Genomic DNA, 72,089 nt, shown 5'->3' with positions numbered 1-72,089 from the left:
GAAAAGAGTTTGAAAAGGAAATTCCGCTTCCTATACACTGCAATTCTCTACAAATCTGTGTAAATGTTGCATCTTACAATATGTTTTTCCAAACACATAGGTTAAAAAATATGTTATATGTTATTATGAAGACCACTCATTAATTAGTACAAGATTATAATATCGCATAATGTATGTAGCTGTCAAACAATTCAGACATAATACAATATTTATAGATGGAATAATGGCAACGAAAGGGAATGTGTCAGAAAACATGCTGATAGGGATTTATGTGTCACTAAGTAATTCAAGGGCCAGGTGAACATGCATAGTTTGTGTAAGGATGTGTAATGTGTAATAACAATAATTTCATCAGAATGACTGCACCTCAGAATATGATGGTCAAAATTGCCAGGCCTCTGCTTACTATCATCATTGTGTTGTCCTGTGAGTTGTGACAACACTTACTCAAAACAAGCCTTATAGCTAAGAGACATATACACCATCCATTTTTACTCCATAAAAACAGGAAAATGTGCACAACAAAAATGGGAAACAATAAACACATGGGAGCCTAATCTGTGCTTCTTCCCACAAAGCTGCACTGATAGGTTTTCAAGTTAGTTACATGCAGAACAGAGGCATAGGAAACAACTTGAAATAAAATTGCTGCCCGATCTCAAGGGGAGTTTTAAGAGTAAAGAACATATTTTGATAAGCATCATATATCCTTAATGGCAAAGCTAATTACCTTTTCACTCTCTGAAGAATCATTTGAATCCAAGTAGGGAGCAACATCGTATCATAGCCCTGCTTGCAACCCTGACATAGGAAGTGAAATGACAGGGGTCATAATACAGCCCATAGTTGTGCCCTCCCTTCCTCATCACAGCCAAGTCAAAATTCAGCAAGAGCCTTACTGCGGTTTCTAATGGAGCCCGTTGAAGAAAATCACATATATATATATATGCCTTTTAAGTTAATAGCAGCAATGCTCATCAGTACAACAGATTGAGTGCCTTCTTCTGTAACCAGGAACCCCTCTTATGTAATTCATTATCACTTGAATAATTTGAAGTGGGATGCTTGAGTCAATAAACGGAAGAACACATGATTATATAGAAAAGCTTCAGCAGCAAAGCATAGATGGAAACAGAAGGTGCAGTTTTCTACACTTTAACAAACAAACACCACATTTCCTTCCGTATCCTGCTGAAAGGTGTGACTTGGTTTTTCAAGTTTGCTGATTTGTTTATCACCAAGAAGTGTTCTCCTGTGCCCCTCCACCAATACTCCCGCATCCCCCGGCTTCTGTGCTATCCTCCAATAATAGTTGACAGAGCACTGTCAAAAGTGAGAGATTTAAGCAGTAAACACTCACTGGGATATTTGCATACCAACAATACAAGCAAAACATATTTAATGTCTCATTATGATATTATGTGTATTTTAAGAAAATTACATCAATCGACATGTACATAATTATTTTGCAGTGCATAAGAGATTTCTTGCAACATACCCCACTCCTACAACCCTATAGTAGTGTACAAGTGCTCAGTGAAGCTGTTTCTGTATAGCAGCAAGTTACCATATCATTTTTTAAGGTATATACCCAATGGAACTCTGAACACTTGGAACGGATGCAGATTGTGTGAAACCATTCTACTATCTGAATATCCATCACTCTAATATTATAAAGTAATGCTAGGCATATTCCATACACATTATCTCTTGCAGGCCAAGAAAATGATATTGCAATGTTACTCGCCACCTACAGGGTATTGTTAGCAGTGCTAAAGTAGGAGATGCTGAGCATACAAATTGTCTACTCAAAATCCTTAGATGGCAAATTATTATTTGAGTTTCAGAATGTGTTAACTTGCAAGGGGACCGCTGCAAAACACTCGATGACATATGCACAAAGAAGGAAGAGGAAGCATCAGATGAGGCTACACACCAAAGTAGACTGATTACTGGAAGCCAGTAACCAATTTGTGGTTGATAGTTGGTTTACATAGTGTGTGTGACGCTTTTGGTAAGGCACCATGAGCAACAGAAATTCTGGTGCTTGAACATTATTCATGTTCCAAAAAATATAAAACAAGTGGATGCAGGTACAGGTCTGGTAACCTTTCGTAGAGACAAAAGAGGAAGAGTCAAGGTTGAAATCTAAATGTGTTCATACAGTAAAAGTGTGGTAGAGTCAAGTATAGGAGTCATGGGTGGGGAGGGAACATTATTTGGTTAATGTGTCCAGGCAAATCTTGGTTAGATTCTGCTGTTCATGGAGCCACTTTTTCATATTCGTATTTAACCTCTTGTGGGTGTATTCTGTTGGGGGTTTTAGGTTTTTAAGGTCATGCTTGCATAGTAGGGTAATGCAGAATATACCAGAATATGAAGATTAGTTAGTTGTTTTAAGAGAAAGCAAATGTCAGGTAATTGTTGTGGATTGTACCTTATTATTTCTTTTTAATTAGGTGAGAATTGTCTGTGTGTGCTATTAAAATTCTTCTGAGCGGCACCCAGAAGCAAGCTGGGCAAGCGCACATGAGCACAGCTTAGAGGGAACATTGTCTAGGACTCCTATGAAGACGCTTTCAAAGCAAATGAAAGCACTATAACTGATGTAAACTTAACACAGTACAAAACAATGTTGCACAATGAACACCAACACGCAGAAGAACTCCAGGTCCAACTAGATAAAGCCACTCCGACAGTAGTCAACCTTCTATAACAGGAAGCCAAGAACCACTGGGACAGCCACTAATAGCAAATGAGGCAGAATTAGCTATGGCAGAAGTAGAAAACACTGTGTGTCACTATGAAGAAGACACAGAAGACTTAACTGTACTGCAATCAAAAATTAACAATGAGCAGCGTAGCATTTTTCAAGAAGTAACAAAAGAAATTGCACATGGTGTAGAACATGAAAATAAAGAATGTACCTGCCGAAATTACAAACCTATACTACTATACGTCAGTGGTCAAGCTGGTTCAGGCAAAATATTCTTAATCGAGATCATCAGTAAGTTCCTTCAACAATTGACAAACAACAAACTGTCAGCTGTTATAACTGCCCCCACAGGTTTAGCTGCCTACAACATAGGCGCTGTCACTTTACACCGATTACTACTCCTTCCAGTAGAACACCAAAACAAATTAGAATATTACAAACTTTCTACAGAAGCTGCAATGGAACTACACAGAGTGTTAAATCAAATGAAAATGCTACTAATAGATAAAGTGAGCATGGTCTCCAACCTAATGTTGGCCTTGATTCACCTCAGATTAAAAGAAGTACTCAAAACAAACTACGAAGAGCTCTTTGGAGGAAAACACATTATTGTTTTCAGAGATCTTCAATTGACACCAGTGAAAGGTGAACCTATTTTTAAAACCTTAGGACAAAAACTGCCATAAAAACTGTTGGCAGCATAGAAAATGTCAAACTTTGGCAACATTTCCAATACAGAGAATTAACAAAAAACATGCGCCAGTCTGCAGACCTAACATACCCCAACATTTTAAAAAGTATTAGAGTTGGTGTACTACCTCAAGAAGCACAATCAATATTAAAAACCTGGCACATCCATGCACTGTATGGCCATAATTCATGTGCTACTGATGTCCTGGAAAAATTAGCACACAAACATGTCACTTGTATGTCCTTGATGCCAACTCTTGCAAGCTGTTCAAAATTCAATGAAACAATGTTGAAAAAAGAAATGTAACCAATAATTGAAATTTGCTCCACAGACAAACTGGATATACATGGTATGACACTACCCATGTGTCAACAGGCCACAACAAGACTAAACACCTTAGAAAACTATCTCCAACACAGCTGGTTTGGAGAAAATATTAAAATTATCTTTAAACTGTAGAGTAATGCTTAAACGTAACGTTGACGTGGAGCAATGACTAGTTAATGGAGCACTTGGTACAGTTGTTGGCTTTCAAACATACCCACCTGACAACAACATTCAGTTTGTCAATATTCTCTTTGACAAACTATCAGAAGTAAAAAAGATAGGACGCTCAACAGCTCGACTCCTTCTTTTCAAAGACATGTATGTACGCAGAGAGCAATTTTCTCTAACTCTAGCATACGCAGTCACCATTCACAAATCACAAGGTCTTACCCTAGATAAAGCATTAATAGATATTGGGAACACAGTCTTTAAAGAAGGCATGAGCTACGTAGCACTATCACGCTTACGTACACCTGACGGTCTATTTCTAATCAACTTTGATGCAAGTAAAGTAAACACTGATATTCCTTGCATTTTAGAATACAATAGACTACGTTCACTGTATACCCCCCTCTAAAAACGTATCCTGTTCCACAAAAAACAAAACTTTGTAAAAGAAAACTACTTCAAACAGAAATGCAACAGTATCTCACTGCAAATCCTCCAAAGAGAGTAAAAGAAGCTAATACTTCATCAATTACTACAACCAAAGAAGAATCTACTACTCAAAGTAATTCAGGTACTTCTTCAAAGAAGCAACACACACTCCGAAGAAATGACTTGGACACAGAACTATCTGGTTCATTCAAATTTTCAAATATAACTGGTGTAAATTGCTACGCAAATGTAACAATATTCTATTCCAATTGCCGACAACATTTACCTACAGAATGCAGACCAATTGTGTTTGCAAATGTTAGTCCTTCATAGAAATGCAAGCAACAATCCTGACAACACATACAGTGTTCATGGAATAAGACAAAAATTGGACTACTGTGCTGGAATGGTGAAATTCACTATAAACTCACAAGAAGATCCACAAGAATGTTTAATGTACTTACCACAAGTACTGGAAAACAAAAACATATCTATAAATGAAATCTTCCAGATTTCATACATGTGGAAACATACATGCACTCTCTGCAACAATGTGGCACAGGAACAAATCCCTAATGAACGCTTTGTGTATGTATCCATACCTAACTGTGAATCTGTTCCATTTCAGCAACTTGTACAAAATGCAAACCATGGCAGATTATGTACTACCTGCAATTCAGATAATCGCTCCATCTTACAAATACAAACACATAGTAAATACGTAATACTAATGCTTCAATGTTACAATGCAGATGGTACCAAAAAACAACTGCAAGCTGACAGGATTCACACATGGTCAAGTATCACTTGGTAAGAAAACCATCACAACAATAGGTATACTCTACCACACAGGAGCGACAAACAATGCAGGTCACTACACTGCATATATAAAAAAAATTGTGGATGGTTTGAATGTAATGATAGTACCATTACTCTAAAGCAGAGATTACCAGCAAATATTATAAACGCTTATGTAATATTCTTAAAACCAAAATTGTATAACTAATCTCTGCATAAACATTAATAAAACGTCAATTAGAAAACTATAAACAGTTATAATACACCAACAGGTATCTAACTGCCCCTTCGGCCATGCACCCAAGACTCTAGGCCCAGGCCACAACCACCGCAGCATATCACGCCCATAGATCACACCCATAGAATCAAACATTTTAACTGGCTATATAGGCTACTCCATTTTGTATGTCCACGGACAGCCGCAGTGACCGCATACATGACGAACTAATCAGGAGCGCCTGCCACCTAAATAAATACAGCATTTGACCCATCTCTTACTCCCTCACCCTCCCCAAGCACTCTTACATACCAACACACTCCCCAAAGTTGTATTTCTCCCCCATTCGTTGCTGCGCTGTTCACGAATCCAAGATGGCGGGTGCATCAAAACAATACGACGCACCTCATGCTTCATTCCAGCCAATCAGCGAACACGTCGCGTATCTGCGGACATGACGCAAGCCAATTGGCCAATAGGTGTCGCTTTCAGGACCAAACCGCTGCTCCTGCCGCAAATTTGGTCAAAATCCGTCCAGCGGTTTGGGCTGTAGGCATGAGCAAAGTTTTTTCCCCATTCAGTCTATGTGAAAAAAAAGACATTTTGGGACCCCTCCTATAACTTTGCCCCCCCGGACCAAACCTCACCAAACTTGGCAAAAAAATTCAGATTCGGCCATATACTTTTTTTGCAAAGTTTGGTGTGGATTCGAAGGAGGGAGGAGCGAAGTTATAAGCCACCCAAAAAGTGCTCTTCCTATGGGATTAGCAACTTAACCATAACTACACGACCACTACTGTGGGCAGTGTAATATATATATATATACAAAAGAATCCTTACAAACGAAAATTAATTCACTGAGTTCTGGTTCAAAACTATATTTCCGTAAGGGTCAGTGGCAGCCCTGGCTCACTTACAGGATGGTACAAAAAATATGAATTCTTCAAAAAGAGTATACAAATAACCCACTCGTTGTTTCAACAAGATATATATACATCAGCTTTGGGCCTACTGATGCTTTGAATTACTACAACTATTTAATCACTTTTTGGCTTTGTGTCAGCACAAGAAGCCTTGGCTGATCTTCAAAAGCTCCACGGTTTGGAACATACATTTCACAGTTCATGTCACTGCCTAGCTCTTTATCAGCTGCACACCTTATAAAACATAGCTATATTTCTTCCTTATTATATTTTTAAAACATGCCATGTACCAAATTGCCTTCATTTGCTCAAGCAGAAAACGAACCTACTGTTGGATTTTGACTCATAATACAATTTAACAACTTTTTCTCCAACTACGCACTTTCCTTTCTGAAGCAAGACTGATTTCTTCCACATCTCTTATCATATTTATTCGTTGTTTGTATGATCCGTTTGTCGAATTTCTACCGTCCAAAGTATTTTATTTTGTCAAGGGCCTTATTTCTGTGCATACATAATTTTGAACCCTTTACCTGACTTCACTTGCTTGATTTAAAGGTGCAACATAGAGTCACAATTTGACTGCATATTTTTTTTATCAGGTTTTTTAAAACAATGCCTTAAACATCTCAAAAAACACAATATGAGCGCGCTCCAACAATCACTGCTCAACTCTTTAATTTCAACAGCCTTTCTATTCTTTTAATTGGCACCAATCAATTTGCTATGCTCAATCACTGTTGCTCCTCAAATTGCTTCACAATACAAACAGACCAACTAGTCGACTCTTTACCTTAGTGATCATTCTTAATCTATGGCAATAATGATACCCTGTCACAGAATTTAGATTGTCTTCTTATAAGGACCTGTCCATACGTAGCCTAGTGACCCCGATCAGAGTGTAAGACAACCTCTTCTGGAACTCCTTGATTCAGGACTCCTAGGCGCCATCTCTTTCTCTCTTCACACAATATTTCCAGTTACTTTTAAATTACCTCAACCCCCTTGATATATACATAAACATGTTTATATTTTCTTTTGCCTCTGTCCCTCAAAATACAAACGTTAATTCACAGATGCCAAGTGTGTCATGCTGACAGTCATCGGAAGACACTTTCTGACAGAAATGTGAGCACACAGCAGTTTTGACATTCACCTCGTCTCTTTCATGCATCTCCTCATCTCTGCCAGTACATCAACATGAAGCCTGTGTCCTTGTCCCTGAATCTTATGAAAGATTTTTAGGGTCCCTTCTCGTGGTCGCCAGGTGAACAGGGGTCTCTTCCCATCAAGCTTTCTGGCATCAATGAATCCTGGCCCGGAGACAGGAACAAAGGAACATGCACCCGGGTGGTTACCACAGCAGTCTTTATTAGATGAAATTACAAGACACGTCTGGAAAAGCACACACAGTCATTCTGCCTTTCCGCTGCTTATATTGGCTTATTTGGATGATGCAAAACCCTCAAGCAAATTACTACTTCATTTGAGCATGTATTTAATAGGTCCTTTTATCCAGAGAAAAACCCTCCCTTCCCTACGAATGGATGATTTATCTGCTGCTCACGAAGCCACATTAGTAATACTTGGCATTAACACATTATGCCTCCTCATCATGAGTCTTTGTATGCTTTATCTGCCAAGTTCCAAATTTGAACTTCCAGACTTCAATGATTTCACTGCAAGATGCTGCCAAAGAACATTCCTTAGCAGCATATGCCAGGGCTTTCATTTTGAAATATCTCTCTGTCTGCCTACTGTGCTACCCTTCAGGGAGTCATTATTTAATTATTTAAGCATTTCTGGCTTTGTATCTCTTTTTCATAATATATTTTTATATATTCATGATATATATGTGATACTTAAAGCACCCTTCAATTCCTGGGTCATTCTAACCCAGATATACGCCATGCCGTGTGCATTTTTTACCCAAAAATAAAGGTGCTATGACCTTGATTTCTGCAATAATAGAACCATTGATATGCCAATCATGTTATCTGTTCTCAGTTGAAGGGGGGAGGGGTTGACTCCCCTCTACAAGTGCATCCAGGATATCCCTCAAAAACCCTTCCTGCCCTGTGTTAGGGGCGTATATTGATGCTACTGTGTATGGGACCCCCTCAAGCTCCCCTGCCACCGATATGTACCTGCCACCTTTATCAGCCGTGGTGGCTCTAAATCTAAAGTCCACCACATCGCAAATAGCCAGGGCTACCCCACATGTCTTATTTAGGCCTGGATAATTCGCAAGGACCCCCCTCAATCACAGTCTCGTCTGGTCTGATCTCCGAAGGTGAGTCTCCTGGAGTGCCAGGATGTGAGGGAATGTTTTCCTCATAAACCCCTCAAGCTTTTTCGTTTTGAGGGTTGAATTGAGTCCCCTCGCGTTAAGTGTTGCCCACCTGAATGGTCATGTTAACTGAGCACCCTTGACTTGCCAACCCTCATCTAGCCCTATCTGCCTGCCTCCTCTGTTGCACTGTACCCCTCCCAGGTTCCTGTCTCCCCTGTTAGCATCCTTGCCCCTGTTCCTGCACCTGCTGGCACTCCCATCACCATGTCCCGATGCTAATCCCCCATGTTTGGTACCTAACCCATCTCCCCCTTGCCCCCTGCTCCCTCCCGCATCCTGATCCCCCAACTCCGGGATGCCCCTCAGTCCCCTCCTCTCCCCCATGGTAATCAAGATGGAGCATCCTCCCGTGCTCCAGATGCCCTATTACACCCCATTAATCCCCACCACTCCAACAAATACCATAGTTGCCATAAGGACCTTGCAGGCTTCAAGTCCCATTTCCCTGGCTTCCCCCCGACCCCTGGCCCCTCAGTTGGGCTTCTCACTTGCATCGCTCTCCTGCTGTTGACCACTCCCAAGGACGTGGTCTTGCTCGGTTCTCACGTTGGGATGGGCGGCCCTCTAGAGGATCTTCTCCTAGATCCAATTGTAGCAGATTGGCACCTTCCTGGTCAAAAGTGATGCGTTTCTAAAAGACCAGTCCAAACGGAAAGGCCCATCTGTATCTTCTTCCTTTGCGGGCCAGCTCCCTGACCACTGGGCCCATCTGCCTCCTCTTGAGCAATGTGCTGCCAGCCAGATGCTGGAATAGTTGAATTGGGGACCCCTGATATAGCACTGGTTCTTTAGCCTATACCGCTCGTAAGACCTCCTCGTTCTGCATGTAAAGTGTGAAAGCCTCCAAGACATCACAACATATGGAGTTAGGCCCCCCTATCAGCCTCCCTGTCCGATGTATGCGATCCAGAACAATTTCAATTGAGGGCACACTCTCCAGGAGACCTGCAAAGATCTGCTGGGCTTGAACCTTTAGATCCTTGTCAGCCACAGATTCAGACAGGTTTGTAATCCTTATATTCATTCTTGGTGATCGGTGTTCCATGTCCTCCATCTGTAGCTCCAGGTTTTGTGTGGCAAGGTTCAGCCTATCGATTGCCTCTGACATGTCTTCCCAACTTCTTGCAGGCCCCTTTCCAGGAGGTCTGCCCGTTCTCCTGGCTGGCCCACTTCCTATCGTATTTCTGCCAACCCTGAGTTAAGGTCTGCTCTCATCAGTTGGAAATGCTCCTGAAAGGCTTTGCCTATTGTTTACAGAAGGGTCGACATCTCCCTATGTAGGTCTTCTCAGGATAGCGCCCCGTACATCTGCTTTGCTGCTTGCCCCCCCCCCCTGGTCCGTCATGTCAGGAGCAGTCTTGTTTCGCCCCCTTTTCTCACTCGGGGCCCACGAAGTGGGGAGGGTGCCCAATGGTTCTCCGGCTCCCGTCGCCTGCTTATGTCCTTTTGACTTTGCCTTCGACATGTGCCCAGCTTCTCCAGGCACTAAGACCCTCAGTGTCAAACCGCCCGGGACCCCGCTGGTTCCTGTTCAGGCCTCTTGCCCCAGATCTTGAGTCAGTGCCTCATGCAGACCATCCAGGTTCAAAGGACCAAGCGAGAGGTGCCTGTACTCCTCCGCTGTCTCCGGTGGGGTGGCCTCCTTAATTTCCTCTTGCACGAAGTAAGCTATATCCGTGGGCGCACCACCCTTCTCCAGGCTCCCCTCAACCCCCGATGTCACACAGCAACACTTACAAGCGCCTCCAGGTATAAAAAAAACTCTACGTTTAGGCGGGTGGCCCCATGTTCCAAACCACTGCAATTGTGCTTCTCCTACCAGCAGCCAGAGAACTTCAGTGACTTCACTGGGGTTCTTCCACAGGACCTGGGAGCTTTTCCCAACAAGTATGGTAGTAGTTCTGGTGAAATTCCGGTCCAGGGGGGGCTCTCCATCCCTTTTGTTGCTGCCTCCATTGCTGCTGAATCACACGGCTGCTGTCACCGGAACTCTCTGGTGTCTCTTGGGCCTTTGATAGTCGTAATATTGTGCCTCCGGTGGCACACTGTGCTGTACTGCGTTGGCCCAGGGAGGGGAAGAGGAGGAAGAAACACCCACCTCTGGCTCCTACCCGGAGTCCATCCAATCCGCTCTCCTCACAAGCGCTGGGGCGGGCAGCTGTTTTACCTCTTCCGGCAAGCGCAGGCAGCGGTGCGCTCTTTTCGGTCCTTGTTGACGGACCCAATGCTGTGTCTTCTCTGCCTTCGACCGCTGCAGACGTCCTAACTCCTTCAATTACTACCTCCTTTTCCTTGGGCAGTGGGGAGAGGACCTCCCCGCAGCCCCAACGATGGAAGCCCCGACTGGGCTGATACATCTCTGGGTCCAACCAGGGACTTGCGTCTTGCGTCCCCCCACGCCCAGCTACTCACCAGGGGGTCGCTGCAACTCCTCTGCTCCGGCGCTGGCTGCCTGATTGGCTGTGGTTTGCAATTTACCAGTAAATTACTTTCACTCCTCAGCACTTTACCTCCTCTGCGTCGGTGGTCCACACAGGGGTCTCTGGGTTTTGGAGAACCCTGTGCAGGCTTTTGGGCTTGGGGAGCTACTGCCACCACAGTCACTCAGTGCCCTGGCCATCTTGAATCACCAAAAGGTGATTTCAAGGGAGGCTTCATCCCAACTTCAAAATGGAAAGCTCAGCGACAACAACAACAAAATCACCCTGGCCTCTAATCTGTTATGCTCCAACTAATTTGCATGAAAACTGACATATATATCACACTGCTACTCCCTCTTAAAGACGAACCAGTATCTTCTCTAACAAGGCTATATCATTGTGCATCAACACTTGTGCACGGGTGCCCCCAAGTCATTGAGGAGCACATCTTTCAAGAGTCAACAGTAAATCAGCTAAAATAGATTGCATACAATGGGAGCAGAAAAGCTTTTGTCCGCGTGGGTCTGTGTTCGCAAGTGTACATTGCACAGGGCAGATGCCCATGTGCTAGAAAGTTAAGAGTTCAGAATCCTGAGAAAATTGGGGCAAAGTCCCCAGAGTCGGAAACGATTTGCAGATTTAAAGGCAGTCCTAAATTCAAACAAGCAGCAATTTTGCGTGGTACTGGTACTAAACATCAGGGACTCCCAGGGATCCTCCTTGGGGTGTAAAAATGATCAGTTGTTCTACATCCCCAGTGAAACCCAGCTTGGGCCTGGAGCATAATGTGGCAATATAGCCTGCAACTGAGGGCTATAATAGATTGTATATGCCTCTACACAAGTTCCAGGCTGTGCCACAGATGAGAGCGTATAATGATTGTGGTGGAGGGCATATAACAGCAGTTATAGCTCATGAAGGAAGGAATATCATTTTATAAGGGCATTCAAATGATCGAGGTTTAAATATTTCTGCTAATAACAGGGAAAGACAAAAGAAAACACACTGAATTTGGGGCAGAAGGCTTACACCAGCCATTAAAGCTATCTCTCACAGCACTATCTTGACCGGATGTAATAGCATTTCAATATGTTATGTTATCTTGTATTTGTATAGCGCCTTCTGCCAAACTTTATGGCATCAAAGCGCTGGAGGCAGGATTGCCCTTGGGCCGAGCATCGTCTGAGACAGACCAAAGTCTGAGGAGACGGGAAACCGAGATATGTTAAGCGATAACATAGAAGTCTAAAGTAGAGGTGCAAGAAGCTGAAAGAGTGGATAGAGAGGAGGCTCGGGGTAAATTGAATAGGTAGATGTTATATGACAGCTGAACCAGAATGTTCATAGGACACAGCTGTATGCTATGGCGCACAGCGCTAAATGAGTAAAGGTAGTGGGAATTCAAGCATTTGAGCCCCCAAGAAAACAGTCTACAGCTGAGGGCTTTGCTTTACTTTACATGCAACATACATGCACAGTAAATGATATACAGACACATGCAAATTAAAGGACAAATGTAGAAAGCCGGAAATCCACATGAAACAGGTTTACATGTCGGTCATGCAGGATGCAGAGAGCAAACTGCTGCCTTAAGTCTACTGCGAGGCACAGAGTTAAGGAGCCAATATACAATATTGAGAGTGGAATAATATATTGAAAAAGAAAAGGTGTTAGCGTGTTGGTCAGTTTGTCTGGATTGCTCCACTTGAAGCAACTCTGAGCTGGGCTCTTAGCTGAAGCTGGCCGTGGCTGGTCAGCAAGTCCTGCTTGCCCTTCTGTGGCTGCTTCTCATTCTTTTTTTTTAGCCTTGCTCTGGGCCTTCTCCACCTTACGCTGATCCTCAGTCTTGCTATTGCCCAGGTGCCCCATGCTGCCCAAGGAATAGGGCCCGCAGGGGCCAGACCAGAGCGGCAGCAGGGAGCGTAACTACATGCACTCCAAGAACTCTCCACCTGAATACCTGTTAACACTAATAAGCTCCCGGTGATCATTGTAAAACTCTGATAAGCAAATCTGAATGAGGTCTATATGAAGCAAGATAGACCTCATTCCGAGCTTTCGTAGTTGCACAGCCATATCCACAATCCTACATCACTGCACTTACCTCAATGGGGGGCCCAGGCTCCTTTGTTGACTCGTCCTTACCATCTGTCATGGACGTCCTCCTCCAATGGCTTCCCCGTTCTAATTTCTGTAATTCAGACCTGTGCGCATTAGTTCCCGAGGGTAATTTGCTCAGCAGTCACTAGGGGTAATGTCATTCCTCTTTTTATTGCCCTCAGATTAGCGCTAGTCAATAAACCGGAGTGTATTATTCCCAGATCATATCTCCCATGTATGGAGCCTAATTATGGGTAAATGCTGATCCTAACAAGCCTGTGAATTTAAAAAAGCTATGATTTGGGAAGCTTTAAAAAGGCGGAAGTGGAGCTAAGTGGTCTGTGGTACCTCTGACAGACCTTGGTCCGGATCACTGGGAGCTCCTTTGCTGCAGATTTTCCAATTCCCAACGTTGCTGGCGGCATATACATCGGGAGCACATTCCCCTTTAAATCTTATTCTGATTGATCAGAGCAACAAGGAAGGGCTTAGAGCCCTCCTGTTTTTTATTAAAGCACTATATGGGGATACACAGGTCAGAGTGAGATTGTCCCAAAAAGGGGACTTGTCGAGACCAATCAGCACTGTGCGGGGGCTGAAATAGGGTTGTCCTCTGGCCTCCATAACATGGATACATCTGAGTTACCTATGGTGCTTAGTATGATCGAGAACCACCCACCATGGTACGGAACTGACTCCCTTCCATGCCTACTTTACGCAGACAATACAGTGATTTTACACCGTACAACACATGGTTTGTAACGTTCACTTAATGACTTTGCAAACAACCACAGCCTCATCCCGAATGCTTTTAAAACCAAAATAATGATTTGTGGGAAAGGAGCATATGGAGCCCCGTCTTTTAAATGGAGGATGGAAGGAGTTAAGTTAGAACAGGTCTCTGAGTATAGGTATTTGGGAGATCCCATTAGACCTCGTCTATCCTTGGCTTACTTGGCGGTGGGGATTTCAAATAGGGCCTGAAACAAATGTCTGTCTCTCAAAAGAATTATTGACCTCAAGAGTGGGCGTTCAATAGAGGCAAAAATGATCGCCTATAGAGTTTCAATCATTCAAAGCATACTGTATGCATTGGAGGTATTCCCATTAAGGGCAGTAGAGTGACTCCCTAGACTGGAGGCTAACTTTCTGCGGTCTGTACTGGGATACTCTTCTGGGTAGGGTGGTGGACCACTCTAAGAGATTTTCTGAAAGTATTTGGTTTAGGGACTTGGAGAAGGCAGTGAAACGCCATTAATTGGAGAGTGGTGTAGGTATCATCCCGGAGTCCTGGCTGGATTTCAATCTGGAAAAGATTGAAGTGAAATTCATGCGCCATGATGCAGGCATTGCCATAGGCCACCAGGCCAGCCTTCGAAGATGTGACTCCTATGCCCAGCAGGCTTTCACTTTTGACCAGCCAAAGTCTTATCTGGTAAAACTGCGTGCCCCATGCTGGTACGATTCATTGTGGCACTCCGCCTCCAAACGCTCCCCATTTTTGAAAACACAGGGGCATTGATGGATTTACCTAGGAATTAAAGATTATGTATATCATGCTCTAGTCAGGTAGAAATGGCACATCACATCTTGACTCAGTGTGGTGCACTTGGCGCCGAATACAACAGGGTCTATGGTGAAGTTTGCTTACTCTCCTCAGATCACATTTGTGGTGCACTATTTGACACAGAATCTTTGTTGGTCTCTGCTGCTGGATTTTATGTATGGCAACGGGCTGCCAAGAAATTGACCCTGGATTGGTAATGACCCACCCTGATTGATTAATTGTTGTATGATTACAGATGTTATGTTTCTTCCCTTTTAATTACAATGAATTCTTTTTTTACATCGTATGTTTTAAATGGAATAATTGTGATTAGTGTAAAAGGTACTAATTGTATGAAAATGTACATAATAAATAAATAAGGTACTAAACAGATAGAATTGTATATTTTTTCATTCTAATTCTGTTCCGCTTTAAGAAAGCACAAATCGTGCACGAACCACATCTCAGCTTTAATCATGCAAGCAAACGTGTGCAATATCAAAATATATATATATATAAGTATTTTAATGAAAGGAATTTACAACTCTACTTTGTGTATACTATTTTTTGTATATTATAAATAATATAAAGGAACTTGGCAAATACATATTTCCAAAATGTATAGCTAGGTTAATAGCGAAGTGAGCAATGCTTGTGAATAAACCTAGAGGCAGCAGTCTGCGTAATGCTTTTTAGTTTGGGCTATTAGGTGTCGCTTGCAACACCGTTAATAGTCCAAACTATTGCATTCAGATACTGAAACAAATATACATAGGCAGAAGGGCTTCTGAAGAGGGGCATACATAAATGACATTTGAGGCGGGATACAGTGTTGTTTGAGTATGAGCCCTCCTATTCCCTACCCCTAGCTAAAATAGTACTTTGGCTATTCCCACCCATTGCTGCCTATCTCCGCCTGTATGGGAACTCTTTGAGCTCACTCGGCTGTGTTTTCTTTGAACTTGTGTTTTTTTTTTAAATTTAATATAAATGTATTCATAGCTTTATTAACTTTTCTGAATTAGTAGACACATGGAAGGGCCACCTACAATATTCTTGTAAAATTGAGATTGGTTCCTGGGTCAATACTGTGAGAACCCAGAAGGTGTCTCACCCGCTAGTCCCCGGGTTCTCTCTCTCAGGTGGCCAGGGCACGCAATCGCCTTTAGATCCAGATCCTCAGGAGTGACTAGTGCGGGATGACCACCTGGGTGAAGGCTCTTCGGTGAGTGGGATGCCAGATCGCAAAATGCGGTATCCCCCCATGTAACACCTTCACCACATCCTACCAGGTAGGATACCTGGGAATTCACTTCCCCCTTCCCTACACGAACACTGTCACACAGACAGCCCGCTTGGGTAGAAAACAGACTCATAACCGAGCAATGCATATGACATGTCCCAATACTGTGGTCAGGCAACGTCAGGCAATTACTTTCGACAACTCACACCAGACTTCCATTAAGCTTCCCCAGACGGATAAAAGGCGCAGCACGAGAGCACACTTTGAATGAGCACAGCACACATAGGAGCACTAATTTCCAAATAGCAGCTGAGTCAGAGGAGAAATACGGGAGATCGAGGAGGGAAACGTCCTTGACCCTTTCGGCAGGAAAGTGTTATTCTACAGAGGACTTCAAAGCCATTTGCATGAAGCAAGGAAATACGACTGAAGAATCCTGCATTGTGTGTCAAAGATCCCTGGGGCCCTCCTGCAGGACTGACTGATTCGGGGAGGAGCAACAGCCGCCGTGGTATCGTCCTTTGCTCCAGGATCAAAGAAATCAACACAGCCGGTGCGTTGGGGAAACTTATTCCAGACCGGACTGTGTTGAAGCGAAGGTTGCAAGCGGCAACATGGTGAACCTTGGCGCGTGTGATGAAAGACACAAGGAAAATTGCTGATGACTGTTTGGACTTTGATGTGAATTGTTACAGTAAAGCCCCAGTAAACAGAGTGGTCCGGCACCGAGAAGGTGCTCAATCGAAAGTCTTGAGTGGGGTTTAAGCCACAGCGAAGTGGCAGGAAACAAAGGAAAGGTAAGTAGAGGAAATTATGAAGCAAGAGAATCAAAGTGCTCATACAAGGGTCTATGGCAACATCCTTCGCACAATCAAAAGCCTTCGATTCCATGAGAATAATAGAAATGTGATAGTGTGTCGCCCGAGCCGATTGAGGAAGACCAACGAAAAAAGTGTATAAAAGGGGACCCGAGCCCGATTGAGGGAGACCCGTTGTGAACTGGAAAAGGGGGTCTGAGCCCGACTAAGGGAGACCCGTGGTGAACAGTGCACCCAAAGACTTTGTGAAGGAGGAAATTTTGAAGAGAAGAGAACTGTGATATTTTGTTTGTTACTTCAGGCATTCTGCAAATAAGAGACTTTTGAAGGAAAAGAGACTTTGTAGCAGAAGGCCTGGATATGTGTATCCTGAACTGTATCATCGTGCTGGAGAAGCTAGAGTCTGTGTTGAGCTTAAGTGTGCCACCTTTCATCATGCTGAAAACATGAGGAAGGGAAGCTAATTATCTAGCTATCCTGACATATTGTTTTTTTAAAATCCTTTTTCTTTTGCATACATCATCTTCCCACACCATCTGCATTTAGAAGTAAGGATTGGCAATAGATTTATTACTATAGGCCCTTTTTATTTTGACAAGACTCCACTAGGACTGTGTTATTTTTACTTTGATGGTTGTAGCTTGCTCGTATCCTTAGATGCAAGGTTAGATAGGCGTTCATCCAACCCACTGAAGTTCAATAAACACCCTTCAACTGTGATCACTTGTGTCTGTCTTCACTGTTTGATACCATGCCTTCCTTATATGTGGTGTCAGCAATGGGATGTGACTCAATTGAGACAAATTGGGGAACCCTAACATTCCAGAAACTTAGTCATACAGTGTCAGACCCCTCTATCACCACGAAAGAAGCCATAGGCTTTGATATTTGTGGCAGCAGAGAAGCAACTATCCCTCCTGGGAAATGAGGGCTGATTCCCACAGATGTAGTCTTAACACACCCTGCGGGTTGTTATATAAGATTGGCCCCATAATCTAGCCTGGACCTGGAAGTTTGGTCTTGATGTCCTGGCATGCATCATAGATCCCGACTTTCGGGGAGACATAAATGTTCCCTTACAGAACCGAAACTCCATTTGAAATACACCGTGGGCACACAATTGCACAGGGAATTCTTGGGAAGGCTCTATTTCCCTGTTTTAAGAAAGAAAGTGAACCAGAGGAAACAGAGATGTAGCTTAGGGTTTGGAGAAGCTGATGAAACACCTATCACTGAGGCAAAGAGGTAAGAAGAACCTACCATCCTTCCTGATCTAGCCTTCATCCAGCAAAATGATCCAGCACTCACAGAGGCTTTCTTAGAGCGGATTCCTGAGGGGGAAGGACAAGAAAAGGAGAGCCTCTTTTTCTTCCTGAAACAGGGATTATTATATAGAAAGGAAACCTCCAGAGAAGGCCCAAGTAAAATCCAGTACATAGTCCCCAAAACCCATCGCAAGATCATGCTAGAGAATGCACATCCTCATTTGACAGGGGGACATTTAGGACCATCTAAAACCCAAGCTCACATCAATGGGAAAGTCTATTGGCCAGGTATCCACTGGATTGTCTCCTTTTGAACTACTTTACGGTAGAGAACCAAGAGATGTCCTAGACATGCTCCGGGAGACCTGGGAAGAGAGAGAAGAGACACCTATTCCCCTCTCACAAACAGCTAGCTGATTGTGAGAGCATATGAAACTCATCTGGAATCTAGTCCACACTCACATGGAGAAAGCTCAAACCCAACACAAGTCCACCTAGGACAAGAAGGCGAATTAGTAGTATTAGTCCTCTTACCTACCTCTGAAAAAAAAACTTGTCTCAAACTGGCATGGCCCATATGAGGTACTAGAGCAAACAGGAACCTGTACCTATAAAAAAAAAAAAACCTGATAGAAAGCAAAAGACCCACCTTTACCACGTAAATCTCCTAAAGGAGTGGAAAGAAAATCAGTCCGCTGCCACCACCTCGATATTGTCTTGTAGTATACTGAAGAGATAGACAACTCTGAGCTTTTTCCACAAGAACTATCGAGACAGAAACAAGAACATTTGAGTGACCTTATCATGGCATTTCCCGATGTATTCTGCGAGAAACCAGGGAGAGTACATGGTACTTATCATTTTATCAGAACTTCAAAGGGAAAAGTAGTCCATTTGAAACCATCTAGACTCCCAGAAGCATGAAAACAAATAGTGGTTGAGGAAGTAAGAAATATGCTGAAAGCAAACATTTTTGAGCCCTCTTCAAATCCATGGTCCTCGGCTACTGTGTTGGTAACAAAACCTGATAATTCTAGAAGGTTTTGCATAGACTTCAGGCAGTTCAACGCCATCTCCACTTCAATGCCTATCCTATGCCGTGCATCAATGAGTTAATAGATAAACTTGGATATGCCACATTCGTATCAACCCTAGATTTAACCAAGGGCTATTGGCAGGTCCCTGACATGGACCTGATAAGGAAAAGATAACTTTCTCAACACCCCTGGGACTATTCCAGTTCAAAGTACTCGCTTTTGGCCTGCATGGAGCCTCAGCCACTTTCCAACGACTTATGGACAGGATATTACAAGCCCTACTATGATTTCTGTAGGGCCTATATTGACGACATAGTCATTTATAGTAAAATTTGGGAAGACCATCTTTTACATCTTTCTACTATTCGGAGATCCCTCAGAGAAGCCGGTTTAACTGCTAATCCATCCAAATGTAAGCTGGCTCAATTGGCCGTGAAATACCTCGGCGTCTTTGTAGGGAATGGCAGTGTCCAGCCCCAGCAAGGAAAAGTGAAAGCCATCCTAGATGGCCCCAAGACCAAGAGAGACCTCAGGGCATTCCAAGGACTGATCAGCTATTACTGTAGATGTATCCCTAATTTCTCAGACAGAACATCCAGGTTAACAGACAAATTAAGGAATGCTGAACCCCAGAAGATTAATTGGGCTGATGATAACAATGCATTTTACACCAATCTAAAACAAACTTGTGTCAGAACCCAATCCTAAAAGTAGTAGACTTTACAAAACAATTTGTGTTAAAAACTGATGCCTCTCTTACAGGGTTAGGAGAAGTTTTATCACAAACACGTGGTGGGTTAGAACATCCCATCCTATTCACTAGTCGTAAACGTTTCCCACGTGAGAAGAACAACTCTGTGTTGGAATTAGAGGTCCTTGTCATCAAATGGGCAGTCATCCACCTAAGCTACTATCTTGTACGGACGAAATTCACACTTGTCACCGACCACTCACCTTTAGTATGGATAAGTCAATGAAGGGACTCTAACCCTGGAGTCATGCAATGGTTCTTAGACCTTCAATCCTTCTGTTTCACTGTGGAATACCGAAAAGGTATGGAACAGGGGAACGTCGATCTCCTTTTCTGGTTCCCCTGTGAAACAGATGCAGCTACATTGCGTAGGGGAAGCGTATGTGGGAAACCAGAAGGTGTCTCACCTGCCAGGCCCCACAGATCTCTCTCTCAGGTGGCCAGGGAACGGCCATCGCATTTGGATCCAGACCCTGGGGGTGGACCAGTGTGGGAGGATCACCTGGATGAGTGGTCTTCAGGGAGTAGAATGCCGGATGGTGAGATGTGGCATCCCCCCTGTAACACCTTCACCCCAACCTACCAGGTAGGACACCTGGGAACTTCACCTCCCCCCCTGCCCTACATGAACACTTTCACACAGACAGCCCGCTCTGGGAGAAAAAAGACTCATACCCAAGTAATGCATCTGACATGTCCCAAAACTATGATCAGGTAATGTCAAGCAATTACTTTCGACAACTCACACCTGACTTCCACTAAGCTTCCCCACACGGATAAAAGGCAGAGCACGAGAGCACACTCTGAGCGAGGAAAAGCACACGGAAGAGGAGTATTTTTCAAGCACCAGCTGAGTCAGAGGAGAAATACGGGAGATTGAGAAGGTAAATCGAGGAGGGAAAGGCCCTTGACCCTTTCAGCGAGAAAAGGTTATTCTCCAGTGGACTTCAAAGCCATTTGCATTAAGCAAGGAAATATGACTGCAGAATCCTGCATTGTGTGTCAAAGATACCGGGGCCCTCCTAGAGGTCTGACCAAGTCAGGAAGGAGCAACAGCTGCAGTGGTATCATCCTTGGCTCCAGGATCAAAGAAATCAACACAGCCCGTGAGTTGAGGAAACCGATGCCAGACCGGACTGAGTTAAATCGGACGTTGCTGGCAGCAACATTGTGTACAGAGACGTGAACCTTGGTGCGTGTGATGAAAGACGCAAGTAAAACTTAATTGCTGATGACTGTTTGTAATTGTTTTGTTTTGATGCAAATTGTTACAGTAAAGCCCCAGACAACAGAGTCCTCCGGCAATGCAAAGGTGCTCAATCGAAAGTCTCTAGTGTGGTTTAAGCCACGGAGAAGTTGCCGGAATCAAAGGAAAGGAAAGTCGAGGAAATTGTGAAGCAAAGGAATCGAAGTGGTCATGAGAGGGTCTATGGAAAAATCCTTTGCACAATAGAAAGTCTTTGATTCCATGAGAATAGCAGGAAAGTAATAGTATGTGGCCAGAGCGCGACTGAGGGAGACCAACGACAAAAGTCTATTAAAGGGGGTCCGAGCCTGATTGAGGGAGACCTGTTCTGAACTGGAAAAGGGGTCCAAGCCTGACTGAGGGAGACCCGGGGTGAACAAAGACTTTGGGAAGGAGGAAATCTTGAAGAGAACAGAACTGTGATATTGTGTTTGTTACTTCAGGCATTCTGCAAATAAGTGACGTTTGAAGGAAAAGAAACTTTGGCACAGAAGGCCAGGATATTTGTATCCTGAACTGCATACTCATGTTGGAGAGGTTAAGAGTCTGTGCTGAGTTTGAGTGTTCCACCTTACCCTGTGCTGAAAACGTGGGGAAGGGAAGCTAATTATCTAGCTGTCCTGACATACTGTTTTTTTTAACACTTTTTCTTTTTCATACATCATCTTCCCACACCATTTGTATTTAGAAGGAAGGATTGGCAACAGGTTTATTAGTAGAGGCCTTTTTATTTTGACAAGAAGCCACTAGGACTCTGTTATTTTTACTTTGATGGTTGTAGCTTGCTCGCATCCTTAGATTTAGGGTTAGATAGGCGTTCATCCAACCCACTGAAGTTCAAGAAACACCCTTGAACTGTGATCACTTGTGTCTGTCCTCAGTTTGATACCATGCCTTCCTTACAATACCCACACTGTTCCCACTGAAGTTCCCCCAGAAGGTTGGATCCGTGCGTTTGCATCAGATGATTAAACAACAGGAGTTGCTCTCCAATTGGTCCTTGTAATGGCAGGTATCATGCATCGTAGTGGGGACTCGGACCAGGGTTGCCAAGTTTGCAGACTGAGCACTTCACCACTGCACCAGATAAGCTAATGAAAACTAGCAGGCAATTAAAGGTAAAATGTCACATTACAGGACTGCATGTTCCAGAAAAAACAGTACTGAGAATGCTGTTGTTTGTGCTTTAAATGGTGGAACACAGATTGGTGCACACCAGACAGAAATCAGGTGAACTGACCCTCACTGCCAGTGTTGAAACAGCTGTTATGCATGAGACTATATCTCCCACAATGCAATGCAAGCGGGCACCGTATTCTACCATTCATTATTCTATGATGAAGAAGAGGATCTTTGAGCTGCTTAGAGACAGCAGTGTGTGTTTGTGTGTTTTTTTTTTGCTGCCTTACAGGTCAATTTATCATAGTAGTAGATTCTCTTTTCTGGTTTCATAGTGAATAAAGAGTGTAGTGGTACTTTGTGACTGGCTTTGTTTTTATCCTGGTGTGTGTTTGGCTGGGAGGAGTTTGTAAATCTTTGTGATGGGGATCTAAATTGCCGAAGATGCTTTTAGGAGGGTGTGGGGGGGCGCAGAGATTAGAAGGTATCCAGGATGAATATGGATTATTTGTTTAATGAAGGGTGTAAAGCCATGAGTATTAGCGTGACAATTCCGCCGAGGAGTTCTAGGCCAGGCCTGCTTATTTCTTTGCATTCTGGGAATTGTAGTGCCATATTTTTAATGTGAAAGTCAGGACTTCAAGTCTTAAAGTGCAAAGAGAAAAAACTGTGATGAGTAATCCCGTCTTGAATAGAATGGGGTATGTGGATTGTGTTTTATAGCTGAGATCAGCGTTTAGGATTGTTAATATTACTGGTAATGGGAAGTGCTTTTGGAAAGTGTTTTTGCCTGCTGTCTCGCTGTGGGCTGCTGCTCATTTGGGATTGTGCTCGAGCAACTTTTCTGCCGTGAATTCACCTAGATTTGGAGCAACTTTACTGCCGTGATTCCAGCTTGCGGATTGGTTTGGTACGCCTCCTCTGGATTGCCATTGGCCCATAGGGCAACAGACTCACAACATAGACTTTTACATATACTTTTATCAGCCGTAATGGCTGTTTCCCTTAAGTAATGCCATTTTTGTTTGTCTTTGTTGTAGCGCTGATCCCGCCCTCCTACCCGGAAATAGACATAATCACTGTACACGCGCATTTGCGCGGCGCATTTGGGAAATGCTTTTGGCAAGTGTTTTTGCCTGCTGTCTCGCTGTCTAGCTGGAGAGCTGGGAGCTTGGAGCGAATTCTATTTTTGAGTAATAATTAAGGATAACGTGTAAGGGGGAAAAAAGAGGTCTGTGTTGTGGGCTTGTATACTTTAATCAGGAATAGGAAAAGAAAAAAAAATGTGCGATTGAGCACTGACTAGGACCCCAATTACAAGGGTAAGAGGCATTTGATACTGCTGCTTTACTCTTTTATTGTACACAAAGTAATAGGAAAGCAGATTTTGAAAACGCCCCTTGAAAGCACACATTGCTAAGTAACGCAAAGCCTCTGGTATAAAGCTAAGCCTTGTCCCAAGCAGCTTAAAGTGTATTGGTACCAAATCATCCTTCTACAGTGAAAAAGGCTGCATGGTGGTGTATAAAAGTGTGTAGCAGGTTCTTGACTGTGCTAAAATGGAGAAGGGTACATACATGTTGAAATCTGGTATGTCGGTTGTAAATGATGCACTATTTAAAGAGGGAACTACCTTGAACCCAAAAGACTCTGTGGAAAACATTGCTGTAAACCCGCACCCGCCAATGCACCAACAGCTAAAAAAAAAGGTAATAACTCACTTAGGTGACAAGAAAATGGTGAATAAAAACAGGAATCGTTTCACTTCGAAGGGGTCTGATATTCGCTTATATTATAACCAGAGTGTGGATGAAATCCAACAAACACATCAAATGGAAAACAGACCTATAAATCAAGACAAACTCCTTGAGTTAAATACCCGTCTCGACATTGAAGTAGCCGCAATAAAAGCAAATGGGCCAGCGATGTTAAGTTCGGGAGCTGGTAACATGATATCAGATACCACTATGGAGCACAAAAGTGAATGATGTGAGGATGATAAAATATTGACACACACAACTCTTGAAAAGATCATTGAAAGTCTTCCCAAACTCTGTTCTGTGGAGTCACAACAAAGGCTAAGAGAAGCCTACCAAAATCTGCATGTTACTGGTCAAGTGGACGAGGAAGCGCTCAACTTTATGAACTTGAGCGCTGCCTTTGTCAATGAGGAGGAGGTTGTCTTTGTTCACTCCAACACAGGGGACCTAATGCAGGTAGACAACTTGTCCCCTATTCAAAGGCAAAATCCCAGCAACTCTATTATGCAGAGATTTGAGGTGGAGAATGTCACGGAGACTCCAGTAAGTCGAAAGACTAAAACCTCCTCGGACTTGTCTGAATGCTCAGAAGAAGAAGCCTTTGTAAATTCACTCTCTTTTGTTCCCCTAACTCCTAGGCAGCTGCAAAAAATTTTTTGTGAAGGTGCTCCATCAGCGTGGTCTGCTGAAAAACATGCAGAGGAGGCCATACGACAGCCTGATATGAGCACGACTCTATTGGCAATGAATGCAGCTCTGTTATCCTTAGCCAAGTTGTACGAAGCTATGGATCTAAAGCTAAATTAACAGACGATTCTATTAACCAAATTGACAAATCAAAGTAAGGGCGGCCAGGCAATGGGTGAAACTAGAGAGTGTCAACCTCAATATGAGATATTTAGACACTGCGAGTCAAAAGACTCGGAGACTCAGACCGAATTCCTACAGGACCAAAGAAATAAAACCCTACTCCAGTTAAAACAGTTTAACTTCAGTGGGGTAACGGTCCCTAAAGAATCTGTGGTAGTGCCAAAATCAAAGATACAGAATGGTGCAAATGGTGATATTGGTGGGCAGCTCAAGAAAAATAATACAGATTTAGTGATAATTGTTGAGGATAATACAAGTGAGAAAAAACAAAATGATGTGCCCAGTGCACCTCTAAACGGCCACTGAGCATAACAATCACACCAAGGAGAGGCAAGAACCGAAAAACAAGACAAAAAGGGCAATAGCCGCTGAAAAGGTCTGTAAAGCAAGGGCAAAAAACAGACGAATTCTGGAGATAACAAGTGCTGCAAAAGTAACTTTTGAAAAGCAAAAAGTGGGTAATGAAAGTTGTGGTCAATTGCTACTACCGGTTGTAAGTAATAAAGATAAATTCACCCCTAGCTTGTTCTACAAACCATTAAATGACCTAGTGGCTGAATAAGTTGTCATGAGAGAGAAAGAAAGATCTAACTCTCAGATACCCCCTGTTGTTGAACCTGCCGAGCCAAGGCTAAGTGGGTTAACTGAGGCCCAAATGAGAGATGAAATAAACAAAACTGTACAATGGTACATGGACAATAGGCTAAATGAAAATACTCAAATTGCAATGGACAAGGAGGCTCAAAAAGATTTGGCACACTATTCTTCAATAGGTGCTAACTTGCCGACTCCAATGAGAAAGCCATTGGGCTCCGACAATACGAGGCAATCTTTGCAATGGAAAAAAAACATGAACATAATTAAAGATCATAAATACACATCGAGAGCAGTTGTACAAAATAAAAACCATTGCTTCATACTGGAATGTAGAAACCATCCTTTCCAGCAGTTTGATCTGAATCGATCAAGCGTCATAAATATCTGTAAGGAAACACCCCAACTAAGGAATATAACATCGTCAGGTATCGATAGAGTGGAGTTTCTGGATGATCAAGAGCTTTATCGATCCCGAATCACCATCCGTTCGACTATCTTGGCAGACATAATGTGGAATGCAAGAGACGTTCTCTTCCAAATGGGCTTTAATTTATACCAAGAAGATCTGCAAACAACAAAAGGAGGAATGGGGGGGATCTATGAAATGGACCCCGCGTATTTATGGCTCCAATACTAATCGACAAAATTATATAAGTAGCCACCAGTTAGCCCATGCATAACAATCCACACCAACAGAAAACATCCAGCTTATATGTTGGAATACACGTGGATTTACGCACTTCACGAATGCACAAACTACAGAGCTTGATGGTTTTGATATAGTGGTTTTGCAAGAAACCTGGCTGGTGGAGGCTCCCATTTGGGATAGCTATGAGATATTCCTAGAACCAGCCTTGTGCCTACTGCGAGGCAGACCCATGGCTGGACTCATGATAGCAGCCAAGAAATCGAGGAGATTTAAAGTTTCTATGTATGACTCTATTACTCCCTTCATTCAAACCATCAAGCTGAGAAGCAATACACACTTGTTTATAATTGTTAGCATCTACTGGGTAGGTCGCATCTATCAGCAGATTGCTTATTTGACCTACTCCAAGAGGTTTTTGTTAGGATGGCCTCTGAAAAAAATGTTGATTATGTGGTGGTCTTGGGCGATCTTAATCTTCACCTCTTGACTAAAGGCAAAAGGAAAATAACAGTCAAAGAGCAAAGATGGTCTAAACTTATGAAAGACATGCAGTTACTCATGGTAAACGGCACAGTGGAGGGTGATATCCCAGCTGCCAGTACATGGCATAATGGCCCCTTTGAAGCCACACTAGATTATATATTTGTGAATGGAGCGATGATGAACGCAGTCCAATCCCCGACTACAAGATTGAATGGCAAAAGTGATCATAGCCAACTTTGTCTAGTGTGGGAACTGGAGGAAAGCCGGTTAGAAGGAGTGCATGGCATCTATAAAGGGAATATAATCTCCAATAATATGAGAAATCGAATTAAATGGACCAGCACTTCATTGTGTGACTTTGAGAAAAATCTTTATCTATGTCCTGGATTGGACTATGTTACATCGATGCAAAAATATGTGCAAGTAAAGAACAGTGTACAAGGACAGAGCTATAAACACACCCATGCCTTTCATATTGATGTTAAAACTAAAAAAGCCGACATGAGAAGGCAGATACGGCTGTTAAATTATTCAACAATAGAAGAGAAACTGGTACAAATAAAGCATATACGTACAGTATACAAAAATTGGTTAAGAGGAAGGAAGGCGATATGCTACCAGAGGGACAGCGAGCACATGTTGAAAAAGATCACATCCAAGTGCTCTGCTGAAATCTGGGATGTGTTGAATAAGGCCACATATAAAGACCAGTCCTCGGTTCAGGTTAACTCTATTTCAGCTAAAACCTGGTGCGACTACTTTCAGAAAATATACCAGACTCCAATATTGAATGGCGATGTGCCCATTAAGAGCGAAAACTGGGATCACATGATAAAATTTGATCAAGAAGACGTATTATTTTACATCTCAAAATTGAGCTCCCCAAGGGCCCCAGGCCCGGATGGCCTTGATAACAGAATGCTCAAGCAAAATGCAGGAGTCTGGGCGTCTATCTTAATGAAAATATTTGAGGAAGTAATGCGTGCAGGAGAGTTACCTGATCATGGAAAAGTCTATACTGATCCCTCTTTTTAAGAAAGGGAACAGACTCGATCCTGCCTCCTCCAGGCCGATTGCCCTTCTAGACTGCCCGGGGAAGATATTTGCCCGACTGCTTCTCTGTGAGTCTAATGCATGGCTGGACAGAGAGAGCTTGAGGGATCCCTGGCAGACCGGTTTTCTGAAAGGCCTAGGCACAGGCATTAACTTGTTGACGATAAATGCGATTATTGTGAATCAATCTAGCAAGAAAATGCCTTTGTATGTCGCATTTGTCGACTTCAAGACTGCCTTCAATTCCATCCTAAGAGAACTACTCTTCGTGAAACTAATGAGAAACAATTGTCCCCTGGAACATCTTAAAGTGGATTATTGAGTTTCATAAGGATACTTTGCTGCAGATAAGACTGGATAGTGATGGCTCATTGTCTGACCCCATTGTTACATCGAGGGGACTTAAACAGGGATGCATATTGGCCTCAGCAATTTTCAACTTTTTTATTTTTGATATGGGCAAGGAATTTCATGATGTCATAACTGATTCACCTAAACTTGGGCATCATGAGATTAAATGCCTACTCTATGCCGATGACCTCCTCTTGCTATCTAAAACACCTATGGGGTTGCATAATATGCTTCAAGTATTGGAGAATTATGCGAAGCTTAATCGTATGACCATAAACATCAAGAAAACAAAGGTGATTCAGTATGGAAATTGTCGTCAAAGAAATAAAAAAAAACGGGTGGCTACTTAACCTCCAGCAGCTAGAATCGGTATGTGAGTACACCTATTTGGGTGTAAATATTAATAATAATCCAAAAGACATACCGTATGAGACCACTATAAGGCTGAAATGGAATGGTTTAACATCACAATCTAGAATTATTAGTGGTAAATATTGTAAGTTTACCATTGCACCTTTGTTGACATATTATAAGCAAAAGGCTCTCCCTATTTTGCTATACGGAGCCGAAACAAGAGCACGCAAAGCAAGTAGTTATTGGGATAAAAAAGAAGGGACCTATTAGAAAAGCCTTCTGAAACTCCCTAAATCTACTCCAGTGGCCCTCATAAGGCACGAACTAGGGCTTACATCAATATATGCCACTTATAAATGGAAAGTATGGATGCTGTACAGGAAATGTGCTCTGGAAATCCATCAGCATGGCCTAGTTACGCAGCTTGCAAAGTATGTGAGAGAGTCAAGGGATAGCTTCATTAAGCAATGGAAGTCGCAGGCGCAGGAGTTCATGCAGGAGGCAAACATAGAGGATGACCTGTTGTTACAAAATCCAGACAAGGCAAAGCAATAAATATGGGAAATGGACTGAATCAGGACCAGGGAATTGTGTCATCGTTATAAATGATTTAAACAAAATCCCTTTGCATTAAAGTCCTTTGGAAACCCCTGAAGCATATCTCTTAAAATCTCCAAACGTTTTGCATCGGGCAGGACTCCTGCGCTTGAGGCTAAATCAGTGGAAGACTAGATATGTTACATCGAAATGGGTTGTTGGTAATGAAGGAAATGTTATTTGTCGGTTCTGTAATGTACACAATGAGTCCCTGGAACACATTATTACTGTTTGCCCGGAGGTGGAGCCCTTAAGAAACAAATACTTTAAACATCTAACACACATGGGGCCGAAAGATCTATGGAAATATGTATTTCATGTGTATTCACGAACAGTAGGTTATGCAACTATGAATTTTTTGAATGAACTAAAACTGGAAAACGATGATAATCATGAGGGAAAAAGCTGAAATTGTAATGGTACAGTTACGGTGTGAGGTGCCTTTGTGCTAGGCTTGTGGTTCTTTTATTTTACTATTCATGCATCGTGTTGATTACATTTGTCATTTGCTTGTTATCTTCACCTTTAAGGCTGTCTTTTTTATTGATTTTAGTTAGTATTTTAGTTCTTCTTTACTATTGTTTTTTAGGCATGCTAATGTTGCCAATTGATTTTAAAAACTATGAAATGTCTGTTTAAAACTTTTTGGTTCATACATGTTTATATACGTTTTACATGTGTGTACAACAATAGAAATCAAGTAAATGTATTTTGTATTGAAAGGTTGAATTTTTCAGCCAAATCAAATAAAAAAAAAAAAAAAGTAAAAGGATTTTTGGGGATGTTTGTATTTTGGAGCACCCACTGTTTGGACACTGTGAAGCTTTTCCTCTGCATGTGGTTTGTCGGACTGAATTTGAGTCCATGTGGTAATGAGGCTCAAGGCATTTATGTTTGGGGCTGAAAATGTGTTGAGTGGTCCGGCTACCTTGGTTAGCCTAGACTGTGTGCATTCATGTTTGAGGCACTGGATGTGTGTTTGGTGACAGACGGTCTTTGGGCACTGAGCATGTTTGGGGTCTGAGAAGGAGTGCTTATGGAGGCTGCCGGTCATTTTATTTTGGGGGTGAACTGACATTTTGTAAACCTGCTTGTAGTGATTGTGATGGTGCTTGTCTGTGAAGAGGGTTTGTATGTTGCACGGAGGCAGCGGATGTCTCTTTGAAAGGTGCTCGAGTGGCCGAAGAGGTTTATGTTTGGTCAAGAATGCTTCTCTTTGGTTGGAGGAGTGCAGTTATATTTGGTCATGGACGTGGGGCCGGGGGGGTAAAATGGTCACATTGAAGCACAAGAATGTTTATTTTTGGGCTGATGTGCCAGTAGAAGTGGATGCTTGAAGGGTGGTTTCGTCTGACCGAAATGCTGTTTGTATCTGTAAAGTTTTGCTCATTTTCTGTCACAGATTCAAAGCTGCTTGGGAAGCTAAGTGGTTGTCTTGTGCCAGAAGCTGAACACCCTAATTCTAAAGGTTTGATCCATATTGTGGGGGGGACGTTTTTTGGAGGCTGAGGTATTTTTAGGCATTTCTTACAGATTGACAATGGCTCTTGTGTTTATTTAGAAGATTGGTGCTTTCTTTGAAGAGCAAATACAAGTTCCTACACAAAAGCCCAAACTGGTGGCTTTGCCAATTCTTGTTTGATTTGTTTTTGACAATTGGTGTAATCCTAATATGGACATCTGGACAGACCCATTGCCAAAATGAATACCCCCTGAACATGTCTGAACAAAAGACGGCATTTACATGGATCCTAATGGAATCTGCCTGGTTTTGCAGGTTCAAAAAACATGCATATTCTTTTAAGGTCTACAGCATTGCCACCCACATCAAAATCCCTAACCAGACGGAGATGCTGACGGATTTGTGAGATGGAGGAAATGAGGATGGTGGATCCTAAAATTATGATCTTCGCCTCCCCCCCCCCCCCCGCCCTCACAAATCCAGGAAAATCACATGTTGAATGCCTTTCACACATGGTTTTTACTCAGCGTTTAGCCCCAATAAGTATGATGGTATATGACAACGTGGGCACGAGGAGAAACTAAAAAGTCATCTCCCGAGATTCCAAAACCTGCTTTCAATGGGGCTGGAGGTGTAACTCCTTGGCTCTTACTCGCAGGCTGATTTATAAAATATTTCAATTGGTTACCCGGGATCAAGCACAAGATCATTCAAATGCCTAATGCAACATCACAGTAAGAAGGGGGGTGGGAGGAATGCAAAGTACCTACCCTCAAAAAGGATAATTGCTCAGACCCGGGGGCATAATCGATTTCCAGCTTGCCAAAATCAGATTGGTCGAAGGCAAAGTAATTGAAAAGCTGAAAGAAATGGTGAATTATCAAAATAAATTGGTGATTAACATTTCTAAGGGGAACTCTTCAATGACAGTTATGGGCACTGAAATGCAATCAAATTGATTAACTCAAGAGTAGAACAAGTCGAAGGCGGAGTCATCATGTGTGTATCAGAAATAACAGACTTCCATGGTGCCTGCAATGAAGTAAACAAGCATTGGCAAAGCCAACGGCTTTGGCTTTTTTTTTTTTTGTAGATGTCGGATCAGCACTTTTTAGGCACTGCTTGAATGGTACTACCTTGCCATAAAATGTGAACACCTGAGAAACGGTGTCAATATCTTCACATAGAGGAGGAGTATGAGAAGACAGGAGGGAAGGAGGAGTATTGGAACCTGTTGGCCAATACTTGGATTTCTTTCAGAAACCACTGGCGAAAATACCCCTTCCTATTTGTCTGATTCTACAGATGTCATTCGAATGGTAGAGTCTCTTCCCTTTGATACAGATAATGACTTGTTAATCACCTTAGATGTGGAGTCTTTATACTCCAATATCCCTCAGGCAGACTCCTTGGGGGTTATGAAAAAAAAATTTCAAACTAAAACTGATATCATTTCAGTACCTAGCGATTTTTTGGTAGAGTTATTGGAAATAGCACTAACTAAAAATGTCTTAAGGTTTAAGAACATGTACTATATGCAAATAAAGGGGACGGCAATGGGGGCAGCTTTTGCCCCCAACTATGCCACCTTATACATGTGGGACTTTGAAGAATCAAACATAATGGCAGACTCAGATCCCTTTAAACCTGCTCTCAAATTATATAAAAGGTATATCGATGATATACTTATCATTTGGGACAGCTCTAGAGGAGACTACAATGCGTTTTTCCTATGGATTAATAATCTGAATCCCAATTTGAAATTCACCATCCAAACTAGTAATAAGGAAATTGCTTTTTTAGACCTTCTGATAAAAGTGGACGAAAAGGCTTTAGTTGTTGACCTCTATCGAAAGGAATATGATAGAAATACCATACTGCATCATCAGAGCTTTCTTGCCCAGTCTTTGAAGTCCAATATCCCCAATGGACAGTTCCTAAGGGCTCGGAGAAATTGTACTAAAGTTGAAGACTTTACTAAACAAGCTAGGGGTATCGAAGAGAGACTTCTAGAGAGAGGGTACCCTAAACAATTGCTAGAACATTCAAAAAAACGAGCTAGACATCAGCATAGAGATGTCTTTTTGACTGGTTTGTGCTCTCACATTCAATACACAACATAATAAAATCAAGAGAATTATATCGAATCACTGGCATTTACTTCAGTTGAATATGTTAGTGTTACCCAAACCTAACTATGCCCTCAAAAAGGTTAGGAATATTAAAAACTGGGTATCTAAGGCAGATAAAAATCAAATTCAGGAAAAACAACCCACCATTACAGCCACTTGGGGTATGCCCCCTATTGTGGGGCATTATCCTTGCGGTAACTGTTGTAATTGTTCCAGTACTTCGCCTGCTGTTACCATTAACATTCATGAAAGGGATTGGACACTTAGGCAACACACCACCTGCCTCAGCTCCAATGCAATATACGTAATAAAAGGTCCTTGTAAAAAGGCTTACATTGGGAAGACGTCGTGAGCAGTTAAATTATGCATAGGTGAGCATAAATCCAAGATTAGAACTGGACAAATGGCCGCACCTTTAGTTATGCATTTTTTTAGAAATGAAGCATAGTCTAGAAGATCTAAAATGGTGGACTTTAGAAAAAGTTTTTGGCACAGATGCCTTTAATACTGCGGCACGCCTATCCCAAAAGGAACAGTGGTGGATATATCATACTAAGAGCTTAAGCAGGGGCCTGAATCAGCAAGAAGAATGGAACTGATTCTAGACTCCGCCATGTTTATTGGCTAGTTGTCTTTGTGAAAGATAGTCTTTCTTAAGCTTTTTTGAGCTTGTACTTTCTCTTTTGTAAAGTGCTTTATTGGGTCAGTATGCAACATGTTAAACACGAAGTTATATTTTGTGTTCTTCTTCCTTTTACTTTTTAATTATTGTCGCCCTGTCGGGGCAGTCTTCATATATCCTCTAGAGGTACACAATGCTATTTTTTGAGGCCCTTGTATGGGTTCGATGTAGCTCGTGATTTGTATTTGAATATCTCCACTTTTGGAGTGAGTAATATGTGGCGGTTTTCTAACATACAGACTTCCCACAGCACGAATGTGCACGCCATGTTGTTTAGAAGCCTTACCCCTTGTTTGTTTTTATGAACGGGACAGCCGTAATAAAAGATGGACTGTGGCTTTAATCCTTGGTCCCTGCATCCCGGACGCCATTTTGCTTTCCGATTCTATTTGGGATTCCAGCACTGTGAGGTAAGGTGCTAGCCCGGGGCGTACGTTTGTCGGCTGCTCTGTATTTCATAGTGAGAGACTCCTGCTCACTCTTTGGTCTGTTTTTCTGCAATTGTAGATGGGATTCCAAAGCGAGCCACCGCCACGACTTTGGAAGAAGAACTGACTTCCGCCTCCCTTTATAATCACATCGCATAGGAAGCGGGTACCAGACTGAGAGGATACTTTGATAGGTGATGCAAACTTTCTTTCTCCCTCTGGTATTCATTCTCTATGCTATGATGTCTAGCTAAGGTCTCTAGCGTTGACCAATAATAGAGTTTCTGGTGTCTTCTTTCAGAGAAATATTATTGTAAACATTAGCTGCAGTGTACGTATGGAAACAACATTTTTCAGATTGAAGGTTTTGCACCCTTCTTGTTTTGAACAATTGAGATAGATGTCTGTTCCGCATTTTCATTGCGGTCCGGAGTGGAATTTGTTTTCACTTTTTTTATATTTCCCATTTTATACTAGACCTAACCTGGGGAATCATTACGTTATAACTATTCCAGACATTCACTGGAGTTATAGTCAGACGGCGAATCACGCTTTTGCAGGTAGGATTCGTGTGATATTGTTTTTTGACTGAATCACGGCACGGTTGAGGTGTGGGGTGATTGGATTGTGGACGGAGCTATTGCACTAATGAATAGTGCAAAAGAACAAGGAAATTATGCCTTTAACCTTGCGACCATTGACCCTAAACTCGTATTGGGTTTGGATGGACCAGTGAAACCATGCATATAGATTTGCTGTAGTTTTCCTAGCATTTGCCTTATCAGTGTATTTGGCTAAGATTAGGACTGATTGTATTTAGAGGGTCCTCACGTTTGGCTTAACTTTTGGGTAAGAGGCAGACAATACATGGTTCTCCCCTAGTTTTGACCTTAAATATTGTTGGATAAACTGATTGAGAAGAGACAGGAGTTTGTATTTTAACAGTATTCTAACTGTATTTTATCTATTTGTTTTTAGAAATGTGTTAATGTTCACCTATCCTGATGAAGACATACACTATTTGTCATGTCGAAACTATTTGTCAACTGGGAAGCCCTGTTTTTAAAGAAGATCTATTTGTTGGGCACCGATAGTCGATACTTTTGTTTTGGAGTGAACAACTGTTCGAATTATAGCAGAATTAAATTGGAATTTTTTTATTGTAAAATAATGAAGTGTTTTGCGAATTACATTATTATGAATGAATGAATGAATGAATGAATGAATGAATGAATGAATGAATGCATGAATGCATGATGTTAGGATGTCTTTTTTAAAAATGTTCAATGATTTTGATATTTTTATACTTAAATCAGAATAAAATAAAAATAATGATTTAATATATATCTTCTCCTGTCTTGCTCTCATCAGTTTTTTCCTTCATTACCCTGGCACCTCTTTTGTTTCATTACATGGACTTACCTCAAGGTGCCAGCGGTTCACTAGGTTCCCACCTTTGGGTCAGTTTAATTTTTTCTGCAGTACAAGAGTGATGAGAAATAGTATGCTTTAAAGTATGTTGAACATTTTAGAAAATATGTCCCAGTCCCAGAAGAGGGCTGTATAATCCCTGCATGGCCGTCTCCCCCACAAGTTCACTGGCTTTACCACCTTTGACTGTGGGTTAGGGAAAGCAAGCATTGTAGAAGGGGGAACTAACATGGGAAAGCAGAGACGCAATGCCCCTCTCCACCAGCTTTCAACAGGAGAGGGGCATGGCGTACCTGTTCGACCCCTGCAGGCCCTGCCAGACTCTATATGGGAACCCATGAGATTCCTAGAGGCATTGTGCCCTAACACGCTTTCAACAGGAGAGGGGCATGGCGTACCTGTTCGACCCCTGCAGGCCCTGCCAGACTCTATATGGGAACCCATGAGATTCCTAGAGGCATTGTGCCCTAACACGCTTTCGGCAGCTAAATGGTGCAGTATCTCTGTCCACATCTCTGATATAACACACACAGCAACAAGGTGCCTATTTTGCTTCAGCAAAGAGCCAAAAAGAATGAACATATTTCCACCGGACTTCACTCGATAGGCAACGTCTGTGGCACACGTACCTAACAGCCACCATAAATCCAAGATCTAATGCTCTTTGAACCTTATGTCAAGAAACAGAAGCTCGCCTGAATGGCTTTGCAAAACAGCAAGGATGTCCATTTCTGAGCAATATCGCCTAGATGGCATTGCACAGAGACCGGCTAATGTCAGGAAAGTTAAGGCAGTGACTCTACAGGCGCAAGAACCACTCCGGCATGGATTTATAGAGCCAGAAAATATACACACGAGCATTCCCAGATGACAAAGGGGTGTCATGAAAAATTACCTTAAAAATATAAGTCACAGGAACGTATTTGCCATAAAACGTCCCTACTATGTAAGACACATTGCCTTTCAATTTGTGCTATTTATGGCAGTGGCGGTCGGGCTCACTAAAGGGAGAAAATTCTTTGTTATGTTATGTTCATCCCAAAGCACTGCAGATGAATGGGACGTGCCATTGCAGTACAAAACACATTTTTCATAAGTTTTCTTTTCGTGGTGTTGGGCAATGGGTCACCACAAAACAAATTAACAGCACATTGCCATAAATCAGTAGCTTGCAACTACAGTAAGTGACTCCGCTAGCACGTGCAATCAGCCCACACGTTAACCACTGAATATTGACTAACCTCTTTTAAGGCCTGTTCGTGTCACTAGATATCAGAGGCTAATGAATGGGTGCACTTGGCCATCTAGCCCCTGCGAGCTGTTACTTCCACAATCAGAGCTTCTTTAAAATATCTAGAAAGCAGAAGGAAGTTGCGTGGCTGCCTGCACGCCTTATGACACGCCGGTGGCTGTACTTTTAAATTGGATACTATGCTATTTTTGCTGCTGCCCCCAGCCCGGTCTGATCCCAGCAGTTAAATATATTGCCCTTGTTTTATTTTATGCCCAATTGAAAGCAATGCCATGTTTGGCTGGGGAGCTGAAATATGTTCGAGAAACAAAATAACTTTCTCGTAGAAACAAATACAGAGTAACGATCGAATTGCATTATGCTGGCATCACTAACTACGCATCCAATCAGGTCATGTTTACATCACAAGACGCTTGAACACCATTTACAAATCAGTACATGGACAATTTGAAAGCCATTTTACAATACATTTATCTTTAACAGTAAGTTCTTTATTTTGAAAACCAAATACATCAAAATATGTAACATAACTTAAAAGATGCAGTAAATATGTTTAAAAGCATCAATCAAGTCAAATCACTTTTTAATAACATTAACACATGGTGGCTGCCATTTTGGAAGTAAAAATGGCTGACAAACTCAGCACACAATACAAATGCAGGTAAAAGAGTGCAAAAAGGGGTGTGGTTTGAGGCAATATGGGTAGGACTGGGAGGAAAAATCACATAGATTTGACTTACAGATGGGTGTTAAATGGGTGGGGCACACAGCCAAACAACACAAATCCATCCTCATATGTCATCTGCATTGAAAAGCATTGGAGACCCTCATTCAAAGCCCCTATTTCAAGCTCTTATGTTAAAGCTCTTATTTTAATGACAATAGCGTTGTCTTCAAGATAGCACTTTCAGTGCCAGCTAATAGCCAAAACTAAAAAGGCAGCATTCAAGCTAAAAGAAGCCCAGATCACATTGGGAACTAAGAGTATGTTGAATTGCAGAGTTCTGGGGGTACCAGACGATGCACAAGGGGCAGATGTATCCACCATGAAGGTGTGCAGCTTTGTAGAAATTCTGCTCGCAGAAACCTTTGGAAACGTTCTAAACCTAAAAACGGCAACACCCAGAGAAAACTCTGATCACCTTTCTGAAATTCTCAGAAGAAGATTGCATCTTGCAGGAAGTGATCAAGATGCACACTTTTTTCAGTGGATGGAGCATCCACAGTCATGACTTCTCAAAGGAGGGAGAAGAGAAAAGTTAAGCATGTCACATTGACAAAGAAATTGACATAAAAAGCACCCTTTCTTCTCCCCCATCCTCAAACTTTATTTTTCAAATGGCATACAAACAGCTGCATCAGTTACGGTATGGAGGCTATGACTAGAAACATGTTCTTGCTGAACAAGAAAAGCAAAATAAATGCTTCCTGCCTCATGAGAGGGACGAGGGTCAAGCTTAAGGATAACAGTAGATTGGGTCAATAGTAGGTTATCTTCATACTGAAATTGTTGCCCTTATTTTCTTGAAATTGAGTGCCCTGAAGGCGCTTGTAGGCACAAATAATAATAGTAAAACTGATATGCTAAGTAAAATAGGATAAGGCAAAAATGGCGGTTGGGTCTAATACTTAGTTAAATGGCCAAGCAGGAATCGAGATTCAAATTGAATATTGTTGAACACTTAGCAGATAGCATGAGCCGAGGTTTCTGAACGGTGTCCATCATGTTTATGCCTTGGGGGAACCTGCTTCACAAGAATCTTGGGGAAGCAGTTATGTCTGCTCCATGTAGATTCACAAGAGTAGACATGTGCCCCCGACATTGTGCACTACCGAGGAGAGCAGGTAACTCTACTGATTACAGAAGCGCTAAAGAAAGATGAGCACTGGAGACCTGCAAAAACATGGAAGAGGGGTATGTTTCCTCATTACTCATAACAGAAGCGTGTCCATTATACTTTACATTGTTTACCCTTACTAAAACTACTATTGTGGCAAATCATGACTCTTAGCTGGCTGGGTCATTGTGGTGACGCCCCTTGCCCCATAATAATGAACCCTGGTCTTAGTCAATAGGAAAATGATAAGCATAGTGAATGGTGTAGCTACATTGGAGGATAAAGCAGCATAAGTGACAACTGGGTTTGGTCCCCTTTAGCCTGTTGTGGTAACCGCACACCATCACCAACGGAATTGGTCCCCAGGCATTCTGGCGGATCTGTAAATGATAAGGTGGGAGGGTTAGTACGGTGAAGAGGGAGTAGGATAGTGAGAGGAGTGGTGTTCTGTTGGCAGCTTCAGCTCGGTATACACCAGATACTGAGCTTTGGTGCGGGTATTGGATCGGTGTCAGTCTGCGTGTGCTGTTGCTCCAGTTTATGTGTTGTTGCAGTGTTGTGAAGTGTGTGCGGCTTGTTGTGCGAGAGATGGTTGTGTGAGTTTTTGAGTGAGATAAGTATGGAGAGTTTGAGCTTATATTGGTTAGTGGGTTACCTGACCTTTAGCATGCTAACATTCACAGTTCTATCCAAGTCTGGACATGCTAGTAATCACGATTCTATCTAAGTCTGGACATGTTTATATTCAAAGTCCTATCTAGATGTGACGCAGGCTAGTATTCACAATTCTATCTAAGTGTGGCCATGCTAACATTCATGTTTCGCCTGGGTGTGGGCATGCTAACATTCAAAGTATGCAGGCCAATGTTCTCAATTCTATCCAAGTGTGGGTTTAGATGCTAATCTTCACAGATTCTATCCAAGTCTGGACATGCCAATATTCACAATTCTATCTAAGTCCGAACATGATAGTATTCAAAGTCCTATCCAGATGCGACGCAGGCCAACCTTCACAGTTCAATCCAAGTCTGGACACGCCAATATTCACAATTCTATCTAAGTGTGGACATGCTAATATTCACAGTTCTATCCAATTCTGGACATGCTAATATTCACAATTCTATCCAAGTCTGGACATGCTGGTATTCACAATTCTATCTAAGTCTGGACATGCTAATATTCACAATTCTATCTAAGTCTGGACATGCTAATATTCAAAGTTCTATCTAGATGTGACGCAGGCTAATATTCACAACTCTAAGGGTGGCCATGCTAACATTCATGTTTCAGCTGAGTGTGAGCATGCTAACATTCAAGGTCCGCAGGACAATGTTCACAATTCTAGCCAAGTGTGGACTTAGATGCTAATATTCACAGATTCTATCCAAGTCTGGACATGCCAATATTCACAATTCTATCCAAGTCTAGGCATTTTAGTATTCACAATTTTATCTAAGTGTGGACTTAGATGCTAATATTCACAATTCCATCCAAGTCTGGACATGCTAACATTCACAATTCTATCCAAGTGTGGACATGCTAATATTCACAATTCTCTCTAAGCCTGGACATGCTATCTAAGTGCGGACATGTTAATATTCACAATTCCACTCAAGTCTGGACATGCTAACATTCACAATTCTATCCAAGTGTGGATATGCTAATATTCACAATTCTCGCTAAGTCTGGACATGCGATCTAAGTGCGGACATGCTAATATTCACAATTCTTTGACAATCCTGTCATGACTTAGTTCAATATGTTGGTCACAAATCTTTCTGAGTGTACCTGGTGTGAGTCTATGGCAGTTTATGTTAATGGGAGGTATGATAGAGTGGCAGGGGTTTTCTGGAGAAGAGTGATTGCTCCACTCCCCACCAATGCCACACTCACAGTTTTTGGTGGTGTCTGTTGACTGCTGGCTTCACTGGCTTCCCCTGCGGACACCTGCAGACACATCTTGGAGCCGCCAATGTCGGAGCCGCCCTTGGCCTCGGGGCCCTTAGCCACAGGGGCTGCTGGGCAGAGGGCTGCCCTGGGAGGGTTCGTGATATGTGGCCCGTGGACAAATCAGGGTGCAAGGGGAGGGTTGGGAGGCGGGATTGGGATTGGGCTGGGGAAGGATGGGGAAGGAGAAGGGGGACTGGAGTGCCGAGTGCTCAGAAATAACGCCATTTTAAACACTTTTACAGTGTTTCAGGTAGTTGGGGGGGCATCTGGACCAGGACTCTGGGGGACACTCACCTTACCCAGCATCCTGCAAAGTGATGGTGCCGGCGAGGACGCCACGCACCCGTAGTTTGTTACCATTTGGCCTCTGGACCAATCAGGGTGCAAGCGAATGGTTGGGAGGCGGGATTGGGATTGGGCTGGGGAAGGAGGAGGGGGACTGGAGCACCAAGTGCACAGAAATAACGCAATTTTAAACACTTTTACAGTGTTACAGGTAGTTGGGGGGCATCTGGGCCAGGGCTCTGAGGGACACTCACCTTGCCCAGCATCCTGCAAAGTGATGGTGCCGGCGAGGACGCCACGCACCGGTAGTTTGTTACCATTTGGCCTGTGGACCGATCAGGGTGCAAGGGGAGGGTTGGGAGGCGGGATTGGGCTGGGGAAGGAGGGGGAAGGAGGAGGGGGACTGGAGCGCCGAGTGCGCAGAAATAACACCATTTTAAACACTTTTACAGTGTTTCAGGTAGTTGGGGGGGCATCTGGGCCAGGGCTCTGGGGGACACACACCTTGCCCAGCATCCTGCAAAGTGATGGTGCCGGCTAGGACGCCATGCACCGGTAGTTTGTTACCATTTGGCCTGTGGACCAATCACGGTGCAAGGGGAGGGTTGGGAGGTGAGATTGAGCTGGGGAAGGTTGAGGGGGACTGGAGTGCCGAGTGCGCAGAAATAACTCCATTTTAAACACTGTTACAGTGTTTCAGGTAGTTGGGGGGGCATATGGGCCAGGGCTCTGAGGGACACTCACCTTGCCCAGCATCCTTCAAAGTGATGGTGCCGGCGAGGACGCCATGCACCGGTAGTTTGTTACCATTTGCCTGTGGACCAATCAGGGTGCAAGGGGAGGTTTGGGAGGCGGGATTGGGAGAGCGAAGGAGGAGGGGGACTGGAGTGCCGAGTGTGCAGAAATAACACCATTTTAAACACTTTTACAGTGTTTCAGGTAGTTGGGGGGGCATCTGGGCCAGGGCTCTGGGGGACACACACCTTGCCCAGCATCCTGCAAAGTGATGGTGCCGGCTAGGACGCCATGCACCGGTAGTTTGTTACCATTTGGCCTGTGGACCAATCACGGTGCAAGGGGAGGGTTGGGAGGTGAGATTGAGCTGGGGAAGGAGGAGGGGGACTGGAGTGCCGAGTGCACAGAAATAACTCCATTTTAAACACTGTTACAGTGTTTCAGGTAGTTGGGGGGGCATCTGGGCCAGGGCTCTGAGGGACACTCACCTTGCCCAGCATCCTTCAAAGTGATGGTGCCGGCGAGGACGCCATGCACCGGTAGTTTGTTACCATTTGCCTGTGGACCAATCAGGGTGCAAGGGGAGGTTTGGGAGGCGGGATTGGGAGAGGGAAGGAGGAGGGGGACTGGAGTGCCGAGTGTGCAGAAATAACGCAATTTTAAACACTTTTACAGTGTTTCAGGTAGATGGGGGGGGGCATCTGGGCCAGGGCTCTGGGGGACACTCACCTTGCCCAGCATCCTGCAAAGTGATGGTGCCGGCGAGGACGCCACGCACCGGTAGTTTGTTACCATTTGGCCTGTGGACCAATCAGGGTGCAAGGGGAGGGTTGGGAGGCGGGATTGGAATTGGGCTGGGGAAGGAGAGGGAAGGAGGAGGGGGACTGGAGCACCGAGTGCGAGGCAATAACGCCATTTTAAACACTTTTACAGTGTTTCAGGTAGTTGGGGGGGGGGCATCTGGGCCAGGGCTTTGGGGGACACTCACCTTGCCCAGCATTCTGCAAAGTGATGGTGCCGGCGAGGACGCCACGCACCGGTAGTTTGTTACCATTTGGCCTGTGGACAAATCAGGGTGCAAGGGGAGGTTTGGGAGGCGGGATTGGGAGAGGGAAGGGGGAGGGGGACTGGAGTGCCGAGTGTGCAGAAATAACGCAATTTTAAACACTTTTACAGTGTTTCAGGTAGATGGGGGGGCATCTGGGCCAGGGCTATGGGGGACACTCACCTTGCCCAGCATCCTGCAAAGTGATGGTGCCGGCGAGGACGCCACGCACCGGTAGTTTGTTACCATTTGCCTGTGGACCAATCAGGGTGCAAGGGGAGGTTTGGGAGGCGGGATTGGGAGAGGGAAGGAGGAGGGGGACTGGAGTGCCGAGTGTGCAGAAATAACGCAATTTTAAACACTTTGACAGTGTTTCAGGTAGTTGGGGGGCATCTGGGCCAGGGCTCTCGGGGACACTCACCTTGCCCAGCATCCTGCAAAGTGATGGTGCCGGCGAGGATGCCACGCACCGGTAGTTTGTTACCATTTGGCCTGTGGACCAATCAGGGTGCAAGGGGAGGGTTGGGAGGTGGGACTGGAGCGCCGAGTGTGCAGAAATAACGCAATTTTAAACACTTTTACATTGTTTCAGGTAGATGGGGGGGGCATCTGGGCCAGGGCTCTGGGGGACACTCACCTTGCCCAGCATCCTGCAAAGTGATGGTGCCGGCGAGGACGCCACGCACCGGTAGTTTGTTACCATTTGCCTGTGGACCAATCAGGGTGCAAGGGGAGGTTTGGGAGGCGGCATTGGGAGAGGGAAGGAGGAGGGGGCCTGGAGTGCCGAGTGTGCAGAAATAACGCAATTTTAAACACTTTTACAGTGTTTCAGGTAGTTGGGGGGGCATCTGGGCCAGGGCTCTGGGGGACACTCACCTTGCCCAGCATCCTGCAAAGTGGTGGTGCCGGCAAGGACGCCACACACCGGTAGTTTATTACCATTTGACCTGTGGACCAATCAGGGTGCAAAGGGAGGGTTGGGAGGCGGGATTGGGCTGGGGAAGGAGGGGGAAGGAGGAGGGGGACTGGAGCGCCGAGTGCGCAGAAATAACGCCATTTTAAACACTTTTACAGTGTTTCAGGTAGTTGGGGGGGAATCTGGGCCAGGTCTCTGGGGGACACTCACCTTGCCCAGCATCCTGCAAAGTGATGGTGCCGGCGAGGACGCCATGCACCGGTAGTCTGTTACCATTTGGCCTGTGGACCAATCAGGGTGCAAGGGGAGGGTTGGGAGGTGGGATTGGGCTGGGGAAGGAGAGGGAAGGAGGAGGGGGCCTGGAGTGCCGAGTGTGCAGAAATAACGCAATTTTAAACACTTTTACAGTGTTTCAGGTAGTTGGGGGGGCATCTGGGCCAGGGCTCTGGGGGACACTCACCTTGCCCAGCATCCTGCAAAGTGGTGGTGCCGGCAAGGACGCCACACACCGGTAGTTTATTACCATTTGACCTGTGGACCAATCAGGGTGCAAAGGGAGGGTTGGGAGGCGGGATTGGGCTGGGGAAGGAGGGGGAAGGAGGAGGGGGACTGGAGCGCCGAGTGCGCAGAAATAACGCCATTTTAAACACTTTTACAGTGTTTCAGGTAGTTGGGGGGGAATCTGGGCCAGGTCTCTGGGGGACACTCACCTTGCCCAGCATCCTGCAAAGTGATGGTGCCGGCAAGGAACGCCACGCACCGGTAGTTTATTACCATTTGACCTGTGGACCAATCAGGGTGCAAGGGGAGGGTTGGGAGGCGGGATTGGGCTGGGGAAGGAGGAGGGGGACTGGAGCACCGAGTGCGCAGAAATAACTCCATTTTAAAAACTGTTACAGTGTTTCAGGTAGTTGGGGGGGCATCTGGGCCAGGGCTCTGAGGGACACTCACCTTGCCCAGCATCCTTCAAAGTGATGGTGCTGGCGAGGACGCCATGCACCGGTAGTTTGTTACCATTTGGCCTGTGGACCAATCAGGGTGCAAGGGGAGGGTTGGGAGGTGGGATTGGGATTGGGCTGGGGAAGGAGAGGGAAGGAGGAGGGGGACTGGAGCGCCGAGTGCGCAGCAATAACGCCATTTTAAACACTTTTACAGTGTTTCCGGTAGTTGGGGGGGGCATCTGGGCCAGGGCTCTGGGGGACACTCACCTTGCCCAGCATCCTGCAAAGTGATGGTGCCGGCAAGGAACGCCACGCACCGGTAGTTTATTACCATTTGACCTGTGGACCAATCAGGGTGCAAGGGGAGGGTTGGGAGGCGGGATTGGGCTGGGGAAGGAGGAGGGGGACTGGTGCACCGAGTGCGTAGAAATAACGCCATTTTAAACACTTTTACAGTGTTTCAGGTAGTTGGGGTGCATCTGGGCCGGGGCTCTGGAGGACACTCACCTTGTCCAGCATCCTGTAAAGTGATGGTGCCGGCGAGGATGCCATGCACTGGTAGTTTGTTACCATTTGGCCTGTGGACCAATCAGGGTGCAAGGGGAGGGTTGGGTGGCGGGATTGGGCTGGGGAACGAGAGGGAAGAAGGAGGGGGACTGGAGTGCCGAGTGTGCAGAAATAATGCAATTTTAAACACTTTTACAGTGTTTCAGGTAGTTGGGGGGCATCTGGGCCAGGGCTCTGGGGGGCCCTCACCTTGCCCAGCATCCTGCAAAGTGATGGTGCCGACGAGGACGCCACGCACCGGTAGTTTGTTACCATTTGACCTGTGGACCAATCAGGGTGCAAGGGGAGGGTTGGGAGGCGGGATTGGGCTGGGGAAGGAGGGGGAAGGAGGAGGGGGACTGGAGCGCCGAGTGCACAGAAATAACGCCATTTTAAACACTTTTACAATGTTTCAGGTAGTTGGGGTGCATCTGGGCCAGGGCTCTGGAGGACCCTCACCTTGTCCAGCATCCTGCAAAGTGATGGTGCCGGCGAGGATGCCATGCACTGGTAGTTTGTTACCATTTGGCCTGTGGACCAATCAGGGTGCAAGGGGAGGGTTGGGAGTCGGGATTGGGCTGGGGAAGGAGGGGGAAGGAGGAGGGGGACTGGAGCGCCGAGTGCGCAGAAATAACGCCATTTTAAACACTTTTACAGTGTTTCAGGTAGTTGGGGGGGGAATCTGGGCCAGGTCTCTGGGGGACACTCACCTTGCCCAGCATCCTGCAAAGTGATGGTGCCGGCGAGGACGCCATGCACCGGTAGTCTGTTACCATTTGGCCTGTGGACCAATCAGGGTGCAAGGGGAGGGTTGGGAGGTGGGATTGGGCTGGGGAAGGAGGGGGAAGGAGGAGGGGGACTGGAGCGCCGAGTGCACAGAAATAACGCCATTTTAAACACTTTTACAGTGTTTCAGGTAGTTGGGGGGCATCTGGGCCAGGGCTCTGGGGGACACTCACCTTGCCCAGCATCCTGCAAAGTGATGGTGCCGGCAAGGAACGCCACGCACCGGTAGTTTATTACCATTTGACCTGTGGACCAATCAGGGTGCAAGGGGAGGGTTGGGAGGCGGGATTGGGCTGGGGAAGGAGGAGGGGGACTGGAGTGCCGAGTGCGCAGAAATAACTCCATTTTAAAAACTGTTACAGTGTTTCAGGTAGTTGGGGGGGCATCTGGGCCAGGGCTCTGAGGGACACTCACCTTGCCCAGCATCCTTCAAAGTGATGGTGCTGGCGAGGACGCCATGCACCGGTAGTTTGTTACCATTTGGCCTGTGGACCAATCAGGGTGCAAGGGGAGGGTTGGGAGGTGGGATTGGGATTGGGCTGGGGAAGGAGAGGGAAGGAGGAGGGGGACTGGAGCGCCGAGTGCGCAGCAATAACGCCATTTTAAACACTTTTACAGTGTTTCCGGTAGTTGGGGGGGGCATCTGGGCCAGGGCTCTGGGGGACACTCACCTTGCCCAGCATCCTGCAAAGTGATGGTGCCGGCAAGGAACGCCACGCACCGGTAGTTTATTACCATTTGACCTGTGGACCAATCAGGGTGCAAGGGGAGGGTTGGGAGGCGGGATTGGGCTGGGGAAGGAGGAGGGGGACTGGTGCACCGAGTGCGTAGAAATAACGCCATTTTAAACACTTTTACAGTGTTTCAGGTAGTTGGGGTGCATCTGGGCCGGGGCTCTGGAGGACACTCACCTTGTCCAGCATCCTGTAAAGTGATGGTGCCGGCGAGGATGCCATGCACTGGTAGTTTGTTACCATTTGGCCTGTGGACCAATCAGGGTGCAAGGGGAGGGTTGGGAGGCGGGATTGGGCTGGGGAACGAGAGGGAAGGAGGAGGGGGACTGGAGTGCCGAGTGTGCAGAAATAATGCAATTTTAAACACTTTTACAGTGTTTCAGGTAGTTGGGTGGGCATCTGGGCCAGGGCTCTGAGGGACACTCACCTTGCCCAGCATCCTTCAAAGTGATGGTGCCGGCGAGGATGCCATGCACTGGTAGTTTGTTACCATTTGGCCTGTGGACCAATCAGGGTGCAAGGGGAGGGTTGGGAGGCGGGATTGGGCTGGGGAAGGAGAGGGAAGGAGGAGGGGGATGGCGTGCCGAGTGCGCAGAAATAACGCAATTTTAAACACTTTTACAGTGTTTCAGGTAGTTGGGGGGCATCTGGGCCAGGGCTCTGGGGGGCCCTCACCTTGCCCAGCATCCTGCAAAGTGATGGTCCCGGCGAGGACGCCACGCACCGGTAGTTTGTTACCATTTGGCCTGTGGACCAATCAGGGTGCAAGGGGAGGGTTGGGAGGCGGGATTGGGCTGGGGAAGGAGGAGGGGGACTGGTGCACCGAGTGCGCAGAAATAACTCCATTTTAAAAACTGTTACAGTGTTTCAGGTAGTTGGGGGGGGGCATCTGGGCCAGGGCTTTGGGGGACACTCCCCTTGTCCAGCATCCTGCAAAGTCATGGTGCCGGCGAGGACGCCACGCACCGGTAGTTTGTTACCATTTGCCTGTGGACCAATCAGGGTGCAAGGGGAGGTTTTGGAGGCGGGATTGGGAGAGGGAAGGAGGAGGGGGACTGGAGCGCTGAGTGTGCAGCAATAACGCCATTTTAAACACTTTTACAGTGTTTCAGGTAGTTGGGGGGGGCATCTGGGCCAGGGCTCTGGGGGACACTCACTTTGCCCAGCATCCTGCAAAGTGATGGTGCCGGCAAGGAACGCCACGCACCGGTAGTTTATTACCATTTGACCTGTGGACCAATCAGGGTGCAAGGGGAGGGTTGGGAGGCGGGATTGGGCTGGGGAAGGAGGAGGGGGACTGGTGCACCGAGTGCGTAGAAATAACACCATTTTAAATACTTTTACAGTGTTTCAGGTAGTTGGGGGGCATCTGGGCCAGGGCTCTCGGGGACACTCACCTTGCCCAGCATCCTGCAAAGTGATGGTTCCGACGAGGACGCCACGCATCGGTAGTTTGTTACCATTTGGCCTGTGGACCAATCAGGGTGCAAGGGGAGGGTTGGGAGGCGGGATTGGGCTGGGGAAGGAGGGGGAAGGAGGAGGGGGACTGGAGCGCCGAGTGCACAGAAATAACGCCATTTTAAACACTTTTACAGTGTTTCAGGTAGTTGGGGGGGCATCTGGGCCAGGGCTCTGGGGGACACTCACCTTGCCCAGCATCCTGCAAAGTGATGGTGCCGTCGAGGACGCCACGCACTGGTAGTTTGTTATCATTTGCCTGTGGACCAATCAGGGTGCAAGGGGAGAGTTGGGAGGCGGGATTGGGCTGGGGAAGGAGGAGGGGGACTGGAGCGCCGAGTGCGCAGAAATAACGCCATTTTAAACACTTTTACAGTGTTTCAGGTAGTTGGGGGGGCATCTGGGCCAGGGCTCTGGGGGACACTCACCTTGCCCAGCATCCTTCAAAGGGATGGTGCCGGCGAGGACGCCACGCACCAGTAGTTTGTTACCATTTGGCCTGTGGACCAATCAGGATGCAAGGGGAGGATTGGGAGGCGGAATTGGGCTGGGGATGGAGGAGGAAGGAGGAGGGGGACTGGAGCGCCGAGTGCACAGAAATAACACCATTTTAAACACTTTTACAGTGTTTCAGGCAGTTGGGGGGCATCTGGGCCAGGGCTCTGGGGGACACTCACCTTGCCCAGCATCCTGCAAAGTGATGGTGCCGGCGAGGACGTCACGCACCGGTAGTTTGTTACCATTTGGCCTGTGGACCAATCAGGGTGCAAGGGAGGGTTGGGAGGCGGGATTGGGCTGGGGAAGGAGGGGGAAGGAGGAGGGGGGCTGGAGCGCCGAGTGCCCAGACATAACGCCATTTTAAACATTTTTACAGTGTTTCAGGTAGTTGGGGGGCATCTGGGCCAGGGCTCTGGGGGACACTCACCTTGCCCAGCATCCTGCAAAGTGATGGTGCCGGTGAGGACGCCATGCACCGGTAGTTTGTTACCATTTGGCCTGTGGACCAATCAGGGTGCAAGGGGAGCGTTGGGAGGCAGGATTGGGCTGGGGAAGGAGGAGGGGGACTGGAGCACCGAGTGCGCAGAAATAACACCATTTTAAACACTTTTACAGTGTTTCAGGTAGTTGGGGGGCATCTGGGCCGGGCACTGGGGGACACTCACCTTGCCCAGCATCCTGCAAAGTGATTTTTAGTGATGAGTCACATAGGGTTGCGTACGGAACAAACGGGGAGTAAAGTGAGCTGTTAACAGGGTCGGACTGGGACAAGAAATAGGCCCGGACACCCAAAAAAAAGTGGCCCACCCCTCGCCTCAGAAAAGTGGCCCAACCCTCGCCTCAGAAAAGTGGCCCACCCCTCACCTCAAAAAAAGTGGCCCTCAAACCATCATCCGTGAATCGCGTCAATTCGCAACTTTACCGAAAATGCTACTAATGGAAGGTTCATGTGTTTGTTGCATGTTGTTATGTTTTGTGTAAATGCTTCAGAAAGTGATAACATTCCTTTCGTTCTTGTTTAAAAAAAAACATCATTACATAGTAAAATACTTATTTTGCAGAACCAGACTCCAATCATGTCTACTCGTTGCCACCAGTAATGAAAATAGAGTTGTATTTAATAATGATGATACAATAACAACACAAATCATAAAAACTTTGCATACAGTTCTGTGACAGGGTCCACTGCTCCTGGAAATCCTGCTTGCAGCTTCATGAAAACCCTGGAAATCACTCAATCAAGAGTTCCTGCAACAATGCACTTTTATGTGCAACCAGGTCGATTATGTCCGGATTTTGCATTTGGACAAGCACATTCCGCTCCACAGACATGAGCATAAAGGCTTCGAGGTTGTCCTGGTAGAGGTGGTTTCTTAGGCGGGTTTTAATAATCTTCAATTTCGAAAAAATTCTTTCACATGCTACCTGTGTGAAAGATAAGGTCAAGATGAACTTGTATGCCAAATACAATTCCCGGTAAGCACTACTAAAAAGTTCATACCTTTTTAGAATTGCATAGCAACATACTGCACAGATATGGCATGTATTGCATTTCTGTACTAAAGGTAGCTCTCCAAAATCGTGTAGTGCTGGATCTTCACTATGTAGGGCTTCAAAGGCATACTCTTCTGGTAGTGTCCTCCTCAGTTTAGTCCACTTACTTGCAAAGTCTGGGAGTTCTTCCTTTAACCCCTGTAGCGTTATGGAGTCATCCAATCTTTCAAGCAAGGAGCAAATATTTGTAAGAGCATTGTCAGGTAGACTTTCATTGACATTTTTGGGATCCAGGCATTCTATATCTGCAGCAAGCGATGAGTGGGTTTTAAAACGACTACTTAGCGTTTGAAGAATGTTGTCCATAATGGCATTATGTACAGTAACTCTAAACCGGTCTTTAGCCAAGGTGATTGGCTCATCTCTTGCATTCATTCCAGGCATCCTCTTTTTGTGGGACACTCTCCCCTCTGGAAGTGCAGTTTCCACTGCTTTATCATAGCCTCTCTCTTCCAAGCCCAAAATGGCCCATTCTGCAAATTTTTCAGCTGCAGAATGGACAGAATCAAAATTTCTTGACTGTGCAGCAAGCACTTTTGTAGTGTCCGAGACCATTCTTTGTGCCTGGAGGATGTCCATTCCACTTGTCTGGAGGTACTTAGATAATGGGGTTGTCGAATTAAATACTCTGAGATATAACTGTGTTGTGAGCACTGTTTGGAATTTGCACAGAGCCTCAGAAAAGTTTAAAGCTTGGTAACGGACGTTTGCATTGAATTTATCTGAATTTGAGCCAATATTATTGAGTGCAACAACCACATCAATGAACATTGCTTTGTTTGGGTTATTAAATGAGCCAAAAACTTTCCGTAGTGCTGCATCCTTTGCCCACCACCTTGTTTCTCCTATTATTTGGATTGTGCGGCCTTCCACAGACAGCTCACGCCACACATCCATCCTTTTGTAGGACTCCCTGAAAAAAACGGCCCAGGAGTTTAACAGGCCAAACAAAGACGTGGATTCATTTGATGCTTGTGTCCCTTCTACAAGTACAAGATTTAATACATGTTCATAGCACCATACATGTATTTGACCAGGGGATTCCTTACTGAGCCAGGATGTGAGACCATTGTACTGCCCCTGCATATTGGATGCACCATCGGTTGAATTTCCAATGCACTTGCGTAGGTCCAGACCATTATCTTTAATAACACTCTGCACCAACTCAAACAGCCCCTTTCCAGTAGACAAAGTGCAGTTGGTTACTGCTAGCAGGCGTTCATGTACAGTGTCAGTAACATATCTAATAATTATAGAGCACTGATCAGTAACACTCACATCTTGGGTTGAGTCTATCTGAATGAAAATGTTCTTGCTTCCTTCGTTTCTTGACAGATTACCATTTTGATCAGTTTGGAAATGGCTTCAATCACATATCCAACTGTAGTCTTTGACATGAAGGTCACAGAAGCACCCCATCCTTGCCTAGTTTTCTTTTTGGATTTGGTTTGAATGTCCTCAATATGTTCCTTTAGAGGTCTGACATATTTACTTAGCAGCAGAAGGATTTCAAGGAAGTTGCCATGATCCAGCTCTTCGTTATCCAGCTCGGCCATGGACTCTGATTTTCCATGAAAACTGAGCCCCCTTTTCCCAATGACTTTTACAACGTCAATAACGCGCTCCAATATGTCTCTCCTTTTTCTGATTTGCTAAAGACCCCTCTCTCCATGTTTAGTAAATGCTAAACAAACTGTAAAAAAAGGGCCTTTTGTATTTCAGAGTAACTTAACCAATACCATTTTCCCCCATCTTTCCTCCAAAAGGCTAAACTTGCTTTAATGTGTCTATGTTTGGGAGGTTGAATTGGATGGTGCTGAAAGAAATAGTAACGTTGATCAGGTTTTGGACGTTGAAACAAATAGTCTGCCACCTGTAGATCGTCTTTTCGTGCTCTGTGCTTCACACCCCCATTCCCTGAGTCTTCAGTATGTTGTAAAGCAGATAAAGATTCTTCCGAATGACTAGTACCTGCCACTTCCTCTGGGGGATGATGTTGTCTCCACTTATTTCTGATTAGTTTCCGACACTTCCTCCTTGGGAGAATCTTCAATTGTTTGTGACAGACTGGTACCACCAACGGCTGCCACTTCCTCGAGACGGACACCCTCAATTATTTCTGTCAGACTTGTTTCAGACACTTCTTCCTTGGGGGAATCTTCAATTGTTTGTGGCAGACTGGTTCCACCTCCGGCTGCCACTCCCTCGAGATAGATGCCCTCAATCATTTAAGGCACACTGGTTTCCGACACTTCCTCTGGGGGGGCACCTTCAATGATTGCTGTCATTGTAGTTGCTGCTGCATCTGCCTCTGTTGAGATGTCCCCAATTACTGCAGAGACTCTGGCTTCTGTCACTTTCGTACCCGAAGATGATGCCTGGTCACCTTCCTCCACTTTTCTCCCAGCAATGCCACGTGACATTTTGGTGGTCTGACCTGTAAATAGATCTTCAATTTTTTTGTTTTGCCGGATTTCCTCTTCAATCCCCTTTTTCTTCTTTTCTCGTAGTTTTTCTGCTCCTCCCTTTCTTTTTTTGAATCCATTTCTCTCCTAAAAAATAAAATTACCTTAAATGGGCATCAGATTCCTGCCTTTATCAGAATAGGTCTAAGTAACATGACTGCCAACATCCAAAAACCAGCATTTCATAAGAAGAAACAAGTGCTTTCCATTAGATCTAAACAACGCACTTCGAGCCAACGCAAGTGATTCAGGAGGGATAAGGAAAGAAGTATGGGATCTAACCCAATATAAATAGATTCGAACAACACATTGAGTGAATATTTTTTGAAATCTTGGAAATGAGATATAATGGTATTGATCATCAATAAAAGTTTGTTCAAATAGCCCAGATTTGAGAAAGGATCTGCTGAGCCGAAACATGTGTTATACAGGGCTTTGCAATTCAATAAAATATACCCAAGCCAAGAAAATTAATTGGCGCAGAAGTCACAGAGGTGTTTTCTATTTTTAATTCCATTAGATCAATGTCAGCATTTCCAGATTTGACTGTTCCCCAGCCACACCATAACCTCCCTCCACAAAAAAGAGAACAATATCCAGCTGGGTCTATAAAATGCTGAATCTAACAGTAATCCAGCCTCATGCCATTGCATGTTAAATTAACTGGATGCATGCATGTTCTTACTCCTGGCCAGTGGCCTGTCTGACGTCTCATAAAAAATAGTAACCAAAAAGGAAAGCTGCCTCAGCCTTTTCATTAACTTATGAAAAACACAAAGGGCTATGCGGCAATACATACATACATAGCAAGTGAATTCCTATTGCATGCACACAAATGCACACATTTGTGTAATAATTCTACCCTCCACCCTAGTGGATGCTCTGCAACAGGGCCTTCCAGAGAGGTGTAATCCTTGTTTTTCTTTTGCCCTGGCACACATTAAGTCGGGATGCAAATTCACAACAAAATTTGGCCAGATTGAAAGAGGATGGAGACTGGTTCTCTAACTCTAATTTGGGGGTGGAGGAATAAGATAGGAGTTCTGCCTGGTCACTGTTGCTTATAGGCTGAACTGGAGCCTTGGGGGCCGGCTCCTAGGGGGCGACAAAAGGTGTGCATAATAAAGGCCGCCAACGTGGCTGAAGTGTGCTATACAGGACCACCTTACATTACACTGCATTGAAGATATACAATCACTAGTGGTTACTTACCCCCAGCAGGGATGGGCTCGCCTGGCTGGCTGTTGGTAGCCTGGCTAGAGTGGATACTTGAACAGCGACCTGCCTGCAAAAACAAAGTAAAGATGTTCAAATAGACAGCAAGGGGTTGTAAAAACTGTGTGTGTGCGTGCGTGCGTGCGTGCGTGCGAGAGAGAGAGATAGAGAAGCAACTGGAGCGCTTTGAAACACAATTTACTTGATGTATAAGCACCTTACAAATGCACAACAAATAAATAAATAAAATACAGGGAATGAGAGCGCAAGAGAGGAGTATTTGTAGATTCACATTTTTCGTTAGAAGGGAGCTTGCACTACTTCTCCCGAGCAGACGGGGTGAGCTTGGGTGAAGGAGGGAATCACCTGGACGTGTGGGAACTTTGTGGTGCAAATGAGCAAGTCCTGGTATGGTGCATATAAAACACACAGCCCAACATGCTAGAAATAAAGTAAATTAATGCACAGCACAGTAAAACAGATGGTGACATTTAAAGTTAGGGGGTAGGTGCACATGTGTGCAAACTGAAAGCATGCCAACCCTTATGCTATGCTGCCTGCACACACAGCTCTCTTTTACCCACTCCCCACCAGACTATGACATTGACAAGCCTACAAAGTAAAGCGTGTTGACTTTTTTGCAGTAAATATGCACCACCTTTGCTATTCCAGTGCTGTGTGGCTGACGCTGTTATGGGCAGTTGAGTTTGGATAGCTACATCCTAATTGAGCGATAGAGGGGCAGTAGAACACCATGGTCATTGTTAAGGTTTGTTTAAAAATTCATGGGTGGGACCTTATATCTGAAATGTGAATTGAAATGCAATTTCAGGTGAAAAAGCCACACGTGTGTGATTTGTTTTACAATCTAGGTTCATTACTGAAACTACCAGACCCACCACAAAGCACCAGCCAGTAATGAACGAACGGACAGAGCTCCAAAGACATGCCCACGCCACGCTTGAAGCCAAACACTAGCCCACAAGCCCATCAAAGCTTACATTCGCTCCCATTTTGCAACTCGATTCCATTGGACATCGCTACCTTGTCCCAAAGTTCATCAATTAACTTGAGAATGCACAATACTGAATAAATTAATGGACTCAAGTCACCCAAACTAATCCTCTGCCAAATACTTGCCCACAGACCACTTCACAAGACCATAGCACTGAAACTCATTATAAAGGACACTGACAAAATGCCCAAGTGCGTCCGCCTAGTCTGAGTACAACCAGATAAAATTCTACAGGACACACTCTGCTTACCTCAGGGGTCGCAGCCTGCAGCTCTCTTCGTGTTTTGCACTACACCTCCCATGATCCCTCACAAGTCACAATTGAATTTTCTGGCTAGTGCTGATGGTAGTCGTAGTCCAAAACATCCATAGAGACAAAGGTTGCAAGCTCCTGCTCGTACCTGAACACAGAGCCAGTTTCCTTAAGATCTGAGCACATGAACACAATAGCAGAAGCTTAGCGCCCACTAACAAATCCAAATAATTCCCCTTCAGTCCCAAAGCACCAAGAGAACAGAAACATGACACCAGCTAAGCCACATAAAAGTCATGAAAACACTGCAACCAATAGTTCTTTTTTTTTCCAGATCACATTAACTTAGTATGGATAAGCGAAGTGCCTGCCTTCTAAAATAAAGACACTGCACACCACCACTCCCTCTTTTCAAAGGTTTATTTTCCTCTACTACTGATGGGAACTGGGATGCTCACCCAGAGATACTTCACACTTTAAAGATTAACGGTTTAAACAGTGTATATAACTAACAATGCCCTGAATAATTTGCAACCACTTACACAATTGCATCTCTATACAGCAAAATCGCACAAGTCCATGTGCACCGCTCCATGCACTCACACAACCAACCTTCAGGGAGGGAGCATTTGAAATGAAAACAGACCGCAGCAGGGCACTACCCGTGCAAAACCCCAACTCCTTCAAAACATGAGAGCGTGCACTGTCTGTCCACTGACTGCAGGCTGCAGCCTACATTTTTACACAACACACGAAGTCTGAGGAATGACACACAACGGGGACTAAGGCAATTGTACATCATGGGCGCAAATGCAAGAGGTTTTTTGATAATGCCCGAAAAAGAATGCACAACATATAAAACTTGGACGTTTGGAGGAAGCAGGGTGACCTTGGCCCACACATGGTGGCTCAAGAAGCTGGTGCAGTGTAGGGGAGAATGCGTTGCGTTGACCAATCAAAAAAAATCACAAGTGCCTAAGACTGATTTGCTGTATGTCCAAACCTAAAGGTTCATGCATGCGTTAGAATCAGAATGCAATCAATAACATCAAAATGGATTGGGATGCACACAGCTGGTGCAGGACAACATAGGTGTGCACAAGGCCTATGCTCATTACAGATACACATGATATGATATGGCATTTATAACGCGCGTGCGCCTGCCTGCACATATACATACGATACGACCGATGATTGCAGCCCCTTTCCTTCTCCAGGAGTGGTTCCCTTTGCGACCATTGACACATTTCTATGTGATGTGGAGTGCAGGATGACAAGATGCAAAAACAGCACCAGGACGGAGTGTAATTTAGCACTTTGCCATTTCTGGGGATTACATTATGTAGACCCGGCTTTAGGTGTGCAAGTCTGTGTGTTTTCTAATCATGTATGTGCATTCTGAACATGCAGCCCGAGCCACGAACCTAAGGCATGCGAGTCAGAATGGAGGGACAGTTGTGTTTGTGTGTGTGGGTCTGTGTTTGTGGAGGGCAGTCAGTGTGCATGGTGGAGTTTGAAGTGTATGCCTGAAATGTGTGCTATTAGGGTGTTTGTAAAGGTGTGCACGCACTCTCATTCAACACACACTTTCCAGGTGTGTAGACTGTACATGTTGCACTCCCTAATATTCCACATGGACTATGGGTGCGTGTATGTTCTGCTTGCGGGCCAGGAGGATAGCTCAGGGTCAAGTAACGCATTAGCAAGACAACGCATCTTCAAACTAACTTAACACTTCAAACAAACTTCAAACAATGCATCCTGGCCCCGCGCTTAGACTAGAGACTGTTCTCCGGCAGTGCCGGGGCTCAAATATTTTCTAACATATACGTCCATGCCACGTCCGGATGGGCAGCAGCGCCCTGCCCACCCGGACTCAGAATTTAGTTCCAGGGCTGAGCCCTGGCAAACACCCCCACACATGAAGCACTCTCCAGTTTTAAGTGCATTATGAAAGATGAATTCACTTATGTTTTATTATGGTACGTCACTGAGATTTAAACCACGCATCAATGCCACTTGCATGGTCTCGGGGCGCTGTGCCTATGCTATAGAAAGTACGTAACGAAGATGTTGTATTCAACTAATATCACAAATATTGCATCATGAAAAAAACTGCATGTTCGTCACATGAAGGAAAATATAAAAACACCAAAGATAAATACAGAGAAGATTGGGGTCAACTAGAATGCGCAATATGCTGACATGTGTAAAATGCCACAGACACGTATGGTAGCAGCCATGCCGTATAGTAGCCATGTGCAGCGTGCCTCCTGCCTGCTGGTGCATATCATGTTCGCGTGTTTATTGAGTGCAGAGGGCCCAGGCGGCTCCCCGGGGAGCCGTAATGCAGCTCCTGGTTTTGCAGCTGCAGCAATGACTGCTGGTAAGAGGCTCGGCTGCCAGCTTCTGCAGACTCCACAGCCGCACCGCTCAGGCTGCCCTGAGCTGACACTTTATGGACTGGAAGGCGAGGAAGAAGCCGCCGCCGCCGCCTGGGAGGCTGCCCGATGTGTGCCCTGATTGGGAATGAGGCATCGCTGAGATGTGCTGTGCTTAATGTCCTTCAAGGTAACGTGCTGCGTGTGCCCTCCCGCGCGCTGGGGGCGATTGTGCGAGGTGCCATTCGGGTCCCACCCGGACCTTGGTGCGGCATGGGCAGGGTCTTTACAAAGTGACGGCATCTGTCGCTCTTCGTGCTCACGCAAAGCCACGTTTTAACGCTTCCCCGTGAGTGGTCCTTTTGCATGCGTATACCCACTTTCACTGTGTAGGTTTTCCCACGAAAATGTTTCCGGTCTGAACTGAGAGCTGGATGTACAGCTAACATGATGCCAAGTTCCTGGGGGGTTCCATTACAGAGCGAGCCGTCAACTATGCCATGTTGTATGATTCTTACCTGTTTTCCAATATCCAGGCTCAGCTGAGTCTCTAGAACTTCGTCTTGGTCCGGCCGGACCGGACTTCGGGCCGGGGCCGCCTGCTGCACTGTCTGCGGTGTGGTGTGCGCGGTGGGGTCTATGCTGGCTGCTGCTACAGACTGCAGTGCACTCTCTGTGGTGTCGTGCTGTCTGCCGCTGCCGTGTGTGTCCAAAATCATCATGCCCAGGATGGGTCAAGCGGCCCAACTATATCCTAGAGGACACTCGGTCACGTGGACCAGTACTGGCGACACGGAGTCTGTGAGCGGCCCAGCCCCAGGCACAAGTTGCTTTGAACTTTTGAAAGTGCAACACATGTGTTGTTACTTCCTAAAGTTGAAAGCAACTTGTGAGAGTGAACTGCCGGGGGTTGTCGAGCCTGCCAGCCCTGCAGGAGGCAGCCCCAGGCCAGGCCAGCCCAGCCTGCTTATTATATTATTCATAGCACACACAAGGAACAAAGGAACAAAGCACGCCCCCCTCGCCACTTACTGGGCGGGCACTCACGTCACTACAAAGTGGCTGCAGTGCACGGGCGGCCGCCGCCACGGCGGCCCCATATGCCTGCAAATTAGTTATTATTGATGCAAGCATGCTGCATGCAAATGAAATCATCAAAGTAAGGTAACAACGTGTATGTGTTGTTACCTTGCTTTGATGAATAATTTTATGGTGCACATAGAGTAGTGCGGCCTGCCCCGCCCGCAACGCCGGAGGCAGGCAGCACGGCTCACGGCTGCGCGAGCGGCTCCTCACAGCCTTGGCTGTCGGCAGCAGTCCGACGGCGACAAAAAAGTTACATTACAAAAAATTGCCCAGTTTGACCAGGCCCGGGCCGCGGCACTGACAGTTACATTAAAAAGAAAAAATGTCATTGGCCCAGCTTGGGCGGGTGACGGCCCGGTCTGCCTGCCGCAGCACTTGCTCTGTGGCTCAGCTGCCTGCAGCAGAGCCACGCCGGTGCGGTGCCGCACGTTACAAAAAAAAACGGCCCTGGGTGGCTTGAAGGAAAACCGGCCCCCACTGTCCTCAAAGTCCATCGGTCACTGGCCGAACGACCGATACGGCCAGTCCGGCCCTGGCTGTTAATGAAAAAGACTTAACAACTGAAACCAATTCCTTAGACTGATTTAATGCTGACTCAACCTTACCTGTAAAAAAACATTGCTTCGCTAGCCTAATGGCAGAATTATACTCAGCAGTAAAATGACGAAAGAGTAGTCTCTTGGCAGGGCCATAGGACACATGCCACTTAAGTTTGACGCACCTCAATTCCAAGTGAGCTACTTTGAGCTCAGCAGAGAACCAAGGCTGAGAAGGCTGATTACGAACTTGTGGAAGTTTAATCAGGGTGACTAGATCAAACCGCAGTGCCTGAACCATAAAAGACAGATCAACAAATGGAGCATTCTTGCATTTATCATTGATTGCTGCTACCAAATTCATTTCAGATTAGCAGTAAATGGGGATTGGGTGTCACATCCCGTTCTTGTTGGAAATTGCCATGGCGTTTATATGAGCGCTCTTCAACACACAGAACCCACTAAACTACAATTCCCATCTTCCTACTATGTTAGTCACGTGACACGCACGCACCACGTTGCCGTGTCTTCTGAAGACCGTATTTGATACTGTCTGTTCGAGTGCCCAGCGCTCCTAAACTGTGTTAGTTTCGAGCGTTGTTTCCTGACTCCTGTTTGATCTTGAATCCTGTGCTGAATCCAAGCCTTCGCCCCTGCCCTTTCCTTCCTGTTTCCGACGCCCGCCCCTCTTTGATTGATTTCCCCGGAATCCTTTAACTCGGCTTGCATCTCGACCTCCACTTGTTAAAGTCCCCTGGCTGTGACGCTTTTTTCACTCGAGCACGATAATAAAGGAACTAGCGTGAAGTAACGCTTATTTCCTTTGCCCTTAATTTTGTTTACTTCAACAATCATTTTTTTGACACCGTTTAATTTGGACGCTTTGCTGAATTCTCTAAGTTATTTCTGGGTATTTTTTGGACGCTTTGCTGAATCTACTATTGGATTGCTTTGGACATGTTGGGACGCTTTGCTGAAATCGATTTGGATCACTTTGGGATATTCTTTGGGACGCTTTGCTGAGTCTACTTTTGAACACTGTGGATATCTTCTTGGGACGCTTTGCAGCACTGAGGTCCTGAGGCACTGGCGCACTCCTCCTTCACCGTGGATATAAGAATTCCCCTCTTTGTCCATTACTAGTAGGTTACTGGTACATTTTTGCTACGGAACAGGTAAGAGTGGGTACTTGGGGGGTGTTGTTTGCTGTTAATTCGGCAATACCTGGCTGCATTCTGAACGTCTGCTCTGTTCTTCCCTCCTTTAGCTCTGCTGAGTCTGCTCCTGCCTTTTCACTCAAGCCCTCAGCCTGACAGGTGGAATAGATTCATTGTAGGCTGAGCTCTTGGGGGGGGGGGGGGGAGTCTTTGGCATATCACGTTAGAGACTTTCGTGTTCGAAGACAGAAGGATACTTTTCCATAACTGGGAGAGTGGTATCTGTGGCAACTGGGATGCCATACCTAGGCTGTGACAGATTTAGGAGCCTCAATTTTAACCATCTCTCGGTTATGGAGGCTGCATCGGACCCATTGGCAGCCCTCATGCAGGCTTTTTCTGCTCTTCGTACCGATATGGCATCAGCACATGCGACATTACATCAACGCATGGATGTTTTACAGAGCTTTGTGCAGCCCTTACCCCATGACGAGGAATTCGGTGACGCCGCGGCTGCGGCGCCTCCTCCTGTACCACTTGTACCACCTCCGGCTCCAGCTCCAGTAGTCCTCTCTGGGCCATTCCCTTTGGCCCCACCAGAACGCTTTTTGGGTGATCCCAAAATGTATCGGACCTTTGTGAACCAATGTCGCCTTCATTTTCTTTGTCGTCCCTTGGCATTTCCTGATGCTACTACAAAGGCGGCATTCGTTCTTTCCCATCTGGGTGGCACTGCTGCAGCATGGGCAATCCATTGCTAGAAGCAGATGACCCGGCTCTGTATGATTTCGATAGATTAATCCAAGCCATGAACAGTGTTTTTGATATGAGATATAAAGCACAGTCCTCGGATCTGGAATTCTTGGCTATTAGTCAAGGCAAGTCGGATCTCTTGACGTATCTTGCCCGTTTTAATCAATTAGCGGCTGAAACCACATGGCCAGAACAGAAGAAATCGGCTGTGTTTTATAAAGGTTTGTCAGACGACCTGAAAGATGCCCTATCAGTGGTACCTGCTCTTCCATCTGGCTTCCCCGAATTGCTAGACTTAGTCTTACAAGTCGATGCTCGACTCCGGCAAAGACGTGGCGAACGTCGCTATCCCGATATTCGCAACACCCCTCGACCAGATGGAAGAACACCTGTTTCTCAGGGAGAAGCTGAACCTATGCAAATCGGGGCAATTAGGGGTCCATTGTCCAAGACTGAACGAGAAAGGCGGGTGGTGAATAATCTATGTTTCTACTGTGGACAGTCAGGTCATTACATCCGTCTGTGTCCTAAAAGACCCGCTAAGTCCTCGGGAAACGCCAGGACTCGCCCTTGAACCGGGCCTTCCGGACGAGTCAAATGATCCCAGGCCCGGGTGAGTGTTTTCCGTCTTCGCATGTTTACCTTGCTATGTCCTTTACGGCTCCCGGCGTCATTACCTTTTCCAATCCTGTAATGATAGACTCAGGGGCTAGCGGGAATTATATGGACCTTAAGTTGGCCAAACGTTACGGACTGCCTATATTTCCTAAAGCAAGACCTGAGGAAATACATGCGGTAGATGGTTCACGTTTAATATCTGGACATGTGACGGATCAAACAGGTCCACTACAAATGTCCACATTACAAGGACATTCGGAATCCATCACTTTCAACCTTATCACGGCCCCTCAATTTGGCATCATTCTGGGGCTTTCTTGGTTGCAAAAACACAATCCTGTAGTTGACTGGGTTGAACAAACCGTACGGTTCTCCTCCTCTTTTTGTATACAGAGGTGCTTAACGTCCCGTAATGTAGCGGTATTGTCCCCTTGTCTGGCGATGGTAGATTGCCTCCCTTCTATCAACGCCACGTCATCTAACCCCGTTTCGGTCCTCCCTTTGGAATACCAGGAATTTCCTGATGTGTTTAACAAAGGACTTTCAGAAAGACTGCCCCCACACAGATGCTATGACTGCCCCATCGACCTGGTACCTGGAGCAACAATTCCCCATGGTCGAATTTACTCCCTTACACAGAAGGAGGAAGAACGTCTATGGAGCTATATTGACAACACCTTACGTTTCGGACACATACGTCCGTCCCGTTCACCAGCGGCCTCCCCAATATTTTTTGTGCCAAAGAAAGAAGGGGATCTGCGCCCCTGTGTGGACTACCGCGCCCTTAATAAAGTCACGGTGAAGAACCAGTATCCGTTGCCACTTATTACTGAGCTCCTCGATAAAATGACCTCCTCCACTATCTTCACCAAGTTGGACTTGCGGGGGGCATACAATTTGGTGAGGATGCGAAAGGGAGATGAGTGGAAGACTGCCTTTAAGACAAAATATGGCTTTATGAATATTGTGTGATGCCCTTTGGGCTTTGTAATGCCCCGGCGACATTTCAGCATTTTGTAAATGACATCTTCAGGGATATGCTGGATTGCTATGTTGTTATCTATTTGGATGACATTCTAATATATTCAGACACTTTGCCCCAACATATACAGCATGTGTGCTCTGTTCTACTTCGTCTAAGGGAATACTCTCTCTTTGCAAAACTGGAGAAGTGTGTGTTCCATGCATCATCTGTAGAGTTTCTGGGGTTTCAGATTTCCCAAAAAGGAGTACTCATGTGTACCTCCAAGGTTCGGGCAGTTTTGGATTGGCCCGTTCCAAGCTCAGTAAAAGCTCTTCAATCCTTCTTGGGTTTTGCCAATTTTTATAGGCGTTTCATCGCCTCATTTTCTGAAATAGTAGCCCCATTAACTCGGTTGACTAGTCCTAATGTTCCTTTTTTGTGGGATGAAGAAGCGCAAACAGCATTCCAGAACCTGAAGGACGCTTTTACCACCGCTCCTGTATTACAGCACCCCAATCCAGCTCTCCCATTCATTGTGGAAGCAGATGCCTCTGCTATAGCAGTAGGGGCCATCCTTTCGCAGGTTTGCCTCGCTACTCAACGCCTACATCCAGTGGCTTTCCACTCTCGAAAACTTACCCCAGCTGAACGTAATTATACGATTATGGAAAGAGAACTCCTTGCAATCAAGGTGGCGTTCAAGGAGTGGAGGCATCATCTCTTAGGTGCAAGACACCCGATAACTGTGTATACAGATCATCGAAACCTTCAGGCCTTGTCACACGTGAAATGCACCAACGCCAGACAGATACGTTGGCATTTGTTTTTTACCATGTTTGATTTCACGGTGACGTATCGCCCTGGTCCATTACATGGAAAGGCAGATGCCTTATCCCGCATTGGTACTGACACGGAAACTGTCAAACAATCCACCCCGGTATTACCATCAGGGGCTGTTATATGTGTTTGTTCGGTCTCTCCGTCAATTGTAGTCAGTTTACGGAGATGGGCCAGGGATCATGTTTCTGTCCTGAAGGAAATGGACGCTGAACTGATCTCCAGACTTCCCTACGTTAAAGGTCTACTATACCTACCTGACAACCAAACCAGAAGGAAGGCTCTTGAATGGTCCCATGACCTCCCGTTAGCAGCCCATCCTGGCCAGGCAAAAACCTAAGATCTTTTGCACCGTTGGTGCTGGTGGCCTGGAATGAAGAAAGATACCGAACAATACGTCCGTAGGTGTGCCGTATGTACACAATGCAAAAGACAACCTGGTAAACCCGTTGGTCTTCTAATGTGTATGCCTTTACAAGCGCACCCATGGCACACAGTGACCCTGGATTTTGTGGTAGAACTCCCCTGTATCGGGGGTATGTCCACAATTCTTGTGGTAGTGGATGTCTTTACCAAGATGGCTCGGTTCATACCATGTTCGGGAATACCAACTGCTCCCACATTAGCGAACTTATTCTTTGACCATGTGGTACGCTTTTTTGGTCTACCTACGATTCTGATTTCCGACTGGGGGTCTCAGTTTACCTCGCGCTTTTGGCGCGTTCTCACTTCCTCATTGGGTGTTGATGCCCGCTTGTCCTCGGCCTACCACCCCCAAACGGATGGCCAGACCGAACGTACCAATGGCACCATGGAACAGTTTCTTCGATGTCTGTGTCTACAACATCAATCAAATTGGCTGTCGGTTTTAGGTGCCGCGGAATTTGCCTATAACAAATCCCTGCACTCATCGGTTGGCTGTTCTCCGTTCTATGCATTATATGGGTTGCATCCAAGGACCCTTCCACCTGTTTTGCCTTCCCTACGGCAAGTTCCTGCAGTCAATGCAGTTAGGGATTCATTCATTGCCATCCGTAAATCCGTATTGGCACATCTACAAGCTGCACAACATCGCACCAAGATACAGGCGGACAAGCGGCGTGCTCCGGCTCCTCCTTATTCCTGTGGGGACCGCGTATGGCTATCAACAAAGCACCTGGCCATTTGGGGTAAACGGAAACTTTTACCATGTTTTGTGGGTCCTTACACGATCCTGCGGTGTCTCAACCCCGTTGCTGTTCGTCTGGACATACCAGTACATTGGAGGGTGCACCCGGTCTTTCATGTCTCCTTGCTTCGGCCTTTTGTACCTGGCACCCGATTGCCTCCCATCCCGGCCCCACTTACCGTCCGTGGCGAGGATGAATACGAGGTGCGTGCCATTCTAGACACCCGCCTCTGCCGTGGGGTTCGGTCCTATTTGATTGACTGGGTGGGGTATGGCCCAGAGGACAGGTCCTGGGAACCAGCCTCTAATCTGAATGCACCCCGTTTGTTGCGTGCTTTCTGGTTGCATCGCTTGCGCGGGCACTGGAGAAATCGCCCTTTATGGAGGGGTACTGTCACATCCCGTTCTTGTTGGAAATTGCCATGGCGTTTATATGAGCGCTCTTCAACACACAGAACCCACTAAACTACAATTCCCACTATGTTAGTCACGTGACACGCACGCACCACGTTGCCGTGTCTTCTGAAGACCGTATTTAATACTGTCTGTTCGAGTGCCCAGCGCTCCTAAACTGTGTTAGTTTCGAGCGTTGTTTCCTGACTCCTGTTTGATCTTGAATCCTGTGCTGAATCCAAGCCTTCGCCCCTGCCCTTTCCTTCCTGTTTCCGACGCCCGCCCTTCTTCGACTGATTTCCCCGGAATCCTTGAACTCGGCTTGCATCTCGATCTCCACTTGTTAAAGACCTCTGGTTGTGACGCTTTTTTCACTCGAGCACGATAATAAAAGGAACTAGCGTGAAGTAACGCTTATTTCCTTTGCCCTTAATTTTGTTTACTTCAACAATCATTTTTTTTACATTGTTTAATTTGGACGCTTTGCTGAATTCTCTTTAAGTTATTTCTGGGTATTTTTTGGACGCTTTGCTGAATCTACTATTGGATTGCTTTGGACATATTGGGACGCTTTGCTGAAATCGATTTGGATCACTTTGGGATATTCTTTGGGACGCTTTGCTGAGTCTACTTTTGAACACTGTGGATATCTTCTTGGGACGCTTTGCAGCACTGAGGTCCTGAGGCACTGGCGCACTCCTCCTTCACCGTGGATATAAGAATTCCCCTCTTTGTCCATTACTAGTAGGTTACTGGTACATTTTTGCTACGGAACAGGTAAGAGTGGGTACTTGGGGGGTGTTGTTTGCTGTTAATTCGGCAATACCTGGCTGCATTCTGAACGTCTGCTCTGTTCTTCCCTCCTTTAGCTCTGCTGAGTCTGCTCCTGCCTTTTCACTCAAGCCCTCAGCCTGACAGGTGGAATAGATTCATTGTAGGCTGAGCTCTTGGGGGGGAAGTCTTTGGCATATCACGTTAGAGACTTTCGTGTTCGAAGACAGAAGGATACTTTTCCGTAACTGGGAGAGTAGTATCTGTGGCAACTGGGATACCATACCTAGGCTGTGACATTGGGTTAATCAGAATACCAGGATCCGTAGAAAAGACAAGATCCAAAATGCCAGCCAGTGCGTGAGTAGATTCATGGACAAGTTGATTGAAGCCAAGATCAACTAAGGAGTCAAAGAACTGTGCCAGAATCGGAGCTTGAGGGAGGTTCTAACGAATATTGAAGTCACCTAGCACCAAGAGATTAGAGAATTTAGCTTGGAGGCAAGCAACCAACTCCAAAAAAAGATTCAGAATATCGGAATAGGATTCAGGCAGATGATAGATCATTTAAAAAAATGTAAAACACGTGAGGCAGTAATGTTAACACGTACCAAAATAGCCATTGTGAAGTGAAACCCACAAACACTAGCTAGTGGGGTGGGTCTATACATCCACAATACTTCTATTACTATCCGGTAACTCTGTAAATTGTGGCGAAACATTGAATACATCAACCTCCTTAATTAAACCAGTTGGGAAAAATAGATAGAGAGGAGGAAGGGCGGGATCACGAATTAGTAGAGACAGTAAGGGAAACTGGGAGTTGACCCCACACTCCTCCCAAACCCTAATCAGAAACAGAAACAGGCACATATCTGACCTATCTCCAGTATCGATGCCGATAGAACTGTGACATAAAAAAAGGACACTGCCAACTGTGAAAGCTATGTACTTTTATAATGAAGGACCCTGATTTATTTGCAGAGACAAAGGAAGACATCAGAGTGTTCCTGAACAATAACAAAGGTATGTTCAGAGGGACAGAGATGGCTTTGAATACATCATCATCTATGGTTCTTTGTGCCCTAGAAAACATGACATTATTTTACAAATAATTTGGAATCCCTCCCATAAAATTTCCCTGAAAGCAAAACGGTCTCGGGAGGATAGCCCAGGGGTAACGTGCTTGCCTTGGACACGGACCACCACAGGTTCGATCCCCGGGTCCATGCTTAGAAACCTTGAGGTATTAAGCACATTATAAATAACCTATCATATCATGTCATTCCTGCAGGGGCCCTTATGTATTGTTCTGTCCACTCCAAGGGGGAAAAAGAAAAGGACTGGGAACTAAACTAAAATCCTTAGAGAGGGAATATGCTCACTCTGGGATCCTAAATCAGGAGTCACGGACAGCCAAGATGGTGCCTGGCACCAGCTTCATTTATGTGAGGGATTGGATGTTAGGCAACGGTAAGGGGACACGTTTTATAAAATGGCACTGGAAACTACCCACCTTCTTGCTCAGCTCACTGTTCAGTTCTATCAACTACTATGATCTCCACCCCTGAACCCTGACCACTCACTCCTTGTTAGTTTTAGCCAGAATGTCTTTACTTCCTGCAGACTTGGATTAAGTTTGTGGTCTGTTCAGGGCTATATTTGAAGCCAATGGGGTTTTATCACATGCTGATGATCAGAGGGGTTGCTGGGGGATTGGGGGGGCTGAGGGGGCTATAGTCCTGGGTCTTTTGGTTGTAGCCCCGGATAGAATCTCAGGGGTTACAACCAAAAAGACTAGCTAGCCCCTAGTCCCAACAGTCCCAAAATTAGCATAGCCCCGGATCTTTTCCAGACCTAGCAACACCCCTGCTGATGACCAGCTTGATGTTGTATTGATGGTTGGCTACAGAATAAAGCTCATTTAAATCAACAAAAAAAAGAATATCTGACGGTTATCAAAGTAGTAAAAAGTAAAAAAAAATAAAAAAAACAATGTACTGTGATTTATACTAGTGTACAAAATCCTTGAATCCTCCCTATAGTTTCGGGTCCTGTCTCTGAAATACAAATGTCCCCATTTCCTTGCACTCTTTTCTAGTACAGACCCTTCCCTTTTCTCCACCTCTGATGATGGGTTTCACATAGTATCGTCATACCGGCTTTGCATCATTTGAGATTAATGGCAGTCATTAACTAGATAAACATCACTCTAGGAAATGTTAATTACAGGCCATCCTTTTCCTAATTGCATCGATCTTCAGAAGACTGCATTGTAGAGGAAGTTTTGTGGCGTGCAGGCATTCTGCTAACATGCAGAGAGTGCTGGTACTTCCTTCTTAGCAAAACAACTGCAAAGAAATTCATTAAACTCTAGCAAAATATCCGTTTACTGTAGCACGCATTCTGATAGATGTTTGCAGTTTGGCACCATTCTATGGGCGGTGGGAGGGGTTTGTCTTTTGTTGCACACCTTAGGGCCCTTCCTAAAAGTAACTTGATGCAAATTGCTATTAATATAGATACATTATTCTGCTGCCCAACAGAAGGTGTGCTGCTGATATTATCTGCAATATTGTAGGGTCAGAGCAAGAGGCTTTGCTATCCTATGTGATAAGGTCAACAGCGGTCGGTTTAGTGACGGGATGCACAGGTGAGCCGTTCCAATGTGGGGGCTCGAAGGATGTGATTCAGAGAGAAAAACAGGGTTTGGTTGATCATCGGCTGGAGTGGCGATGAAGGGACGCGCGGTTCGAACATTGGCAGGAGTGATGCAAGTGTTGCAATGCTTCTTGGTTCGAGCCAAAGCAACAATGCACTTCGGCTGGAGCAGTGCAACAGCAAACTGCTTTGAATGGGTGGAACTGAAGTTTGAAAGTTTGTAAGTGCCAAAGGCAGCTCCAGAGGGTACTGTCTGTTCAAAATAGTGTTGAACGAGCTTGAATCATTGCTCACAGCAGTTTGACAGTAAAAGAGCAGGAATCCTGGATGTCTTGGCTCTCATAAACTGTATGTCCCACTCCAGAGTCTCAGGGGCAATAGTAGTTCTTTTCTCAGGCTCCCAAACATGGTAGAGGCTAGCACCTGTGTAGGGGTCCTTCAGCATGGTGAGGTACTGGCTAACAGTGTAGCTGGCAGAAAGGCAGATCTTGTTCCACCAGCAGGTCACCCCCAATGTGGCCTGGGGATGGTTAGGGGACAAAGCTTGCCTCTGCCTTGGACTACCTGTCTTCACCTCATAACTGGAGGACTTTGGAAGGGACTGCTCTCCCAACAGGTTCCAACAAAAATATTTTGAAGGTTTGAAGTCCAGAGATAATTCAAAGAAGGAGTTGGAGACCACTTCTTTTAAAGGCAAATGTCTGGAGGTGATTGGACAAAAGCAAGTTTGCTTTAAGGGTCCAATCCCTTTCCTTGGAAAAAGTGGACTTCTGACATCAAACCCAAAGTGCTTTGCGCTACAGCAAGTGGAGGGGACAGGAAGAAAAGGTAAAGGCAACAATATGGTAGAACATTCCTCCAGCTGTAAGGAGCTCCCTCTATCTACAGTAACCATGCCCCTCCCCTTACCAATAGAATAAAAGGCCCATTTGGTATGCAGCACCCTGGTGTGAGGCTACTGCTTTTGTGAATTGGTGTGCCCTTCGATTCCTGTTCCCAGGACAGCTTTCTCTGGAGTGGCTGTCTCTCTGGGGATGGAGTTACCTGCCCTCACACAGGAGCAAAGACAGCGTGAGTGAGTGAGTGAGTGAGTGAGTGAGTGAGTGAGTGAGTGAGTGAGTGAGTGAGTGAGTGAGTGAGTGAGTGAGTGTATATATATATATTCAAACGAAAAAAGAGGAAAGAATGAACCGCACTCTCTGCGGTCAATCAAGAGACCAAGGTCAAATAACAAACAAAAATAGCACAGCTCGCAAAAAGGATGAAGGTCTAAGATATTTTTAATTTAACAAAAATGACCAAAATGGACACAAAAATACAAAGAAAACACATTTCGGCTGGGAGCAGGGACAAAAACAGAGGCAGGACGCCTGTACGCGCGACCCGCACACAACGCATTTCGCACTCATCTGAATGCTTGTTCACGTGAAAAGAAGAAGGACTGGAGCATTTTTAAACTTTGGCAAAAGAAGACCTTTCACTTTTTCCCTGGAACAGCATGGGTACCTACATAAACAGGGAAGGCGGCGGCCAGAATGGAATGGAATGGCTAGAAATAAGCAAAATAGGGTCGTAGGTCGCCGCAGGTGAGGAAGCACATAATGCAACAATAGTACGAAAGGCCAAAATGACCAAAAATTGTGGCTGTGGTGCGCCTTCCATGAAATGCATGGCCATGGTTCCAGGGTACCACTAAATAAAAGTACAACAATAGTACATGCATTAAATCAATGATACAAAAACACAGTCAAAAAGGTAAAAACCACAACCCTAATGAATAAAACCATTATCTAAAGTGAAAAATGGAAGTAAACATACAATCTGACAACCACACTGAAGGGATGATGGCATTAGTCTGAAGCATCATGAAACCTGGGTATACATATCCAATGCTGATGAATCAAGCATGATGTTAAAATCAATGTTAGCAGCCAATTTGTGTGCAAAAATGCAATGCAAAGTTGACAATAGCAACATGCGTAAACAAGATAAATAGCAGCATTCGGGCAGATTGAATAAAGTGCAAGTGCATATAATAATAGCAGCAGAATTATGCAGCGCAAGTGCGCTGGCATTAGGTAGTAATGTGCAAGTCTAAAACAATGCAAAAGACAGCAAAATGGCCCTGTTAAAAAAAGTAATAAGGTGCAAGTGCAAGCATACTATAGTGCAAATATGCCAGGCAATTTTTGCAAAGTCAAAAATCGCAACAGTTGCAAAGTATCTACATCATTTAAAAGAGCAATCACGGCCTCAGGAGATGTAAAATGCAAAAGCCGGAATGAATGCAAGGAACACATATCAAGTCACACAATGTATTGGCTGTCCAGAAAAGAAAAAGGTGATGTAAAAGATGTCCAGAACCATAAACCCAACAGGGGTGGTGGAAAGAAGAGAATAGCTAATATTAACCACAATATGTTAATACAGGAATATAATGGAAGGAGGGGAAGGACTGTGAGACTGCATCAAGAAAAAGGTGGAACCACAAGAAAGGGAAAAGCAAAAGGACAGCTAAAAAATAATAGCAGGAAATCAATAAAAGCTCAAGTCCCATCAGATCGTGTTGCAGCTAGCAAATAATAAATGGATCTAAAAAAATAAGTAGAAGAACACCAAGAAAATGAGGTGTACAGTAACTATAAGGCCAAGGATACAAAATGTAGAAGCAAGTAAAAATCAAGGAGACCAGAACCAAAAAGAAGCGTAGAACAAAAAGCAAGAAGGAGAATATAGCAGAAATATAGTACAAGTGTCAACAGCTTTAGGTCCCAAGGAACGTATAGAGCTCCTCGTCAAGATTGTGTCCATTCGGGAACTTGCTGTCAAAGTCCAAAATGAATCGTGTCTCTGATTGTCTGAGCTTTAGGACGCGGTCTCCACCCCTGGGATGAACCGGAATGTGTGCCACTGCAAAGAAAGTAAGCAAGTTGAAATCGTTTGCATGTTCCTGCATGAAGTGTTTGGCCATGGGGTACGCGGGATCAGAGTTTTTGATGGCCCTGAGATGCTGTAAAATCCTGAGTTTAAGCTTAAGAGTGGTACTCCCGACGTACCACTTCGTGTAGTCTCACAATTGATGGAAAAATTGATAATTTGCTTACTTTTGGTGACTGGATGCAAGTAAAATTTGCAGGGAGAAGCATGGGCACACGCTTTACATTTGGTGCATTTGGTAAAACCAATGGGTGAGACCGCCAGCCAATTCGAAGTAGATGGACTTTTATCAATGGGAGACAAAAAGCTGGAGACTAGCTTGTCCCTAAGCGATGACACTCTTTTATAGGTAATCGTGGGGCGTTTGGAAAGTACGGAACATAAATCTTGATCCAAAGTTAAAACACGCCAATGTCGCTCAATAATCCTACGTACATTCTTAGAGGCATTATCGAAAGACACAATGAGTCTGGGTTCCTCATCCGTAGCAATTTTGCACGATGGAATGCCATATAGTAATTTGTCTCTACACAATCTTCTGGCCTTGATGTAAGCCATTTCAATGTTCTTTTTGGTGTAACCTTGTTGCAAGAAGTCTGAGGCAGCTCGGGCACAAAGCAGATCAAAAGAGGCAAGATCAGTGCAATTCCTACGATAGCGAATACATCCGCCGTAGGGAATACTGCGTTTGCATGGCCCTGGATGACAGCTAGTAGCATGTAGGGGTAAGCCAGTGTTGGAAGGTTTCATGTGAAGAACTGTGTGGAAACCAGATGAATCAAGGGTTACCACCACATCAAGATAGATGATCTCTGTTGTGCTGTGGCATTCGGTAAAACATAAATTCGCCATGTTAGTGTTGATACTTCTGACAAAAAGTTGCCAATCACTGGCGGTCCCCTTCCATATGACAAACACATCATCGATGTAGCGCCACCAGGCAACAATTTGGGTGGAAAAGCTGGAGACAAGTAAGTCATGTAAAAAGGTGGCCTCCCACCAACCCATTGTCAAATTGGCATACGATGGAGCAAAGGTACTTCCCATAGCAGTACCCCTAACTTGCCGGTAGAAAGTGCCATCAAGCAAAAAAACATTATTGGTGAGGCAGAAAAACAACATCTCCAAGATCATAGAGCTATGGCCATGAAAATTTAGTGAACGTGTTTCCAAGAAAAATTGACAAGCCTGCATCCCAACTTGATGGTCAATGGAGGTATAAAGGGAAACAACATCAAGAGTGGCCAAAAGAAGACCCTCTTCCCAAGGAATATTATTAATGTGTTGTAAAAAGTCCCTTGTGTCCTGTAAATAAGATGGCAAAA

This window comes from Ambystoma mexicanum, chromosome 4p (genome assembly GCF_040938575.1).
Source record: "Ambystoma mexicanum isolate Mex_15411 chromosome 4p, UKY_AmexF1_1, whole genome shotgun sequence".
NCBI classification, from domain to species: Eukaryota; Metazoa; Chordata; class Amphibia; order Caudata; family Ambystomatidae; genus Ambystoma; species Ambystoma mexicanum.
Note: the sequence above shows the minus strand (reverse complement) of the source record.